The sequence below is a fragment of the Triturus cristatus genome, chromosome 3_2, assembly GCF_964204655.1.
Source record: "Triturus cristatus chromosome 3_2, aTriCri1.1, whole genome shotgun sequence".
NCBI classification, from domain to species: domain Eukaryota; kingdom Metazoa; phylum Chordata; class Amphibia; order Caudata; family Salamandridae; genus Triturus; species Triturus cristatus.
In genome coordinates, this window is record NC_140584.1 from 1,125,477,666 (window position 1) to 1,125,549,754 (window position 72,089).

The 72,089-nt window shown below is 44.9% G+C and overlaps 1 long non-coding RNA gene and 1 pseudogene across 1 annotated transcript; both read left to right on the forward strand.

Annotated features, from left to right (window-relative positions):
• Positions 1 to 10,841: 10,841 nt before the first annotated feature.
• LOC146859231 (uncharacterized) lies at positions 10,842 to 41,124 on the forward strand. Its single transcript, XR_014980075.1, has 3 exons — positions 10,842 to 10,988; positions 16,335 to 16,436; positions 40,659 to 41,124. It is a non-coding gene; the product is annotated as an uncharacterized LOC146859231 (long non-coding RNA).
• Positions 34,903 to 35,918, forward strand: LOC146859232 (28S ribosomal RNA; annotated as a pseudogene).
• Positions 41,125 to 72,089: the final 30,965 nt, after the last annotated feature.

A 72,089-nucleotide genomic window follows, 5' to 3' on the forward strand; every position in this document is an offset into this window, starting at 1 on the left:
CAGTAACTTTGCCACTGTTATTCCATCATTTCTCCTAGTCGGATAGGCCTCCACCCATCTTGAAAACAAACAGACTACCACTAGAACATACCTCAATCTGTTCACTTGTGGCATTTCAATGAAATCAATTTGCATTCTCGTAAAAGGACCACCTTCTCTGCCTATCGTTCCCAGACTCACCACTGTCTTTTTTCCAGTGTTAAATTGCTGGCAAATCAAACATCTTTGACAAATGCTTTCTGAAATCAGCCTGAACTTTGCATTATACCAAGTCTGCTTAAAAGACCTGATCATCGCATCCCTTCCCAAATGTCCCTGGCCATGATACATTCTTGCCATTGTCGACAGCATAGATCCAGACATGATCTGTTTCTCTTGGGGCACAACCTGCCTTGATCCAATCTTTCTTTTCTTCATTTCCTGCCTCATCCTGCAACTGTTTCACTTCATCCCACGTTTCTAGGACATTAGTAAACATCACAGAACAAAAAGACATTTCCTTTTCTCGTTCCCTATTAATCGAGTGATTATTTTTAGCACAATACTGTGCAATGTCATTGGCAAAACGATTACCAAGGGTAACAAAATCATCTCCTTGTCCATGAGCAGCACATTTTACAACTGCTAATTCTTTAGGCAGCTGTATCGCCTTAAGCAATTTCCCAATCACTTCAGCATTCTTTATTGGAGTCCCACTCGACGTCAAGAAACCTCTCTGTAGCCAAAGCTGGCCAAAATCATGCACGACTCCAAATCCGTACTGACTATCAGTCATCACAGTCACTCTCAGATTCTTCCCAATTTTGCAAGCTTTCGTCAATGCCACCAATTCAGCAACTTGAGCAGACTTCACTCCTTTCAATGGTGAAGCTTCCATAACTTCTGAAACTTTGCACACTGCATATGCTGCACTCAGCACACTATCATCATTCCTCAGACATGATCCATCCACAAACAGCACATGGTCACTTTCAGGCAATGGAAGATCTCTTATGTCTGGTCTAGGTTTTGTACAGTAATCAAGCACATCCAAACAATTATGATCAACTTCATCCTTTGCACCCACATTTTCAGTATCAGGCAATAATGTTGCTGGATTCACATTCACGCATCTCTCAAGAGTCACATTTGATGCTCCCAGAATGATTTTCTCATATTTAGTCAGCCGACTATGTGACATATATTGAGTTCTGCTTCTCGTCAAAAGAATTGCCACATTATGAGGTACGAATACCCTTACAGGATATCCCATTATTATACCCTCACTCTGTTCCAATCTTCTGCATGTAGCAGCTACCGATTTCAGGCAACCTGGTAAACCCACAGCTACAGGGTCAAGTGTCGATGAGAAGTACGCAATAGGCCTTCTCAGTTGTCCATGCTTCTGGATTAACACTGAAAGTGCACATCCATTTCTCTCACTGCAGTACAACTCAAACTCTTTTTCATAGTCTGGCATTCCCAAAGCAGGGGCTTCACACATTCTGCTCTTCAACTCCTCAAATGCTGCCATTTGTTCACTATCCAGTTCCAATGGGTCTTTCGCCTCACTCTTTGTCAGCTTAATCAGTTGCTTTGCTATCAGGGAGAAATTACTAATCCACTGACAACAATAACCCACCATCCCCAGAAACATCCTCACTTCTCTCTGTGTCCTTGGGGCCCTCATTCCCCTGATAATTTTGATCCTGTCATCAGTCACCTTTCTCAGACCCTTTTCAATATTGTGTCCAAGATAATGCACCTCTTTCTTGCAAAATTGCAGTTTGGCTGGAGATACTTTTAACCCTCCATCTGCCAGATGATTCAGTAAAGCTATGGTATCTACTTCACAAGCTTCACGTGTCTTTGATGCCACAAGTAGGTCATCAATATACTGCACTAGTACTGAGCTTTCAGGCATGATCAAACTCTCCAATGATTTTTTCAATAACTGATTGAATATCGAAGGACTCTCTGTGTACCCCTGTGGGATTCGACACCATGCTAAAATACGCTGGCCAAACCTAAATGCAAAAATCGGCTGGCTATCATTATGCAATGGTATCGAGAAGAAAGCATGACACAAATCAATCACAGTGTACCACTCAGCATCATGTGGAATCTGATACAAAATCACTGACGGATTTGGCACAATGGGACAACATGCCACCATAATTTTGTTAACCTTTCTCAAATCTTGTACAATCCTGAACTTCCCATTCGGCTTCTTTAGCCCCATTATCGGTGAATTACACGGGCTACTCAGTAATTCTCTCAAAACTCCTTGCTGAATCATTTTCTCAATTATAGGTGTTATTCCTTCAATTATTTCTGGTGTCATTTTGTACTGAGGAATATTAGGATAAGTAATTCCCTCTTTCACTGAGATTTTCACAGGATCTACATTATTCATCAATCCCACATCTTCTCCAGTAAAATCCCAAACTGTCGTTTTCACTGTGTCTCTCAACTCTTGAGGCAAGTCCTCTGGATTAAACACAGCATATGTACCAACCATCTCACTCTCTCTATTATCTAGAGTCATTCGGTACAAAACATCCTCATCTGGTGTTTCAAAAGCTATTCCATCCGGAGTACAGAAAATTGTACAATTCATCTTGCACAACAGGTCCCTACCTAACAAATTCACTGGACTAGTGTCACAGACCACAAATCTGTGCATGTCTGAAAATTTACCTATTCTTACCCTTACTGGTTCAGTAAGACGTGTCTTGATTTGTGTATTAGCTACACCAACTACTTGGATTGCTTCATCCGAGAGAGGAAGATTTCTAATATCTGCTGACCTGACAGTTGATCTCGTCGCTCCTGTGTCTACTAAAAAAGTAACACTTTCTTCATTTATTTTCCCATCTACAAATGGTCCTGCCTGGTCTATTTCTAGAGTTGCACCAAGTATGCACTCTTCCTCCTCTCTTCGGCACCGTCAATAATCACCTTCAGACTCACTCCCTTCATTCTTTAACCAATACTGTTGTACCGGGTTAGAACGCCTTGGTTTGTTTGCCTGCTCATCATTGTAGAATCCCGAGTCCTGATTGTACTTTTGGGACCCTCTATTCTGCGGCACGGCCGGTCTTGGCTCTTGACTCTGCTGTTTATCACCCTTATGCTGTTGCTTCTGGTGATTACACCCCTCAGTCTGCACCTGTTGATTTAATGGTTTACTTTCATTATTCACTAATGGTGGATTGGTACACTCGGATCTCCAATGTCCCAGTTGACCACAGTTGTGGCACGGGAACTTTTTCTTCGCCTCTTCTAAATTCCCCTTTCCTTTCCCTACATATCTGGGCCTATTCCCTGGATTATTTGCCTGTTCCACCAACTGTGCTTCTTGTCTCTCCGCAACTTTCACCTGTGCCCACATTGCCTTTTCTTTCAGCTTTCTTTGTTTTGCTTCAATTTCATCACTGAAGTACTTTGCATGTCTCAGGATCTCATCTATTTTCTTACTCTGCCAGTCCACTGTATGCTCACGAATTCTCTTACTAATCTCAGGTCTCAGGCCATATACAAATCTGTATACAAAATGACTCAAATCCTTGTCACCCAGGTGTTCATCCCCACTGAATTGTTTAAAAGCCAGTATCAGCCTCTCATAAAAAGCATGAACTGATTCTTTCGCTTCCTGATGTGTTCGGTCTATCTTAACCCAGTCTGTCTCTTTTGGAGGTACTTTATTTTTCAGGAATACAATTACCTGATCATATTTTTTTATTACCTCTGGATCTGGTGCTCCTGTTTTCTGATCTCTTGGATATTCCTCAGTAGGCCAACTTACAACTATTTTACACTCAGCCCACAAGTCTGCTGGAACAATTATATCAAACAGACTACTCAGATCAATCCACAGCACCTTCGACAATTTCACACATCTGTCTACCTGCCTATACCACTCAACGGGCTTTTCTCTCAGTCGAGGGAAATCATTCGTAAATGATAAAATATCCTGTCTGGTCCATGGAACATGTACATATCCTCCTCCAGGTATTTCTCTCATAGGATAATTATCCACTGTTTTTATTTTTTCTCTCACAGGAAATGCTGAATAAGTCCTGTCCACTGATTCTTCCCTTTTCTTGTACCACCTGTCCTTCCACTTTTCTACATCACCCCATTTTCGCAATAAGGCAATCATTTCCTTAATCTGCCCTGTTCTGCCAGCACCATTTAGATTTTCAATATCCTTATCAGAGAAATCCACCCTGTAAGGCTTCTGCAAAACTTTCACTTTATCCATGTCAACTCCCTGTTCACTCGCTATTGCTCTTAACCTTTCATGTGTATTCTCAACCCTCCAGGTGATGCTCTTACACATAAATAACAATTCTCCATCATGATGGTTTTTGAGTATGTCTGTAGAAATTGTCCCTGCAACAAGCTCCTCCAATTCCATGCGTAACCTGGCTACATCAATTGCCTGTGAATCTTTATCCTTCTTTTGAAGAACTTTCAACCAATCATTCAAATCTTCAGCTGTTATTTCTGTAGACTTTTTCACTGCAACCACTTTCTCTGGCATCCTTTGTGGTTCCAAAATCGGCATCCCTGAACAACTAGTATCACTAGTATCCAATCTTGAATTAGACTGCACCTCTAATCCTCCACTACATGTGTCACGTCTTGATTGTCTCAAATCATTACTTTCTGTCCTTATTCCTGACTCTCCTGAAGGACCAGCCAAACTTGTTAATTTATTCCCAACATATGGAACCATCAAACCATTCTCACTCGTCCTCTGCTTATCAAAAATAGGCATAACTGGACCTATGGTTACAGGCACCGTAACAGCTTCCAAATTCTTTGTCAGCTCTCTAATCTTTTCAGTCAGTTCAGATGTAGTTCTGGCTAATTCTCTCGTATTCTCATCAACACATCGATTCTCTCTCTCTCTTTCTCTGAAAGAGCTACCACTTTTTAAATCAGGTCTCACAACTTCTGTCTCAATGATACGCAAAGTATCTCTTATTGGAGCAGCAACTGGTGTGCTCTCTTCTGGTTCTGGTCTATATGGAGGTGGTCTCTTGTAAATCATGTCGTCCAAGACCTCATCCTCATAATCATTAACTCTATACCTTTTCACTTCCGCTTCAGGTACCCCTCTTGTTTCCTTTCTTTCTTCCTTCTCTTCAATTGCCCTCATAGGATATAATCCTTCTGTCATGCTAGCATCTCGCCATCTCCTCATTCGATCATGATGAGTTTCACAATCATATTTCCTCCCAAACATATACCTATAGTTGCCTCCAGACCTCTGTTTTTCTCGCTCATGTACTTCATCTTCCCATTCCACCAACGCCTCAAACTGTGTCGGCCTTGGTCTTGGGTCAAGACACAACATCTTTTCCCGTAAATTTCTCAACACGGCCATATTAAATGAACCATGCTCCGGGAAAGCCAAAACACCATCCTCTCTAGTGTACCTAACCCAATTGTCTAACCATATACAAGTATGATACCCATATTTCGCAACCATGAAGGATGCAGGCGTTTTCGTTGGAGGTAACAATTCACCTTCTCTTGTTTTAATGTCCTTATCCTTGTCGAACCATCTTTTTAATTTACCGAACAAGAATTTCTTCTTTTTCTCTTCTTGGTAATACATTTTAGCGTTTACCAAAACTTTCTAATCCCTTCCGTAACACAACTGTGCGGTACAATTTTTCGGCCATTAACAGCGCGACTCACACCAACGCACCAATCCTGGAGCGTCTACGTCACCCTGTACTCCTTCCAATCCCTGCGCGGCTCACACCAACGCACCAATCCCAGCGCGAGCACTGTTCTGATCCACTACCCAATCAGAGCGCGGTCTGAATGACGTCACCAGTCGCTGACTGCAGCTTCTGCTCTGTCTCCTGTCACTCGTCTACCCCTCCTTTACAAAATCCCCTCAGTAGACTTCTTTTTAAATTTTCACAAAATCTATTAGTTACAACATATAAACATCTCCATTGTCTGCTTCGCTAACCACAGAATAGTAAAGAAAATCTTTTTCACAAGAATCCCGTCTTTCCCTGAAACAGCACTCACTTCTGCTCCACTACGGAATTAATACTCTCGTTGACACAGTAGCACATCCCTCTACTCTGCCCTTCTAACATGCATTCATTAACTGTTTCCTCTAGGACTGCTCCAAAGAGTCTTACAATCAATTAAATGCTCATACATTCACGCACTTTCACACAAGAAAATGTAGTACATACACACAGAATTCTGCTTTTTCCGAGAACAGCAAACAATCTGCCCCACTACAGAATTATAACACACGTTAACCAAGCAGTGTATACCTCTTCCTAGTCCATCAAACAAGCTCAGAGAATACCTATTAATTCTCCAGCGGTAAGCTTTAACGGCAAACCTTACGGATCCCTGGGACTTAAGACCAGAGTTTCACAGATAACCTTCGCTACCATACGCACTCCTTTTACACCGAAAATATGTCCCTAATAGTAACACACGACGATGTCACTGATTCCGAACCCAGACAATGTGACGTGCAACTTCAATTGTCACACGTTTCTCCTGCATACGTACAGGACCAACAATCCCGTCTTTCCCGAGAGCAGCATACATTTCCCTCTGCCCTACTACGGAACTGCCACCAGCTCCCAAGTTCCAGAAGCACTACATAAAACTCAATACGACGACTTCAACATATAGTATTAGTACATATACCATCATCAATCAATAAATCAATGAATCAAAAAGCCAATATACAAGCAATCTAATCAGATCAAGACAATAATCAAAACCATTCCTCTGCTACCAGGAAATTGCTGCAGATCAGGGCATACAAATTCTCCCTACTTTCACGGATAGAGTAATTTCACAGATACACGCACATACACTCATCACACGCTTGGGCCCATTTCACTAACATACGCTCGATTACTCTATCAGCACTAAACATGGAGAGAGAAACTCCTTAAACACCCTGTATCTACAGTAAGGTCAATGCGATCAGTTTGTTACTGTCCTGAGTCATGATTTAAACAACAATAATCACATTAGAATACTCAATAAACGACAAGAAATAACCACCAACACTGTAATTCATAAATGATATTTTATCTAAAATTAGTTCAAATGAAAGTCAATCAATAGCAAAATCATTATTCTCATAGTTACCTAGTCTAGCTAAATGTCATAAATGGGTAAGGACAGGTCTCTCAGTAAAGTCTCCGAGTCGCCGTCCTCACAGCATCGATCCTCACCAACGCAGGTTTGGGAAGAAGTGGCCTTAGACCCTCCCTAGTCTAACAATATTTATATTAGAACATGCAAAATAAAGCAACATAAAAAATTCTAAATGTTCATTGAATCACCAAGCGAAACGAGCAGGAAAGGATGTTGCATCGCAACATTTGTAAGAACCTCCGCTCAGAAAAATCACAAAAATAAAAAGACGGAAGAAGGAAACTCGAGTTTTGCAAAAGATACTTTCATGAATACATTTCCTCGGAACCATAGCGAAGCCACCGCTGTAATCACAAAGTTCATTGTGGCTTTCTTTTCCTCCAAGGACAGTTGGAAGCTTGCCTGGAGTCGCTGTCATCACGGAAACTTTCAAAACTCCAGCAGAAGCCATGGTCAGGTGACTGTCAACCATGTTCAGCAAGGCCTTTTCATCATATTTTATTCACTCGAGTGCAGGCTGTAAACGGTAGCCATCTTGTTTTAGGCCAAAACAGACCATCTTAACTAAAAGAGACACAAAACAACGTTACCACAGCATAATGATAAAACAGTGTTATTTCCCACTAATACCCTTATGTGTATGTAATTATCTAGCCTTTTTGCGACACAATAAAGCATTAGTACACATTATTTCAAATGCGTTTCGTGCTTTAAAACAAATAGCACTTAGCAACATTCATTTAATTAAACCTGCACATTATTATTAAGCAACATATATGCATTCCCACGTGTAGTTTCTCTTGTTAGTCATATTGGTTAGTCAAAATTTCTCACAAAACCAATAATTATCGATTATAGATTAATAATTTTAGTTATGACGTATAGACAAAACCGGAGCTTAAAACTCGATAAATTTTCAACAGAAAACCCTGCTCCAGCACGACCACTCGCAATGAGAAACCTGACCTCTCCCGCATTGAGAATCTCGCTTGCGGTCGCTAACTTGACGTTGAGGACCATGAGCGAGCAAAAAATGCCAACTACGCTACGCGATTTTGCACTTTGCTTTGTGCAATTCGAGTAGCGTGAAGTAGCACAAACTACACAAACTTCACGAGCGTAGCGTAGTTGTCTGCCCAGGGTTAACTCTGGTAAGGTTAGGAGAACAGGTAAAACACTATGATGTGCTATGATGAATCAGTCCCAAATACTGACATTCTTTGGTCCCTGCCATTGCTCTGTTACACAGAATCCCTGCAGCAATCCATTTGAGCAATTGTTTTCTTTGCCTTCCCCTATTCTGGTTGGTGATGAGCCTGAGCTTGAGGTGCAGAAAATATGTGATTCCTGCATGTTTTGTAGAAAACTTAACTTTTTGATCCATTGGAAAGGATTTCCTTCCTAGTGAACGGCCCTGGGATGATGCTATTTCAGTTCACACTCCGGTTCTGATCTGCTGCGTTTTCAGTAAGCTTCCCGATTAAACCGGAGCTTCTGGAGAGGGACATACTGAGAAGTCCCACCCGAAGCCTGCACCTAGCATTATGTCAGGCAGGCAAGATGCGTGCGACTGGGAGAGACAGAGGATACACCGGCGGGCTGTTGCAAACCCTCAGCTTTCTTAAGGCGGCCAGCCTGCTGATGTAACCGGTGGTCATCTTCTTTGGGGCATTTTCGGAGACAGCCTTTGCATCACCATGCGGCAAATCTTTCTTCTTCCCAGAGTCCCTTGTGAGGATCTCTGGGATAGGCTTTCCTCCGTTATCCAAAATAGTGGTTCCTCCATAGTTCCCTATAGAACCTTCCCAACCCAACATGGTAGTCTGATTTCCTGTGAGGTTTTTCCTGTCTTGTACTTATTTAAAGAAAGGGTTTCTGTGCACTCCTGGTGTCCACCCACTTCCAGGTCTCCTGTGGTATGTTCCAGAGCTCTGGTCCTCTGGGAATTGATTGTCTCTTTCCTGTTAGTTAGCTGATTTTCTCCAGTCTCCTGTTGGTTTGGTATTCTCTACCTCCCCCGTGCAACCTAATTTGAAGTCTCTTCAGCGTCCAGAAGTCATTTTGGAGGATTTTTTGTCCATGGGCTTTTTCCTCTTTATTGAGGCAAATTCCTGAACGCTGTTTCTGTATAGGGGCTTCTTGTGACAGCAGCAACATGGCTACTGGAAGGGGTCGCCCATATCTATGGCAGTCAAAAAGAGTGAAAACCTTGACCTACAGCCTTTCCCAAAGCCAATGTCTCTCTACCAGGCATCGGCTTTGTAACCGGTGATAATTCCTCCTTTTAGGCCCATTATATCAGAGACCATAACCTCAAAGCATTTTGGACTGCAAGCAGTCTTCAGGCCTTTCAGACTGGATGCAGGCTATAGAACGTTCTCTGTTCCGATGAGGCAATATGTCATACTTTTTATGCTGAGAATGATCGGCACCACCCCACATAGAGGGCGTGGTGCCTTTAGTGGCAACAAAGAACGGAAACGGATAGAACTCTTCGGGGAGGAGGGGGCAAGCTGACCGGAAGTGTTTAAGGCTGCAAGGACCCGGAAGCGCGTCACGCCGACCAGTGAAACCGAAACTGGCGTGGGGTTTAAAAGTGCAGGGGGGAGGTAGAACCCCCTCTTTGTCCCCTCGCCGTGTTGACGGCGACATCGCGGAGCATTGAATTGCCCACCCACCCATCCCTAAGCTTATAGTTCCTAGTGGCGGGGTCCTGGACAAGAGAAATGACAGGGACTCCGGTTGACAGTGGCTGCTTGGCCCCAGAACAGGACGCGCAGTCCATTGTGGGCTCCGGACTGGCGGGAGAGGGGGCTGACCTGCTGGTGGCTCTGGACTCTCTGGCCCTACCCAGGAAACCGGCGCTGGTTATCAGCAGCGATGAAACTACCTGCGGCTCCGTTGGCCGGTGGGCAGTCAGCACGAAGGAGAGCAGGGTATCTTGGTTGTGGCCTGCTGGCACAACACGTGGCAAAGGCTCTGTGGAGAGTCAAATGTAAATACAAATAATGGGGAGATGTAAAGTATATAATCCTGATATTCCCTGGGCGTGCTGTGGTGTGTTAAATAAGCAATAATAAATTGGTCAAGAGATTAACAGTGAGTAAGCCAATAGGGAGATTGGCGATATCATGTTGAAATTAATAAAGACTACGCTGTGAAGACCAACTACCGTCTTACTAGTTGTTACTGGGTTGTGACCTGCATGGCAAGGAGGGTGGTGAGAAAGGCGGTGGTGTAGTGAATTGCACGTTGTATGCCAACTATGAAAACTCTAACTATGCCTGGTACCTGAAATGAGGAACTATTTCAAGTGCAATGATCAATAAATGGTAATTCAGTGTAGCGCTACATTTTACCAAATGTATGGATTCTATTTCTTCAGCACTGCAACACTTGCGTTCGTATTAAAATTCTTATATGCACGTGTATTTCAAATCCAGAACATTTCAAAAGATTAGAATGCCGCTGGGAGCACTTCTAAAGCAAATAGCGTGTTCTTTCCATATTTAATCTGCATGAATAGATTGTGCCAAATCTCATGGCGTCACAAAATTTTCTCAGGACATCATTAAAAAGTTCTCTAAATTTTGGAACCTTAACAAGTAAACAAACACAGGCGCTGTTGCCAGAAGTGGAACGTTTTCTCTCTGAACGTACCCTCCATATAACATGTCAAACATCTCTACTTAAGCACAGCTATCTGCCACTGACTTGACTCTTCACCCAAGCCGAAAGTCTTAGCTTTGGAGACTTGGTACATACAGTTGACACATCTGCTGAATTCACCATGAAGACTTCCCTGCTGCTGCTAGCCATAGGCCTTGTGATTCTTGAAGGAGGTAAGTGAATCAGTTAACAAAGTACAGTTCTATAAACACCTGAAAGCAATCACAATATTTTCTATGAGGTACATTCTAATAATGCACAGCATCTTTCATCATGTGTACTGTTGGTTACTCAAGATGAGACTCGATGGAAATAAACTTCCACTTTCACTGAGAAACCTTTCTGAAGCCATCCATTTATTTTAAAAGTGATTTATATTTGGAATTCAGAGAAATGATGAGACTGCTTGTTAAAATGTTATACCTTAGGCAAATCTTTTAAAGTTTTCGTTAACATAACCCACTTTCAAGGTCCCAATATATTTTAGAATTTATAAACAAACTAGAATGATTTGTTTAATAGAAAATCATTAATGACTTTTATATACACAATGTGCACCTTTTGAAAAGATAAAAGATACTTAGGAGGTTTAAGAAATTCTGCTATGATGCTAATATGGGTCAGAGATTTAACATGCAAAAATTGTTTATTTAAAAAGTTGTAAAGGAGTCAGTGCCGGGACTCAGTAAGTAAAAAATTTCCCATTTGAGAAAGAAGAATCGGCCCACCTGATAAAGATTGCTTATGTAAAATCACGTTTAGAATAAAAAAAATAATTCAATACTTTGTCTGTAGTACTATTTAGAAAAATGTATTTTTAATATTAGGTAGTGTGATCAGATCCACCAGGGTGGCACTACGCTTAACATAGAGCATTACAATATTAAGATCCAACGGTACACCACACTATATTAAACAAAACAAAGTGAAAAACTGAAAAAATACAATGTGGAGTGTCAAGGTTCTTGTAGGAGGATATGGTAGCCACTGGGGCAGCCTGCTAACCGGCACTTTCAGGGTAGACCGATAGAATATTTTAAGATTACTCCCACATCAGTTTCTTCTTGGTCAGTCAGATCTTGATAACAACGTCAACCAGTTGTGGCTTATCACAGCTGGAAGTGACAGTGGAAAACAGAAGATGGAAGCATCAGAGAAGATGCGCCACTAACCTCAGTTTAGCCACGTGAAATACACACGCGAGTGGTTTCACTTGAGTGAGTACTCCACACTGGTGAGACAGAATTAGAGTACATTTCTGACATTTTGAGAAGCAGGGTTGGACTGGCCGTAGTGGGCACCTGGCAATCCTCCGGAGCGCCGCATGGGTGGGGGGCGGCTTTGGGCCCCTGGGGGCCGTTTTTGTTACAGGGCTGTTTAAAACCGGCCCTGGCAAAGAGCTCGGTGGCACCCCCAAGCCCCGGGGGCCGGCCGCGCACTTTGCAAGGGCCGGTTTTGGTTCCCAGTCCGGCCCTGTTGAGAAGTCAAAATAAGTTCCCAAGACAGTCCTGGATACCTAGGTACATAGGGCCTGATTACGACTTTGGCAGTGCTCCCGCTGGACCGCCGCCATGGCAGTCCGAGGAAGACCGCCAAGCCATCGGTATTCCCGTTCGCCGGATTACAACTGTAATCCAGGGCTGGTGGTGCGTCGGTGTTACTGCGGCGGCATGTAAAAAGATGTGCGCATCTGGATGTCACTCCAGATGAAGGTGTTGTGGGAAGGGAAATCCTTTAAAAAGAGACATTTTCTTTTGGGATTTCCCTTCTCTTTCTAAACCGCAGCTAGAATGTCATTATGCCAGCCATTGTGGCAACAGTGTGTACGAACCGCCAGCATGACCCTGTTCAATGGAGTCAGAGGTCACTGCCTGCACCAAGATCCAGCGACCCACCAGTGTAAACTGTAGTCCTACTTCTATGTTTATGACCTGTCACAGTTCTGTGTTTTGGGAATCTGGTCACCCTAGCTCTCAGCCAAATTTTGAAATGGGCTATAGGGTCCGGGGGCCCTGTTTAAGCCCTCTTCCTTGCTTTCCTGCCTACTTTTTCATGGTGGGTCCCCAAAACATGAAAAGGTTGGTGGGAAAGTCATCCGTAATTTGGTATCTGCGCTGCTATAATAGGTTGCAGCTTCAGCCACTGCCGCAATGGTGGACTCAGAGATCCCGGCGGTTTTACGGCAGCCTCAACCCCCTGATTGCAATGGGGTGGTGGAACCTCAGGGATGGCGGTGGTCGGACCGTCATCTAAGGGTGCGGCCATCTTGCGACTGCCAGTATCGTAATCAGAACCATAATAACTATGCAGGAGTACTGCCGCTATTTATGCAGACAGAAATGTAACAAGTATACATTTCCCATAAAGAAATATGACAGAAAAGTAAATGTGTACTGATTTTTGAATTAGTTTCTATAAGGCAAAAATGCATACTCCTGTGAAGAAACCCCTAACCCATTCACCATTACATATGAAGGTCTTTTCTCCCCTGCCCTATGCTTGAACACACCCTCTACAAAGGTTTGCAGGATGGGAACCGACCTGAAAAATCATAATAAATACACACAAACATGCAAGTTGTGAGTATTAATTGTTTTTTCCAGATGAACCCATCCAAGAACTCCCACAAATCATCCTATACGAATAAAAACGTCCGCCCTAGTTGCAAAACTTCCATGTGGGATAATCTTATTAATTGAGGCAAATTCCCACCATGCCCATGTACGTAAAAAGCAAACAAACGATGGTGTTTCGCTCTTGTAAATGTGGAGACTCACATAGCACAGTTAACACATACCTTCCAACTGCCCTGCAGCACTAACAACAGGTGCAATACGGGGCCATACATGTGCATTTGCATGCATTTTTGTGTAGGCGCGGGAAATGCGTCATGGGTACGTTGCATATAAATATATCAAAGCAAATGTTGCTTTCGATCATGTATACGCCACAGGTCGTACAATGGGGTTAGGCCACTAAAACCATTTTATTTGGAGGAAGATTGGAGTAAATTTATTTTTCCAAAGGTGAAAAGATGAACATATCCATTGACTAAACAGGACAGGAAGCCGATTTTGTACTTTATTCACATCATTCGGTGTTGGGGTCTTGCCGTGGTTCACCTCTAACCAAAATAGAATAGAGTTACCTCAGTTGTGAAGGAGCAGCTGTGGGTGCACTCAGTTCAGGGGTACCCCATTCACAGCAACAGTCTGCATTCTGACCCTAAAGTGGGAGAGGCTTTGGGAAACCTACACTAAGTCTCCCCTCTCCCCTCCCGCAACCCCCTTCCCCAGTCCCCCCTCAGCCCCCTCCTGCCCCCTCACATCCCCCATCTCCTCTCCCCTCCCCCTCCCCCTCTCCTCCTCTGTGTCATGCACCTCGTAGTCAAGGCCATAGTGTATCAGAATGTCATAAAGAACAAAAGTGTAAATTACAAACAAGGGTTGTCATAAAGAACAAAAGTGTAAATTACAAACAAGGGTTGTCATAAAGAACATAAGTGGAAATTACAAATAAGGGTTGTCATAAAGAACATAAGTGGAAATTACAAATAAGGGTTGTCATAAAGAACAAAAGTGGAAATTACAAACAAGGGTTGTCATAATGAACAAAAGTGGAAATTGCAAACAAGGGTTGTCATAATGAACAAAAGTGGAAATTACAAACAAGGGTCATCTTCAGCGCCTAAATTGGGGCGAAGATAGAGAAGGAAAGCGGTGGAGGATCAGCACAGACAAAGACATTAAATTAACAATGAGATGTATAGTAGCAGAGGAAGGGGAAAGAAGAGTGATACAAAAAAGCACGAGGAAGGGATTATTTTATGCACAACAGTAAATTGGATGGCAAGTATGAGGAATAGAAGGAGAAAAGCAAAAATAAGGTAGGGATGTGGGATGAGAGGCTTGAATGAAAAGGGGAGGAAAAGAAATGGGGAACTGACAAAGCAAAGGGAGAAGGCAAGAAAGTACATTGAAATGGAGAACGAGATGGAGGAAGATGAAAAAGGGCTAAAGGAAAGAGAGATGCAGGATTTAGCAAAGGAGGAAAAGCCCTTGTTAGTGCGAGGTTTGGAGGGCTGAGTGTGAGCAGTCATCCCTAGGTCATTCTCTTGTGGCTTTCAGGGGGCAGTTGTTGTCTCCTAGCCAGATGTACAGCATTGGGCTTAGATGGGGCTCATCCAATTACTTGAACACACTTCTAACTGCTGAGCATGGATCCTTGAATGTGTAAACTATTTTGAAGAATTGTGAATTGCCCCATTTCTTAGCAGGCATTCTGTCATGTCAATAGCGAGAATGCGACGGAGAGCAGGGACTCATCTGATGTGAGCTGGATAGGGATTTATACTACCTATAATTCCATCGTTAACACACGTATTAAATTTCACCTATTAACAATCTGACGCACGAAATAAGGGGCATATCAGCAACAACTGGCGATAATTATCGCTCAGCGCAATTAGCGCTAGGATAATTATCGGCGGCTAGCGTGGATTTTTATCGCTGAGATAGCGTGCTATTAGCAACGCTTATCTCAAAAGCGATAAAAATCCTAGCACTAACTGCCTAACATGAGATTATCGCTGGAAACCCAGCGATAATCTCACGTAGTGTGGCGTTAGCTTGCTGATAGGAACTCACAAACTTAGCCATGATATCCACCTTCCATAGGATATCATGGCTAAGTCAGTCCTGAAGCAGGCGTAAGGAAAGTAGCGATAACAGGGGTTATCGCTACTTTTCCTGCCGCTATGCTTCATAGCGTGGGGCTTGATGATAGGAGAAATGTCGCTTAGCGACATTTCTCCTGTCATGTTAGGTCAGGAACGCCCACTTTACATCTCATTAGAGATGCAAAGCTGGGCGTTAGGAATCCTGACGCTAAAGCAAGGTTTCACGCATTAGCGTGACCTTGCTAATTAGGCGATAAAATTATCGCCGCTTTTCGGCCGAAAACGGCCGAAAAAGCGGCGATAATTTTTTATCGCCAGCTTGTAAATATGCCCCAATGTGATTTGCCGAGGAGCACACAATTGTTCCACGTTGTGTTGCTATTGGTATTAAAGCCAAGGCTTTTGTGTAGCCCCTTAACACTAATCATCAGTTTTGTGTTGTGGTAGTCACCTAACACATTTTGCAATTTTATGACCTGTCTTTGAGAAAAGGTCCCACACTGCATAGTGCCCTCAAAATGTGATGACAATGTGTGTGCATATTACAGGTGTTTATTCCTAAAATCTGTGGCAGGTAAAACCTGCAAATAGAAAACGTGGACTTCTGAATGTGGGAAACAACTACTAAAGGTTATTCCCCATGCCAAAGCGGGTACATTTGCTCCCAGCAAATTAAAGCACCATTTAGTAAGACAAGTCTTGTTTGCGCACACATTTGGCGCGCCCAAGCAATATAGGGCCCTTTGACTCTCTGTTCTGTATTTACTGTTTTGATTTTAGCTGTTTCTTTAATATGCTTATGTAGTGTTTTGAAAATACGTCTTTTGTTTCTACATTGCAGCTTCTGCTTTAACATGTCCTAAGGGAACCGATTGTGACACGGATCCGAACTCATGCACAGATGTCATCTGCAAAGATCGAATGGATGAATGCGCTTACAAAAGTATTTGACCATCTGTTTATAATATAATGTACTTACAGTGCACAGAAAATCAAAGAGTTATTGTTTTTTTGTAATGGAGAGCTGATGAAGGAACACAGCATCATGAGAGCCTAGGGAAAATAAGAGAAAAACATTGCTAAATATGTAACCTGAAGCAAACGCAAAAAAAAGAAAAAATGAAAACCAAGAGGATAAGGTTATTTCTCAGTGTGACTCATAAGAAAATATTAACTTAACCCCTTGACTGCTGGGCTTTCCCCCTTCCCCCCCCCATTAGTGCTGAGAGCCCTTTTTTGGCTGAGGATAGGGTACCCAGGGCTTCATTTATGTTTTTCTCGCCCACGGCAAAAGAGAAGGGCAGGAATGCATCTATTAGATACAGACCATTCCTGGGCATTTCCCCTGTGTCGGCGCACAATGGGAAGCCGTGCGCCAACACAGGCACCTTTGTATCATGGGAAGAATATTTTTGTCCAGGACGGTTTCCCTTCCTGCACAAAAATAATCACAAGAGGCTTTTTCCTCTTTCTATGTGTGCCGCAGAATGCAACACACACAGAAAGAGGATATCCAAGGCAAAAGAAATACATTTCTCCTCGTTGTGCCTCCCTTATGCCTCCTCTGGGGAGGCGTACGTTTTTGGCGCAGCCTCAGACTTACAATTTCTCGTAAATCTGGGGCAGTGTCAAAAAGCCATGGATGTTGCTGGTAATGCCGCCAGCAACACCCATGGAACGCCCCTTTCATATATATGGAGCTTAGAGGCAGTGCTTAAATCTACATCTTTGAATTTGTGGGTACCTATACTAGCCTATGATTCAGAGGGTCTTATTCAAAATGTCCTCTTTCTTATGCATTGGCTTACATTTGAAAGGCACTAATGTAGTGAAATCCAATTGCTAATAACAATTGTACTACTATGTTGTGCTTCCACATTTCTTTAGATAAAAAAGGTACCTCACTTGTGTGGGTAGGCCTAGCACCTGCGACAGGAAATGGCCCAAAACACAACATGGACACTTCATATTTTTCCACTGAAAACTGACCATTTTTTTCCAATGTGGTTGATGTACATTTTGGACCTGGGCTAAGCGGCACCTAGGGCAACCTAGCAAAATTGACACCTACTGGCGTCCAGGGTGGTATGACTTGTGTCTCTTGCTAGGTTTTTTTCCCCCAGAATTCTTTGCAAATTTAAATTTTGACTGAAAAGAACACACTTTGCTCAAATTTCTGTGATAGAAATTTCTGGAGTCTACGCCGAGCCCCAAACTTCCATCCAGCCAGCATTCCCCCAAGTCTCCCAATATAAATGGTACCTCAGTTGTATGGGAAAGCCTAGTGCCCATGACAGGAAATAGCCCAAAACACAACATGGACGGATCATACTTTTGCAATGAAAACTGACTCTTTTTTCCAATGTGGTTAGCTGTAGATATAGGACCTTAGCTCATCCGGCACCAAGGGAAATCTAGCAAACCTGTATATTTTTTAAAGCTAGACACCAGAGGGAATCCGGGGTGGGGGGTCTTGTGAGGCTCTCACCATGTTTTTTTACGCAGAATTTTACCAGCCTCAAACTCTGACTAAAATACAAATGTTCCTCAGATTTCTATGATGGAAAGTTCTAGAATCTTTGGGGAACACCAAGCTTTAACCCATCCAGCATTTCGCCAAGTCTCCCGATAAACATGGTAACTCATTGTGTGGGCAGGCCTAATGCACACGACTGGAAACAGCCCAAAACGGAACATGGACACATCCAATTTTTCCACTGCAACCTGACCCTTTTTCTCCATTGTGGGTGACTGTAGATTTTTTACCCTAGCTCAGCCAGCACATAGAGAAGCCTATCAAACCTGTACATTTTTGAAAACTAGACACTTAGGAGGGGGGATGCGTTTTTATTGGCACTATTGTGATAATGCAGAATTGTAGTAATGTGGATTCCTGCGGATTCCAGAAGTTTCCATCGCAGAAGTGGAAAGCAAATATGAGATTTCATGCAGAGTTTGAGGTTTGCAGAGCATTGAGGGTAATACAACTTTGTGGGATCCATGCAAGACATACCACCCTGGACTCCCTTGGTTGTCTAGTTTTCAATAATCTCTGTGTTACGTAGGTTTGCAGGGGTGACACAACAGTACAGCTTCAAATACAACACCAAACTCTTGCTTATCTCTCAACATAGTGATTTAGGGCCTTATGTGTCATTTTCTGTTGGCCCACCTACACAAGTGGGGTACCGTTCTTATCAGGAGAAATGTGGGAACCTATGAATCCCCACAGATTCCAGGTCTTTTTATCACAGAAATGTGAGGAAAATGTGTGTTCCTTACCAAAGATTGACATTTGCAACGACTTCCTAGTGAGAGCCATGAAAGTCATAAACCCCTTGACTCCCCTGGTTGTATAGGGGCGAGCTCAGCTGTGATAGGACCCAAAATCCACAGCTACCCACATTGCAAAAAAAAGAAAATGAGAAGCTATATTTACATTTTGGCAGACAAATATGACTCTGGCAAAGGACTTAGCATCTGCCATGCTGAGACTATTCCACCCATCAAATTTCGACATGACCGCCAAGCTTGTGGTCAATTCAAAAACATTGACAGGAGCTGCCAAAACAGCAGTTCCTGTCAATGCCTTTTTATGTTTGACGCACTACTCCAGCAACATGACTGAGCTGTCCATCAAATTGTTTTTATTTCAAAAACTCAATCTCGAAGCCGGATTTTCTTTTTGGGAAAAAAATCCCCCTCTAACCATGGGAGTTATCCTCTACGGCAAGGGGGGGCATTAGACAATTATTACTGCCCCTTAACAACTTTGTTTGCCAGGTGGTGACCTGCATGTTTGCACATCTAAATTAGGTAAGTGGACATATAGGTCAGTTGCAGATGGCCCTTCCTCATTCAGGACATGGGAGGCTACAACCATAGCAGAGCTGAAGAAGGCTTCCCCAAGGTTACACCATAGGTCAGTCCACATATGCATTCAATGGCCAGACCATTATCATTACGAAAAGAATACTCTGTTGCCATTGCGGCTGAGTATCCTTACCAACTCAGATATGAATCTGGTTCTAATTTTTTTAAGTTATTCTACCACTTTCACTGGTTGGTTTGAGCACCTCTAGAAATACTAACGTAAAAGCACAAATACTTATCCATGCATTTGAATATTGAAACCAAGACCACTGAAGGTGAGCCCTAAATCCACGTCAAGGCTCCAAGGCTCGTTATTGTCCATTCACATGCAATTCAAACACCACACACATGATTTTCATACCTCCGGCCACATTTCCAATCCAGCAGATCAGTGAACTCACATAAAGATACCGCCACCATGCAAGGACCTATCACATTCATACGCCAGAGGACAGACTCCTCATTCAAGACAACCTCTCAACAACCATCAATCAAATTGCACACAAACTTACCACAAACAACCTATACAAATAAAAAAATAGTTTGACTATATTTATTACCACCTGTCAAGTAGCTGCCTCCTTACTGAACACTACCAAATGCATGCCTAGTAAACCTTTACTAATGGATCCCATGAAAGCAACATGAGGCTCAGGAAGACATGTCTTTAGTGCGTCTTTAGCGAACTCAGTGTGGTAAATCTGACTCCTTCCAGATTGTGAATGGAAAATGGGGATGTCAGACAATACCTTCCGAGCGGTAGCGGCTGGTGGAGGGAGTGCTGCGGGGCAGTGGGGCGGGGCGTGGGAGGAGCAGGGTGGGGGGTAGTAGACTGCGGAATTCGGACGAACAGGGGTAAGTAAACAAATAAATTAATAATACCAATTTCATTGCGCGCGCTGCGTTGCCAAATGCAATGCAGCACGTGCAATGAAATTCATTTTATTTATTTATTTGTTTACTTACCTCCGCTCGGCCCTATTCCGTAGCTTACTACCCTCAACCCCACTCCTCCCCCGCCTCACCGCCCCGTAGTACTCCCTCCACCAGCCGCTACTGCTTCCGAGGGATACATTGCTCAACCTGAATGAGCATAGCTACCTCTTAAACTAAGGCACACATGCTGAGAAATAAGGCCTTTAGTTACCCTGAACAGAACATCATAAAGTATGAAGAACATTAGTTTTGACACACAAGGTAGTCAGTGAGAATATAGCATATGTCACACCCATTTTTACGTGCAGTGCTGTGTCTGTAATGCACTTGTCATACAGGAAACTGAACATATACTAAGTTCTGATGGAGGATGAATATGGCAAGCAGGACTAACATTTTACCCACATATGTAGCATTGGGTGCATAGTTTTCTGTAATGTTAATTTTTTTTGTAAACTCACTAACACCTGAGAGAGTATCCTGTCACTGAAGCAAGAGCAGTCAGAGCTGATCCATGGAGTAACCAAGGCGAAGAGCCAAGTGTTCCGCTACGTGTGGAAGGCACTCATTTTAGTAATGGTGCAAATGTGTCGAGGCAGGTCATTCCCCCACTTTTGTAGTCAGTTAGAAGTCCATTCACCTTGTTCTCGTGCTGCTTATGCTTAGCAAATGTGTCTGGAAGGTTTCTTAAATCTGAGGAAGTATTGAGGTATGTTATACCAGGTCTGTGTAAGGCTTTGAATGTGTGTTTCAGGAGTTTGAAAAGAGCAGTCGCTGGGGAGTCAGTAAAGCTGTTTGAGGTGCAGCGTATGCCTATGTTGTGATGTTAAGGGAGAAGGATTTCAGCTGTGTTCTGCATGCTTTGGAGGCATCTGCTTAATTGAATAAGGGAGTAATTCAGTATCGGGTTGAGTGCAGCACCAATGCGTTTGAATCTGTAGGTGAAGATGAAGTGATGGCATGTGTATCTGTACTACCTTGATTATCTGCCTTCTACCTATGCAATATTCATGTGAAAGCACACCTAGCCTAAGCTTTTCCTACCCGTTCCTGTCTCTGTCCTCACCAAAGTCCTGACTTTTCCTGAATACTTGTCAAGTAAACCTATACTAACGCCTTCCGCTGCTAGCTACTTGAAGCTCAAGAAAGCATATCTTTCATGCTTTTTCAGTGCACTCACTCTATTAAACCCTACTCCCTCCAGTTTGTGGAGGCAAGTTGGGAGTGTCTGAGAATGCCTCCAGGGCGTACATTCCTCAAACTGAGTGAGCATATCTGCCATTGAAAATAAGGCAAACATGCTGGGGGATGCTGTCTAAGTTCCCTAAAGTAGTAATACAAGCAAATGTCCTTTGGGACTTGTTCACCGTCACTTCTACTTTTGCTTTAAAAGTGTGAAAACTTAGTAACTTGTATCTTAACTAATGTTATTGAAAAAGGGTAAAGGACACAATATCTTGTATGATGATTGTTTTCACATTTAGAGTATAAGGACAATATACTTTTCATTATGTTTCCAAATTAGTGCAGAGACAGTGGACAAGCATATATACAACAACATACAATAAGACACTGAGCAGATCCCAAGGTTTCATAGGATTTTATATCAAACAAACAAAAGTGTAGATCCTTCCTGTTCATATATGGTATCTCCTGGCAAATCATGACATGTTTTGAAAGCAACTTAGGGAGGGGATGTTGAGGTCTTGACCTCTAGTTAGTCTTCGGGTCTCATCAGAACAAAAGTCGTCTGACTAAAGTTACCTAGAAACCATGGAATCTTGGGACCTTCAGCTAGGCCACCTGTAAGCAATATGTGCAAGAATACTTGAAGACGGAATCTGCAATTTATACCGGGCCGATCAGTAAGTCGAACAGTTCCGGTGGGGTAAACAAATTATTCAGGAGAAGAACACTTTTGCATTGTGTGGAGAAAGTTGTCACACCTAAACATTTAAGAGTATTCCTAGACAAAGCCACCAATGCTCAAAACGGGCTCCTCAGTTCCTTAGATGGTCTCGAAAAGATAAATAGATAACTGAGGAAAAGCACACCACTGTATTGTGTCATGCCGCCGCATGATCTGCAATCATGTTGGTGGCATGACACAATGCAAAGGTGTGTTTGCGGTGTGCTGATGTCTCAGATGGACAGGAGGAGGTGCGGGGGCAGACGCAGAAGTAATTCTGTGTCTTCCCAGCCCTTTAAAAAAAGGAATCCTCTGGATTCCATGTAGCCCTCCCCAGTGTCCGCTATTGCCTACACCTGCACCAAATGAGTTAAATTAGAAGTGACACAGACAATTTTTTACTTTTTTCAGTCTATTTGCTGTGTAAATAATAGGTGAGTGGATTAATGGATCATGGATGAATGTAATGCATGGTCTGGGTTAGGTTTTTGCTTGCTAGTGCTCGTTTTAGCATTTGATTATGTAATCTGACTATGTGTGTTTGTAAAATTGGACCTACATTTGGATGGAGTGTTGGACAAAAAGGTGAATTGGGGTTGCAGTGCTATAGGGAGTGACAATTCATTAGTGGTTTTCCAACTTTTTTCTGTTTATTTTGCTGGTATGAAGACTCTGTGCACTATGACAGTGCTATTCAGTGCCAGAGCACATGTGCATTTTATCAACGTGCTTTAAATAGTTTACACTAGCTTATTAGTTTAATTCTTGTAGTAAGGCCATGACAAGTGAGAGTAGGAAGTGGTGTGGGAGTCAAAATGCATATGTTGGCTCCAATGTACATTTACACCAAACACAAATATAACTAACATGTATTGCCCCGAAAAACGTTATACCCTGGATGGCTTCAGTTTTAAAACACATAGGAGGGGAAAGGGCTCTGCCATGTAGGGATTCAATTTTAATACATTAGAAAAGTCACACCGGGGTGTGAGATGTTTGCTCACAGTATTGGGTGCTTAATCTATACATGTTGGTAATTGTTTCTCCCGAAGTTGACAAAAGCTGTTTGTCACAGAGAAGGAAAAGTTGATTGTTACTCAAATTGTAAATACAAATATTTATCAAAAATCTATTTCAATAATGAAAATTGATATTTAGCGTCTCCAGTGAAAGTACAATTTAAAAATGGTACTTTGTTTTGCTTAAAAGGCAAACAAAATTGAACCAGCTCTGTTCACTGCCTTTCCTTCAGTCGCTATAATTAGCTCCCCATTTAGGGGTGGATTGGTGGTCCGATAGAGAACAGTACATTTCTCAAATGTGAAAAATCCGCAAAAACAGCGCAAAATGTGTGCATTTTCATAATTATGTTCAATTTCAAGAACATTATGTAAACATGCACAATTATGTGAAATGCAAACCCGAATTTGGTGCAATGCATAACGTAAAAGTCATCCTTACATCAATTTTGGAAGGAAGAATGCATTTGACGCTAAAAAATAATGCAAAAACAACAAAAGCCACAAATAGTAGCCACTCATGTCCTGGTTGCAGGGATTCTTCTGGTGCCCTGGCTTTAACTTTTTGCCAGGACTGTCACATTATTACGTGATGTGGTGTAATAGTGCAAATGAGGAATTTCATGTAACAAACATGATGCAAAATTATGCAAGATTATTCTGGCGTTCTGGAAAGTTTGCCCAGGCATACGTTTCTCCAGGTCTCTCTGACATTCATATCTGCCAACAGCAGAAGAGGAAGCTGTTCCTTGAAGCGGGAAAAGGGGTTTCTCCTCAATTCCAAGTGTGGACATGGGAGGTGACACAAATCTTCTGAGGGTAAAGCTTGGTTATTACCACCTTGAGTGTTTTCACAGTGGGTTTGCAGTGATTTTTGCACTCATTTCACCAATTTTACAAATTTTGGATCAACATAGATTGGATTTGGTTTTCTACCGTTTGTGTGAAACTGTTTGAGGGACTTGGGAAGTTTGCAGTAAGACAAAGGAGTAACTGCTGCAAAAGGAGGGGGTGGAATTGTTCTAAAAATCACATCAGAATGAAGCCCTAGAGAATTCTGCAATCGCTGGGGCCGTTGAGTAAGATAAAATGACAATTTTTAACACCAACTTCTCAGATCATTCTAGGACCTTGAAAGACACCTGAAAGAAGAAAGAACTTTGTTTCACAGCCAGGGAAAGAAGGCTGATGGATTTCTGATCTCCATTACAGGGACTGTGATGACTCCTCAGGAATAATCTGCTTATTCTACGCCCACTGCGATAGTGACACAAAAAGCAGAGAAGGACCCCATCCTGTGTGGATGGACTATCTAGCAAGTTGTGGGAGGACTTTCAGAACCTTAAAAAATAAAACCTGACTGGAGAGTGACGTGGTGCTGTTAAGCATGACCTAATGACCTGAAACCAGTAAGAGACCAGGTGTTACTTTCTCATATAAAGAAATAGTGACAATCATGGTTGTAGGAAGACGTAGTTGCAGAGAGGCTTGAATTACCCTTTGGACTATGACTATGTCAACACAGAAAAGCACCAAGAAGATTGAAAGCACTGGAGTGTACCAATGTGTAAGATAATTGCCTCCGCCCATGACCTCCCATCCTTGTATGGCAGAACCGTTTGCCGATAACCTTTGAATGTTTTTGTTTCTGCTAGAAGAGCTAACAATGGTGGCCATTTCTTGATAATACACATAGACTGACAGTGACTTTTACGCCTTCATGGTTGCTACAAGCAATACTTTTTACATTCTTGTTTTAAAATCTGCATGGGGCGTGGCAGAGGAGAAATATGCCAGTCGTAGGCTAGAGCGCTCCCAGCACCTGCCACCTTAATCCTCCATATTCTACCATTGCTTGCCTGCTCCCAGTTGTCCACTGATACTCATGAGACTCCCTCGCATAGATAGGAGGATTCAGGATCAGACTGGTCCGAATGGAGTAGCAGCCTGCTGTATGCAAGGAGAGGTAGATTTGTGTCCCTTTCCACCTCATCACTACAGCGGGGCTCTCTTGAGCTCGGATGTGCTGCATAAAGATGCTGAGAACCGTTCTGGCTCTGCATCCCCCTGGGGAGCCTGAATTGGTGGCTACTTGATTTTAGTGTGTGTCCCTGACTTGAGGAGGTGAAACCGAGGAGAGTTGAGATAGGAGCACCCCATTGTCTCGTGGCTTCCACTTCCTCAGTGGGAAGCAAGTATTTTTTGGACAACAATAAATGTGGGCATTGTGCCAGACTTATTCTAAGCACACCCTCAGGATATATTGGCCTATAGTCCTGCTAGCTCACAGGGCAACCATTGTGCAATCTCAGAACATGACAACCCTGACTCCCCAAGGAATTGTGGTAACAGATCTAAAACCTTTTCCCTCAGTCACTCATGCATACCCATAGAGATACACGAAAGGCACAATGAAGCATTTCAATATTTATTGAGCCAATATGATTCTCATATGGAAGACATGTGCTGCAATGATTAATAGAATCAAATGAAAGTAATTAGCCTAACTCAAACGATGAAAAGGATAAACAATTCCACCATTGTGCTAAAGCAATGTATATATGCAGGCATATATGTACTGTGTCAACTATGCACTCCCTGACCTAATTGCCTAGGGTGGGTGATCTGCCATATCCCTTACTGGATTATCTAACTTCCCTTAACCTGAGGGTAAGTGTAAGCAGGTCCCCGCCTTGGTCACAATTTGAACATCCCTCCTCACAGAGGGACAACACGAATCAGCTGGGCTGAGATTCCGGTGTGCAGCAACTTGCAATGACACATAGTGCTCCTCACTAGAAGCCTGGAAGTGATTGTGCATTTATAATATACAGCACTCATGCTTACGTGCCGAAGCCTAAGTCAGGCTGACATTGTTTATTCTCTTGTGATAGCTGTGTCGCGTTATGGACGAATAACGAACAACAATACGTGCAAGCCTTGTACTCATTGTTCAAGATATTGTGATAGAGTGCCTACGAAGTTGAAATGCAAACTAATCCTGCACTGCCACACAAGCAAATGTGTGTCAAAAGTATTTATGTAAGCAAAGAAGGCAATGTAAGAAACATCTGTATGTGAATGGTAGAGTTTCTCCCTGGGCCTAACCCAGCCATATGACACCATGCTTCGGTTGGAGGGAAATGCTGCGGATGCCCTGGAGCGGACTACCGGAAGCACTCGGCTGGGCTCACTCCCGTCGCCCGTTTTCCCTCCTTCTGGAGAGTTAGCGCTGATGTATATCCCCAGAGGTGGACTCTCCCATGGGTCTGAACTGGAGGGCATAAGTCCAGAACCCAGCCCAATAGACTTTCAAAATTGTCGGTGGGCTTGCATCATCCTGACAAGAGAATGAGCAAAAGGCTGAGATAAAGAGGCAACTTTATTATGTCCTGAGGCCCTCCAAGACCAGGCCTAACATGATGATGGAGAGGCTGGAGGATACAGAGGGGTGATCCCGTTATAACAACCTTAGATTTGCCTAAATCCCTGAAGACAGTGAGGAATGCAGTTCGGAACAGTTCCTAGAGACTCATCTGCAAACATTCCTCCCTAGAGACAGAATATGTCTGTGCTTTCTCATTGAAAGGGCCTATCATGAACTTGCCCAGGAACCCCTAGTAGGTGCGCCTACCTGGGCCACGATTGTTCGACATCTTAACCACAGACACAGAGACTTGAATACTGCAAACTGTTCTTACCCTGAGCTTAGGGTGATACAAACTTTAAACTGTCAGAGCAAGATGGCACTTCCTGGTAGTCACACACTGGAGAAAGATAGCAAAGAGGTAGAGCAAAGCAATCTATTTTTAAAGATACACAATATCACATTGCTGATGGATGCCAGACCATAGCTAGAGATCCTGATGTTTTTTTAAAGTTTGAAGATACTTTATGATTTGCTTTGTTTGTTTTACTTCCACCACATTATAAAGACATTCAACACCGTAATCAAGATAAAGGTAATAACCGGTCAGGAGAGATATTAGAAGACTAATATTTTTTAGACCAGGTAATAACATATCTCACTCTGCTCACCAGTGTGAAACTACAGGAGAGTGCCACTTGTTCTGAGCAGTAAAAGTTAGGACCGCCGTACGCTCAGGGTAAGAGTATGTTGTGTGTCCGTGAGTTTTTACACATTAGCATGCTATCGAGTGGAGTGTGTTTTCTGAGTGGAATTGCTGTGCTTTTCGCACTCACTACACCATTTTACAAAGTTTGGCTCAACATAGATTGGATCGGGTTACTCTACTGTTTGTTGAAATCAAGCAAGAAAAAGATACTCAGTGTCTATGCAGTTTGGGGGAATGTTCTACCTCTTAAAATAACATTAAATCATTTATGCATTCTATTTATCCTTGTGTTGCAACAGTTTATCTCATTGGTGTATATCCTACAGAAGAGGTCCAGAAAGGTGTGAGCATTAGGCCTCATTTATCTCCATGTGTAGTTAGATAAGGATTTCAGTGACCCTGACAAGGGCAGGAGATCCAAATAGGCTTTTTGGACAGCTGAAACATGTTGGTGTAGTTACACGGATGGATAAGGCATCATATCTCATCTGATATCCGAAACAGTGGTGTTTTAATCATATCTGAGACACCTATACTAAAGGTGAAACCACCAGTAATATCTCAAGACATTTTTATCTTAAATTGGATCCCTGCAATTAGCCAATATCCATTTAGTTGAGAACTCCCAGCAATGGTTGAGTCCAGAATGGTGGTATTCAGCTACCCTGGTGTGGAATATAGCCTATAATAAAGCATGCTACTATGAGCTGTGGGTGAGGCGATTTCTCCCTAGATATTACCCCAGATTAAGTTTTTACTGACTTAGCTAATTGCTGTGTAATTACTTAAATATTACGTTTATTAAAGCTAAAGTCCGATCAGACTTGGATAGTTGGTGTTCTCTCCACCTTGACATAATAGGCATAAAGTCACTCTTTAAACAATATTTGTCCTTCCACACTTCATATCTGTGGTCCAAAACATCCCATTCCAGATCCCCTTGCTTTTTTCTCAGACCTTCAGTTACAAGAGACTTGTTTTTATAGGGCGGAGAAGGTACCTTGTACAAAATGCACCATTTCTATTTATATGAGCTGCCTAGGCACCCCAGACATTAGGCTGTATTATCGGTGAGCCCAGAAGGACTAAATAGCAGATTTTTTATTTTTTTTATTTTACAGAGTTTTTTATAGTGCAAACTTGACCCGATTCAGGTATCAGAGCTCTTTACATAGCACCAGTTGCATTAAATGAGGACACATAAAATTTTGTTAGGCACAGGGAGATTAAGTGATTTTCCCATAATCACAGGATGTTCAGCGTAATTGCCGAGACTCGAACCCAGTTCCCCATATTCGAGGTTGAGCGCCCTAGCCCAGATTCGAGGTCGAGCGCCCTAGCCGTTAGACCAACTCCTCTCCCATTGACTATTAGGTGATTACAAAGATTCATTCTGGGGTCTCGAACTATCCATCCTTGAAAAATAGGGTTACTGGCTCTATTACATGGTGGGAGGCTCCCAGTGGCAATTCCAGCCAATTCTAATGTCCCCATTGTCTGCTAGCATAGGGCATAGACCAGTGGTGCCACTTTGTGGGGCAGAGCTAAGGGGGGGAATAATAGAAAACCACCTCATTGTTCCTCTACTCCTGCTGACAACGGTGCTCCTCTGCTCCCCCACCTAATCCAGACGTTGCTCTTGTGTTATTACATAGCATAGAGAAGCCTGTGCCTCTTCTCCCACCCAGCTGTGCAAGTCAGCTGGGTTGGAAAAATGTAAATACACATGTCGGTTTGACTGTCCTAAGATGGCTGGCCAAACCGACATGCACACTAACAGTACCCCTATCAATCCTCCTCCATAGCTGTTGCTGAAGGAGAGGTTAGCCCTGCCCCTACCTAGACTCAACAGACTTGGTTGACTTAGCTTTCCTGGTCTTCATTGTGATCCTGCATTGCCCATTCATTGGTCTGACCATTTTTTATCTCGATTCCTCTCTCCTCCACATCTCTATCTCACTCCCTAAAGACTTCTAATAAAGATTGGAAAAAATTCGACCGGAATGCCTTTAACGATGTCCTATGCTTGAGCGGTCCTCTATATGACTCTGATGTTGAGTCTTTTTCCAATAATTTACACAGCTGACTTTCGACTGCTATTGATTCCTGCCTTCCCCCCACTCAGAAAAAATTCACCAATCACCGTCCCCCGGCTCCTTCGTTCAATGATGCTCTAAAAATCGAAAAAGCTAAATGCAAATCTCTGGAACGTAAATGGAGGAGAGACTATGTGCCAGAACTGAAAATGGCATATATAAAGAGAAAACAACTCTATCATAACTTGTGTAAATCTACTAAAGCTCTTTTCGTCTCGAACTCTATTACCTACGCTGGTAATATTTCCAAGACACTCTTCAGCGTAGTCAAAAAGCTTGCCGGATCTGAGACCCTGGCTACTCCTCCTCCCTTGGAAAATGGCCAGTGTGAGGATCTTGCTCACTTCTTTAAACAAAAAATTGAGAAGGTTAATCTTGACATTGCTAACTCTCATTTCGATATCAGCCTCTTGACGACAACATTTTCGACTACCACTCAGAATGCTCCTCTCTTAAGTATAAACGAACAGTCCGTTGCTAAGTTTCCTGTTGTGCATACCACCATGACCCCTCTCCTTGACACCTGGCCACTCCTCAATATGGATTCTCTTACTCTTATTCTAAATAAAGTAAAGTCTGGCTCCCCTAGTGACCCCCTACCTCCCTCTATTCTCAAACAACTGGATCTTACCCACATGTATATCATCTTGAACGTCTTAAATTCTTCTCTTCGTGAGTCGGCAGTTCCAATTCACTGGAAACATGCTATGGTGAATCCTCTGTTGAAAAAACCAACTGCCGACCCCCTCATTCTTTCTAATTATCGCCCCATTTCCCTTCTGCCAATCTTCTCCAAGATTCTTGAGAGTCACATTCATTCTCATTTTGCCCAGTTTGTCGAACGGAATAAAATTCTTCATCCTTCCCAATCCGGGTTCAAGTCCAATTTCTCTTCAGAAACCACTCTATTAGGTGTCACAGAGAAGCTTCACCACCATCTTGACTGTGGCGAAACCGTGGCGCTTGTTCTGCTCGATCTCAGAGCAGCGTTCAACACTATTTCGCATCTCACACTTATTACAACTTTAAAATCCTTGGGCTTATGTAGCTCTGCCCTGGACTGGATCATCTCCTTTCTGAACGGGCGTACTTTCCAGATTTTTTAAGCCACTTACAATTCCAACATTCATTCCTCCCCCCATGGGGTACCCCAGGGCTTTATACTCAGTCTTCTGCTTTTTAGTCTCTACGTAAGGCCTTTAGCGGACATTGCTGACCAAGCCGGCCTAACCCTTTTTTCTTACGGAGATGATTCTCAAATCATCTTTTCTCTCTCTTCTGCTGATCCTAACTCTACATCAGATTTACAACTTGGCTTGAAGAGCATCGCCTCGTGGATGACCCAACACCATCTTAAACTCAATGGTGATAAAACCGAGGTCCTAATCCTGGGTAAGGATAAGGACCTCTGGGGTCCATTCCACTGGCCTACCGAGATGGGTGCCCTCCCGCTACCCTCTAACCATGTCCGGAATTTGGGCTTCTACATTGACGACTCTCTGTTTTGGCACCAACAAGCCGTCAGGGTCGCGGATACATGTTTTACCATCTTGAAATGGCTGCGGAAAATGATTTGGATGTTACCCACTGCCACTCAAAAAACTGTGGTCCATGCCCTCATAACCTCAAGGTTGGACTACGGCAATGTCCTGCTGCTAGGTGCCAACAAGACTGTAATCCGTAAACTGCAGTTGGTTCAAAACTCTGAAATCAGACTTCTTTGCAAAATTCCTAGAAGCTCGCACATTTCTGGCTATCTCCACGACCTTCATTGGCTTAGAATGGAGAGTCGCATAAAATTCAAAGCTTTGAGCTTTATGTTTAAGATAAGGCAGGGTTCAGCACCACCCTACCTGCATACTCTTGTTAGTCCTTACATTCCTACACGTCTTCTCTGTTCCTCAATGCTTGAGAAATTCATGATCCTTCGTTTCAAACTTGCCAGGATGGGTGGCAGGTCCTTCTCCTATCTTGGCCCCACCCTCTGGAACACTTTGCCTGTTGCCATTCGAAAAGAAACCAACTATATCTGCTTTCGTAGATCCATAAAGACCTGGCTGTTTAGCCAGTAATCTCTCTCTGCTCTTCACCATTCTGTCTCACAACAGTCTTGGCGCCGGGAAACCCTTTTTGGGTAGCTGTTGCGCCTTATAAATTCAACTATAAATAAAATAAATAGTGAAAAGTAAAACTATAATAAAAAACGTTTTATTATCATTTTATTTTTAATTTGCTGCCTTTTAGCAGTGGGGCAATGCTGCTCTGCGATAATGGAGAATAACCCTGGCATTGAAGCATTTTAGATGTCTGGGTAGAGCAATGGAACAAACCCCTCTGTGGCTAGGGATCTGGTTGCCCCTGGGTTCCTGGCTTGCTGTCCTCAGAGATGGGACTTGGTAGCCATATCTTGGCTGGGAGATGTTTGGGATACAGATAGCATGGTTGCCTTCTCACACCTCCAAACAAAATTTGTAATGCAGATGTCACAATTCTATAAATATCTACAACTATGCCTCACATTGTCCACTCACAAGCAGCTTTTCCAAAACCTTCCTGAACATAAACTCATTGAATATACACTGGTGATAAATCCCCTGGGTTGTAAAGGCATCTCCGCTCTATTCAGAGCTCTCCTCCTCAGTGCGCCAGACCCTCTAGCTCTGTTGAAAACATAAAGGTTGGAGGATGTGGGTGAGCTTGACAATTAGGATATGACGGAAGCATGCATGGCATCCTACATCCTAACCAGTCTATCTGACCTACATTTGATCCAGTTCACATATATCCACCGATCAAACTACAGCCGAACTGCATGATATGGCTCTTTTTTCCATTTGATATGGCCATGTCCTGTAATATTGAAATACTAGCAAACTGCACATAATGAAATGTCTGAAATACTACTTATCTCCATAGACTTAGATCCAAAGAGTATTGGACATTGTGGAGGGTTGGGCTTACTCCATGGCACAAAGGTCCTTCTTGGCAATAGGGGTATGCCGTGGCTAAAGGAGACATAACCAGAGACTGGAAAGCCGCTGGTTCCTCCAAACTCTCGGACTGGATGAGGGGCTTGGACTTTTGCTGTGAGGCTGAAAAGGAGATCTTTATATGGCGTGGATCTGTTAAGAAAACATGGAAAGATCTGAAACTCTTGGTTGTTTCCTATTTAGCATATGTATTTATAATGAGAATGTGTGCCTTTTTGCATAATGCAGATAACTGATTTTTCTAGCCTTTGTGCCTCCTTTATTGCAATGCCTAATTTGGTGTTCTGTTCTTTATAAAACAATATGAAGATATATATTGTTGTGTAAATAAAGTTTAGAAAAAAAACATGTGGCTGGTTTGTACCACTAAAATTAAACAAAGGGTGAGATATTTAATTCGACCTGTAATTTCTGATTGCGGTAAATACACCCAACTCTGAATTCGTACCTCTGCTAAAGTGGGATTTCTGCAATGGCCAGAAAATCTTAACCAACTCGTAAGCAGTGGTATTGGAAATGTGGAGCTGCCATGCTCAGTTAAACAACCTTTGCCGTGGAATACTGGTGCACTCTTCCTGAGCTCAGTAACAATTCACCTTGCTTCAACCCCTCGATACTTGCAATAGCCATATGTACACTTCAGTTAGTTAAGATCCCCTACCTATTCCCCTATTCGGTAGACAAGGATGGATGTTGGAGAGATCAATTATCCCCTGTTAACCTCTGTTACCTACTCTCATTAAAAACAAACACTGATTGGCCTATTTGTAAAAAGTAAGGCAGCGCAGTAAGTCACTTTGCCACGCTGCACTGCGTCACAGGGAAAAGGCAGGAATGCGCAGCATTTATCCCAATATGGCGCATTTCTGTCCTTTCCACAGCACTGGAGCACAATAGACTGCCCTAGCCCCAACACAGGCACGCTTGAACTATGTTACTCCATTGCATGCAGCATTGTTTTTGTGCAGGAAGGGGCACCTTCATGTACAAAAACAGTCCTGAGAGGCATATTCCTCATTCTATGTGTGCTGCAGAATGCAGCACATATAGAAAGAGGAAGCAATGAAGAGAAATAAAGATGTTTCTCCTTGCTACTCCTCACTTGAGAAGGCATATCTTTTCGCTGTATTTCCTAGTCTATCAGCAATGGTAAATCTGGTAATGCATCATAATCTGTGGTAGTTGTGTGGGAACAAACATGCAACACCCATGGAATGCCTTCCCAGGGCAGAGTAATGCAACGCAGTGATTTGTGCTGCATTGCATTACTCCTGATTTATCAAGCCACTCAGGGCCACACACAGTGGCCTTGGATGGCTGGATAAGTCGTATTTTGGTTTACATCATGCATGTACCAGGTTGCGTAGTGCAAACGTGATGCAAATCTTCATTAAAATGCCCCTGATTCTGAGAAGTGTTTGCACTGTACCACTGAATGTTTCATAGGGAGCTATGCCTTGCTCAGCCCAGCAGCTTAGCCCTTCATAGAAGTTATAGAATTGTACCATTAAAAAGAGCAACCTTGATATCAAGTGCTGCCACCTTTTATTACAAGAATACAACTTAGAATCTATAGGAAGAAAGATCACACTTTGGAGAGGAGGTGTGACTAAGAACCCACACTACTAAAACAGAAGGCTCCACAAAAGCTGAAAGCTCTCTTTACCTAAGGGGAGCTTTGCCCCACCTTTGGTCATTTTGTCTGAGCATCAACACATTTCCAGGAGAACAATGTCCTACTCATTACAGCCTGGTGCACTTGGGCTTGTAATGTTGGCTGAGCGCCAGTGCCTAATTTGTAGAAAAATAAGTGCTAGGCCTGTTGTCAAGAGGCCTCTGCAGCTTGCACCATCTATTCCCCCGGCCAGCGCTTCCGGTGACAGTAGAAACACACCTAAGAACATCAAACTCCTTCCAGTGTGGCACTTCAGACCCCAGGCACCCCCAGTTCAAATTAAGCACTGAAGAAAGCCAGAAGATGAGGCTCCACTGGTTCTGGCATGCAGGGGCTCTGGAGCCGGAGTGTTTCTTTCTTCACTGCTGTTTTTGTCACATGGTTTAACTCCTGTACCCAGCGGTGTTCACTGCCATCTCCTTACTTCTGAGTTTTCCATGGAAACTGTGCCGGAATTGGAAAAGTGCAGGTGGGAAATAGGCCAGTAAATACAAAATGTACACAATATTTCACATTCTGGCCCGAAAGACTCAGAATTGCTCAGTGCATGGGTGAGAGTACCAGACAGAAAGTATTATATCTGACCCAGAAATCTTGTGCCCTCTGTACCGTGGAATTCGAAATCTAGCTCTCTAAAGGACTTTTTTCATGTATTTGTTTTTTTAAGTCTTTCCAAACTTGTGTAGATTTTTATAAATTAATTATTGGCCCTGATTTTTTTTAAGGTAGCCAAATGCCTCGTCATCTAATTAGTGACGCGCATTAATGGATGAACGAGATTCCCACTGTCCCTACCTACTATCTAGCGAAACCACAGCTGAGGGAACGGGCTTGGCAGAATCAGCGGGGAAAGAAGTCCTGTTGAGCTTGACTCTAGTCTGGCACTGTGAAGAGACATGAGAGGTGTAGGATAAGTGGAAGGCCTTTGGGCCGTCGGTGAAATACCACTACTCTTATTGTTTTTTCACTTAACCGGTGAGGCAGGGGTGTGAGCCCATGGGGCTTTCGCTTCTGGCTCCAAGCACCCAGCGCCCGCTGGGCGTGACCCGCTCCGGGGACAGTGGCAGGTGGGGAGTTTGACTGGGGCGGTACACCTGTCAATCGATAACGCAGGTGACAGAAACCTCCCGTGGAGCAGAAGGGCAAAAGCTTGCTTGATCTTGATTTTCAGTATGAATACAGACCGTGAAAGCAGGGCCTCACGATCCTTCTGACTTTTTGGGTTTCAAGCAGGAGGTGTCAGAAAAGTTACCACAGGGATAACTGGCTCGTGGTGGCCAAGCGTTAATAGCAACGTCGCTTTTTGATCCTTCGATGTCGGCTCTTCCTATCACCGTGAAGCAGAATTCACCAAGCGTTGGATTGTTTACCCACTAATAGGGAGCGTGAGCTGGGTTTGGACCATCGCGAGACAGGTTAGTTTTACCCTACTGATGATGTGTTGTTGCAATAGTAATCCTGCTCAGTATGAGAGGAACCGCAGGTTCAGACATTTGGTGTATGTGCTTGGCTGAGGAGCCAATGGGGTGAAGCTACCATCTGTGGGATTATGACTGAACGCCTTGAAGTCAGAATCCCCCCTAAACCGTAAAGATACTGCAGTGCTGTGGAGCCTCGGTTGGCCTGGGTTAGCCGGCCTCTCTCGGGGGGCTAGTGCATAGAGCCGCTTGCTTGGGGACCAGAGCGTGGATGGGAGGGGGCACCTCCATAGCCCTTAGTGCACCACACATTCATGGGGCACCCAGTGCTAAATCATTTGCAGACGACCTGATTCTGGGTCAGGGTTTCGTAAGTAGCAGAGTTGCTACCTTGCTGTGATCTATTGAAAGTCATCCTATGAGCCAAGCTTTTGTCTCCCCGTGTGTGGATGCCCACGGACGCCCTCCTCCACCATACCCAGGGGTGGGTCTCTCTGCCGCCAGGCCGGTGGGAGGGATGTGGACGGGGTAATGCAGGCCCGTGGGTGGCCGCCTCCACCATGTGCCCTCTGGCACGGGGACCTCCCCATCCCGTCCCTGCCCCACCGGGGTGCGGGTTTGGGGGCCACCATCCCTTGCGGGTCGGCAGGGTGACCAGATGGCCTGGGCAGGCCATGCCTCCCCCTTCCCACTGCTCCCGTGCAAATCAGGCAGGGAGGCGAGGAGCAGCCCCGGGGAAGGAGCTTCCCGAGCTGCTGCCTCAGAGCACCTGGCCACCCTTGCTATGGCCGGACTGCAAGGGCGACTGGGTATGGCACCCTCCAAGGCCACCTGGGGGCTGGGTTGTCCTGGGCCATCTGGTCGCTTGGCTGCGTGTCCAGATGGCCCTGTGGGCCGGGCGACCAGATGGTCCTCTGGACAGGGCGACCAGATGGCCCTGTTGCCAGTGCGAAAAGATGGCTGGCCTGCCGACTGGCCGATCTCACACCAACTTTTGTCCATCCTCAGGGTTCTGTAATAGTCAAGAAAAATGGGCCTCCCGGGCAGGTCGTCGGGGAGAGGCCGTGGCCTGGGCTTAACCCTCCTTGGTTCCAGTTGAAGATCTGGGTGCTGGGGACGGGGGATCCAACGGGGACCGGGGAGGCACTCCCCGGCCTGGCTAGGGTTAGGAAGCAGGGACCAGGCCTGGGGCTTGAGCTCCATCTGGCAGGCAATGGGATGGGGGAGCCCCCCATCCTGCAAGCCAGCCGAGGGTCTGGGTGGTGGGGACCTGGGACCATCGGGGCCCGGAGACGCTCTCCCTGGGACTGGGACCGGGCCCAGGGCTTGAGCTCTGTCCGGTGGGCCCCGGGGTGCGTGAGCCCCCCGTCCTGCAAGCCAGCCGAGGGTGCAGGCACTGGGGACAGATGGGTTCCATCGGGGCCTGGGGAGGCTCTCCCGGCCTGGCTTAGGATATTCGAAGCTGGGTCTGGGACCGGGCCCGGGCCTGGGGCTGGAGCCCCGTCTGGCAGGCCCCGGGGTGCGGGAGCCCCCCCCGTCCTGCAAGCCAGCCGAGGGTCCGGGTGCTGTGCACAGTGCACGGGGGTCCATCAGGGCTCGGGGGAGGCTCTCCCAGGCCTGGCCGAGGGTTCGGAAGCTTGGAGTGGGACCGAGCCTGGGCCTAGAGCTCTGTACGGCAGGCCCGGTGGTGCGGAGCCCCCTGTCGTGCAAGCCAGCTGAGGGCCCGGGGACAGGTGACAGGGTGTTTCCACTCAAGGCCCAGGGAGGCTCTCCCAGGCCTGGCCTAGGGTTCAGAAGCTGGGACTGGGACCGGGCCCGGGGGCCTAAGCTCTGTCCGGCGGGCACTGGGGTGCAGGAGCCCCCGTCTGGCAAGTTGTCCGAGGGTCTGTGCGCTGGGGACCTGGGCCTATCGGGGCCCTGGGAGACTCTCAGGGAGAAGGCTTGGGCGGGCAGATGGGCATTCATTCGGTCGTGGACAACTGGTCTCAGTTTTCCCCTCGGCCATCTGGTCACACGCAATGCTTTCCAAGGGGGCGACCAAATGGCTGGGCCATCCTGGAAATCCCGATGAGGGCTTGTCCGCCTCCTTGATCCCAGCCAGGGCTCCAGGAGGTCGGGCGCCTCCGCGACTAGGGTCCCCTCCGGCACTCGGTGCGCAAGTGTTACCAGAAAGAGGGGTAGCTTTCCTCTGGATTACAAGGGGCAGGGTATGCCGGAACACCCCTCCCGGGCTGGCAGTTCTCAGCCGGGGACCAGATGGGCTGGGCCTGGACAACACCTCCAGGTATCCAGAGCTCCCTCCTCCGGCCTGCGGAGGGGCAATGTGCCCGGGACGGGCTCTGTCGGTCCCGGGCAGTCTTCCCCTGGGCGTCCATGCCCTGAGAGCTCCTGTGGGCCTCCCCGTGCCTGAGTCCCAGCCAGGGTCTCCGAGCCCCCGGGATGCGCAGCCCCTGAGCCCCGCAGACCCCGAGCCCTGCAAGGGAAGGCAAAGGGCACTCACAAGGAGTCCTGGGGCAGGCAGATGGGCATCCTTTTGGTCCCGGTTATCTGGTCACACCTATCCCCTCGGCCATCTGGTCGCACGCAATGCTTTCCAATGGGGCGACCAGATGGCTGGGCCAGCCTGGAGGTCCCGGTGGTGGCTCATTTGCCTCCCTGATCCCAGCCAGGGCTCCAGGAGGTCAGGCGCATCTGCACCTAGGGTCCCCTGAGCCTGGCGGTGTGCACAGGTTCCCAGAAAGAGGGGTTGTCTTCCTCCGGATTACTAGGGGTAGGGTATGCCGGCACACCCCTCCCGGGCTGGCAGTTCCCTGCTGGGGTCCAGATGGGTTGGGCCGTGGCAACACCTCCCCAGCATCCGGAGCTCACTCCACCGGCCCGACGGGTGGCAAATTGCCTGGGACGGACTCTGTCGGTCTGTGGGCAGTCCTCCCCTGGGCATCCTGGCCCCCGAGAGCTCCTGCAGGCCTCCCTGTGCCGGAGCCCTGCCGCGAAGGCTCGGCTCAGGGCGGGCGGATGGGTGTCCTTTCGGTCCCGGCCATCTGGTCGCACCTATCTCCTCGGCCATCTGGTCGCACGCAATGCTTTCCAATGGGGCGACCAGATGGCCGGGCAGGCCTGGAGGTCCCGATGGGGGCTCATTTGCCTTCCCAATCCGAGCCAGGGCTCCAGGAGGTCAGGCACATCCGTGCCTACGGTCCCCTGAGTCTCGCAGTGCACACAGGTTTCCAAAAAGCGGCGTAGCCTTCCTCTGGATTACTAGGGGCAGGGTACGCCGGGACACCCCTCCCGGGCTGGCAGTTCCCAGCCGGGGACCAGATGGGCTGAGCCCGGGCAACACCTCCCAGGCGTTCAGGGCTCCCTCCTCTGGCCCGCAGCGGGGCAAAGTGCCCGGGACAGGCTCCATCGGTCCCTGGGCAGTCCTCCCCCGGGCATCCAGGCCAAAGAGCTCCAGCAGGCCTCCCTCCCCATGCCTGAGGCCCAGCCGGGGTCTCCGAGCTCCCTGGGACGTGGAGTTCCTGAGCCCTGCTAGGGCAGACAGGAGCCCTGCCGCGAAAGCTCGGCTTGAGGTGGGCAGATGGGCGTCCTTTCGGTCCCGGCCATCTGGTCGCACCTATCCCCTCGGCCATCTGGTCGCACGCAATACTTTCCAATGGGGCAACCAGATGGCTAAGGAGTGTGTAACAACTCACCTGCTGAATCAACTAGCCCTGAAAATAGATGGCGCTGGAGCATCGGGCCCATACCCGGCCGTCGCAGGCGCTGAGAGCCACGGGAGCTAAGCCGCGATGAGTAGGAAGGCTGCTGCGGTGCACACGGAAGCCCGGGGCGAGGGCCCGGGTGAAGCCCCCGCAGGTGCAGATCTTGGTGGTATTAGCAAATATTCAAACAAGAACTTTGAAGGCCGAACTGGAGAAGGGTTCCATGTGACCAGCAGTTGAACATGGGTCAGTTGGTCCTAACAGATGGGCAAGCGCCGTTCGGAAGGGACGGGCGATGGCTTCCGTTGCCCTTGGCCGATCTAAAGGGAGTCAGGTTCAGATCCCCGAACCCAGAGTGGCAGAGATGGGCTCCGTAGCGGCGTCCAGTGCGGTAGTAAACAATCCCGGAGAAGCCAGCGGGAGCCCTTGGGAGAGTTCTCTTTTCTTTGTGAAGGGCAAGGCACCCTGGAATGGCTCGAGCCTTGGAAACCGTCGCGGGTTGGTGGAGATGGTGTAAATCTCGCACCGGGCCATACTCATATCCGCAGCAGGTCTCCAAGGTGAACAGCCTCTGGCATGTTGGAACAATGTAGGTAAGGGAAGTCGTCAAATCAGATCCGTAATTTCAGGATAAGGATTGGCTCTAAGGACTGGGTTGGTTGGGCTGGAGCGCAAAGCGGGGCTGGGCGCGCGCCGCTTGCTGGACGGGGCGCCTCCCTCTGGAGCAGCGGCGACTCTGGACACGAGCCGGGCCCTTTCTTTGGATTGCCCTACCTGCGGTGGTCACCTCTCCCCGTGCCCCCTCCCCGGGGGCGTGGGGCCGGCGTCCTTCCTCGGCTAGCGCCTAGCAGCTGACTTAGAACTGGTGCAGACCAGGGGAATCCGACTGTTTAATTAAAACAAAGCATCGCGAAGGTCTGAGGCGGGTGTTGACGCAATGTGATTTCTGCCCTGTGCTCTGAATGTCAAAGTGAAGAAATTCAATGTAGCCCGGGTAAACGTCAGGAGTAACTATGACTCTCTGAAACAAGCTTCAATAAATATGCTCGTTTGGCACAGTTGGCAAATTTTTGAGAAAACGGTGACAATTTGATACCATCACACATATCAAATTCTGAACAATTTTAGGACTAAAAGTCTAACTGAATAAGGGTCTGGAGTTGTTTAACGTGAGAATATGGCTACGTGAGAAGATGACCTCCATGGCTGTAGTAGCCCCCAGGACAGTGACCTCCAGGACAGTGGTCATTTCCTTTCTATGATTGTGTATCATGAGAAATCATATCAATGCACCAGCAGGAACGCAGATGGTGTTTACTTTCAGGAGTCAAAATGCTAAAATTGTGCAATACCGAACACATGCAGCACAGCTGTTTCCACTGTGAAATGTGTAGCTACCCTGAATGCTGTTCTCTGCTTGTATTTGTGTGTCTCCCCCCCTGTTCTAATTCATTCATCTCTTTTATGCGCAGATACAATTTACTATGGATGTTTGAGGGGCAGAGACTGCAACAAGGCAGATAATGGAACAATTGCCTGTTGTAACACAGATGGGTGTGCCGTCGACTTCGCAGCAGGGAGTGTTATAAAAAGGATCTCGCCTCTGATACTTGGATTAAACCAGCCTTGATGCTTCCAACACCACTGAACAGGAACTGCTGAAGTCTTCAGAGTTAAACATGCTATGTCCTTCCCAAGCATTTCTTAGTCCTAAACACTGAAATGTATGTTTTTCTGGTCAGATATTGTAAGGGTTTGGAATAATTATTTTGAGGGTGCCTATTTTGTCTCGATATGTTTCTTAACATGCTGATTTTGATATTTCGAACAGATTCCTGGCTCACGAATACACTAATAACCATCTTTTGCCTTATAAACTCAATCATTATCAGTATATGGTCAACTGTATCTCAATAAATGAATCTTTCAGCAGCTCAATCATTTTTGTCTTAATTTTGGTTTAAAAGGCACAAACACTCAGCAGGCTAAGCACTTCTTCAGAACCTCAGCAATTGATTCCTAGGACCAAATGTTCACTCCAAGGCAACATTGCTCATAGTTAAGCGCTTTCTGCACACATGTTCTGTGACAGGAGGTCACTATGTCAAATTCTGCCAAGGTAAACAAAGCCCTTTATGTTTTTGTGGTCAGAGATTATGGGGCAGATTTTAAAAAAAAGCATGCAACGCTGCGCAGCCCCAAATAAGCTGCGTTGCGTGACAGGGAGGGAGCAGGAGAGCGCCATATTTCTCCTCCCCTCTCCCTGGAACCGGTGCTGAACTGCTGTGCGCCACGTACACACCTTGGGCCATAGCACTAGGGAACCTGCCTGAGACTAGCATAGGTTTTATACAAGAATGGCCCCCTTCCTGTACAAAGTACTATGCCTAGACAAGTTTCAACACTTTCCCAACTTTGTATGTGTGCTGCACAGTGCAGCACGCATGCAAAGTCGGAAAAGAAAGGAGGAATCAAAACATTTTTTCTGTTAGCGCCTCCTTTGAAGTGGTTTTAACTTTTGGCGCTAAACCCGGTCTCCAATTGTTTGTAGATAGGGTTTTGCACCAAAAGGCATGGATTGTAGCATGGGCACACCAATGTACCACCCATAAAACATACTCTTGGCTCTAAGTAACTGTTATGCCTGCTGCTCAGCCTGTGTGTCTGTGTCTACAGTTTTTCCTACACGTCACACCCCGTTTTAAGTTGGGGGGAGTGCTAAAATTTCAGTGAAGTGGTGTGATTGCTCAGATTCCATGTAGAAGGTTTTCTACACATCACACTCAGTCTTTTGGTGGGGGAAGCATTGAATTTATGGAATTTCTTGCAAATATGGTTTCCTGTTGCGCCGCTGGAAGGGCTGAGCAGCAGGGAGGCTGCTACATACTACATGGACCTGTCTATTTTATTTACAACAGTAACACAAAGCCATGCCAGTACTTTCCAGTGCAAAACAAGTTTTTCGCTGTAAAGTAAATTCCTCAAAAATACATTCCGATCTGGTTAGTGTCACTTTTGTGATGCTAACCCATCACAAAATGTTTTAAAATCTACCCCTAAGTATCCTTAGTGAGGTTATTAATGACATTTGCCATTTATTATATTTTGGCTCTCACTGCGACCCAACAACAATCTTTCCAGAATTTATTGTGTACAATGGTTATCGTCTATTACAAGTTTCGCCAATGAAACGGAACATTATATACTGATTCTTGTGTTTACCTCACTGAAAGCCACATGACACGGTTTTTACCTGGTATTTCCCTCATCTCCATAAATAAATTGGTAGCTTTGACCTGCCGAAGTTTATCAGGGGATAGTTCTTATCACATCCGATACAAATCAGGTCCAATAAAAACTCACAGTCCCGTTATGTGCCGTAAATGGTTACCGCACATAATTTGTATTTATCAAGTCTCTCGCAATGAGGACATTAGGACAGCAAATCTCTCGTAGGAAGCATCATAGTAAAAAAACTGTTATTTTCACATTTGGAAACAGACTGTATTTGCTATAAAGTATAGTCAATAGTATTATGATACCCCTCTCTCCAGTGAAGCTCCAGACAGGAGGAGGCTTATTTACTAGCCCGCCTGAAGGACACATTTTTTTGACATTCCAGAGGCGCGCAGTGCAGGCTAATTTCTACGCGGCCACGGAAATCCACCCTGTGTGGCTTTTCATGACCTCGTAGATATGGTGTCAGGAAACGCAGCACAAGTCGCTGCGTTGCTTCACACTGCCTCGGGGAGGCTCGTCATCGGCATTGAGATGGGTGTTCTCACTCAAGACCCATGTTTTTTGACACATTTCTAGATTTACAACATAGCATAAATCTGGGTATGCATCAAAACCCTGCCTCACCCCAAGGGTGGCGTAACTGTTGATTTTGTGAAGGAAGGAATCACTTCCTGCATAAAAACAACACGATTTCAAAGCAGGCACCCTGGTGCAAGGGTGCCAGGTTTGCCACAAGTCATTCATTTGTGCTCCAACGCAGTGTAAGAGGACAGGAATGTGTGTATCTCAGAGATATGGCACATTCCTGCCCTGCAGGGCAGTGCAGCAAAGTGACGTGCAGCGCTGCCCTGTGTCAAAGTGTTGTAAATGAGGCCCAGGATTCACAACAAAAATTGGCATATTGAACATATGTGGCTGAAATAGTTGTAGACAAAGGTTCTCAAGGTTCTTGCTCACAACAAGGGCCTCTTTTATGGCATTTTGGTGCAGGGCAAATGCAAGGTGCTGCGCTACCCTACACCAAAGTAAAAGGGCAGGAATGCACTGTATTTCAGTAATACGGTGCATTCTTGTCCTTTCTGCCTAGGCTGGTGCTGCTTTGGCAGCCTAGTGCCAACGTAGGTGGCCTTGCAACATTATGCAAGGGTGCCTGTGTTGTTGGCAAGGGCACCTTCCTGTAAAAAAAAAATATTTTTTCTATGTATGCTGCAAAATGCAAGAGAAATAAATGAGTTAAAACAAAAATATTTCTCCTTGTTACGCGTGCTCTGCGAGGCATAAGGTTTTGGCGCTTCCCCAGGTTTACGTGACCAAGTAAATCTGGGGCAGCATCAAAACCCATGGGTGTTGCGTGGAAAACCCACTACATAGCCCATGGAACGCCTCCCTGGTGCAGAGTAAGACAACTCAGGGACTTGTGCTGCTTTGTCTTACTCCATATCTATGATGCCATTCAAAGAGGCAATGCCTGGCCTCCTCGAAATTTTTGTGAGGTTGGTGTCGCCTGAGGATCAGAAAAAGTGAAGCTGCGGTGGTGCAAGCCTCTCATAAATATACCACCAACAATCTAATTTATTGTCATTCTATAAAAAACTAATATGTAAAATATAATGACTGGAAGGAAAAAGGTAAAAAACCGAACAGTGTATGGAAATAAACATCAGGTTAAATACAAACATTGGTAAATGCATTGGGTCTCGCCTATCTGATTCTTAATTTTTGTTGTTGTAATTTGTAGCAAATATTAGCAATGATTTGACCCCTTCTTTCCCTCGTGCATGATGATCAAAGCAAGTGCGATTCTTCATGCTGTGATATTAGTATTAGAGCATGACCCTCTGTAGCATCAAGCTTGCTAAATAAAGAAGTAATGACGGGGCGAGGGTGGTGAGTAAAAGTAATGAAGGAAAACCAAATGGGATGATGGACGGAGTGTTGAACATTGCAAGCAGTCACCCCGAGTCAACTGATCTGGGTTTAATCCATCATCATTCTTTAGCTCACTCTTCCACCCCAGTTCAGACATGGCCATACGCAAATCAGTATGACCCTATGCCACATGGGAACAGTCTAGCCCGAACTGCCAGGCCATGTCTTCCCTGGACTGGGAACAAGCATCCTGGGACCGGTTTCTGACTAATCAGCCGTCATCAGCCAAGCTAGCTTGAATCCAGTGGCAAAGTGAGCAAGAGACCCACGTCTGGGCATACCCTGCCAATTTAGGGTGAACAAAGCAAAACAAAAGGGGATTATGGACGGAGTGTTGAACATTACAAGCACTCACCCCCTGTCAACTGATCTGGGTTTAATCCATCACCATTCTTTAGCTCACTCCACCACCCCAGTTCAGACACAGCCATATGCAAAATAGTCTGACCCTGTACCTCATGGGAACAGTCCAGAACGAACTGCCAAGCCATGTCTTCCCTGGACTAGAAACAAGCTCTTGGGACCGGTTTCTGGCTAATCAGCCATCATCAGCCAAGCTAGCTTGAATCCAGTGGCAAAGTGAGCAAGGGACCCACGTCTGGGCATACTCTGCCAACTGAGGGCGAACAAAACAAAACCAACGGGGATGATGGACGGAGTGTTGAACATTGCAAGCACTCACCCCCAGTCAACTGATCTGGGTTTAATCCATCATCATTCTTTAGCTCACTCCACCACCCCAGTTCAGACATCGCCATATGCAAATCAGTCTGACCCTGTGTCAGAAACACTCTTTTGGAAAAAACTCAAGACTTGGCTCTTTCCTCAGGCCTTCCCTTCTAACTGTCTCACTGATTTTTGCTTCTATCGAGGTCTGTGCCGCAGCACGGGGATACACTAGTTAGTGTAGCCATGCGCTTTATAAATTTGTTTATTATTATTTCAGACAATCCCCCACCATTACACAAAAGTTGATACAAAGTGAGAATGCCTTCTGATTTCCAATGGGACCAGGACACAGGTTTCCCTTTCTTCATATACCTGTGTCATTCCAAAGTGGAGCTTTATCATGGATTCATGAATTGAAACCCAGTATATGATGTGCTCTCTGCCATGTTTTGCGCATTGCAGCTAGTAAAGGATTATGAGGATCAAGGCGACTTGTACCTGTCCCATAAAAGGCAGAAAGACCCAATTCTGTAGACAATAGATGCCTTTCTATGTGTACCCATTGTGGCGTACACATAGAAAGGCATCTAGGCTTAACATGTAAGCGATTTGAGATAATTGTAATGCCAAGGTGTAATGTTCAATGGATGGAAGACTCAACCCTCCACAGGTTTGAAGCGCTTTCAACTTGTTTACAGCTATACGTGGTTTCATTGAACCCCAAATAAAGGACTTGTTCTTAGAATCTATGAGACGTAAAGTAGATAAGGGTATCTAAAGAGGAAGCATTCCAATTGAATAAGTGAAACGTGGGAGCGTAACCATTTTCACAGCTTGAACTCTGCCCCACAAGGATAAACCCAATATCTTTAATTTTCGAAAGTCATGTTGCATCTGAGTGATTAGAGGGCCTATATTGTCTGTAATCATTCCATCTGTACCTTTATTTACTAAGATACCCAGATATTTTAAACGGGAATGTTGCCAGTGAAAGGGAAAACCCTGTATAGATGCCTTTATTGTACCATCTGATATGGGAAGCACTTCACTTTTATCCCAATTAATTTTGTATCCTGTGATGGAGGAGAAATCTTCTATATTTTTAAGTAATGATGGAAGAGACCGAGATAAGTCAGTGATAGTAAGTAAAATATCAATATTGATATTAGACATATTTCTGAATTTCTCCCTTTTAGGAAAAGAATTAAAACCTGGCTTTTCCCCAAGGCCTCTGTCCTTTAATCTTGTGTCTCCGGCTGCTTCTGGCATCTCATCCCTACCCCATTAGTTTCAGTCAGCGCCAGGATGCCTGCCATGGTGATAGCGCGCTCTATAAATGTTTTAAATAAATAAATAAATAAATAAATAAATAAAGATATATTTTTGAGTTATCTACTGGAAGGGGGACACCTACTATATTATCTGATTGATGAATTGCTGCTGCTAGATGTTCCAAAGCTAAAAGAAATAATAGGGGAGAAAGGGGACATCTCTGGCGAGTTCCTCTACAGATCGGAAATGAGTCTGAAATGAGACCTCCACTATTAACTTGAGCAGTAGGATGTTGATATAATAACCTAATTTTATAAATAAATTGAGTGCCCAAGCCAAATTTCTCCAATACTGTAAAAGATATTGCCATTCCAATCGGTCAAATGCCTTTTCGGCATCAAGTGACAATGCCAAAGCGTCTTCCTGGAGGAATTTGGCCGAATGGAGAGTATGTGCCAAAGTGCGCAAATAATTCCTTGATGATCGTCCAGGTACAAATCCCACCTGAGTGTGGTGAAACAAGGAGGGTAAGACTTCCCGAAGACGGGAGGCTAGAATACTGGCTAAAATCTTAATGTCAGAGTTAGGAAGTGATATAGGTCGATAGCTACTGCAAAGCAACGGGTCTTTTCCTGGTCTTGGAAGAACCACAATTACTGCTTTGTTAGAAATACATCCTAAAGAAGCTTTACTATCGGCTTCCTGAAAAGCAGAATGTAATGTATCGATATTTTTTTCACCTGACCACCAGTAGAATTCTTCTGGGAAGCCATCTTCCTCTGGAGCTTTATGATAGGGGAGTTTGGCTATAGCTTGAGATATCTCTTCCTTACTAATTTGCCCTTCAAGAAGTGCCCTACCCCCTTTAGAAAGGCAAGGCAGGTCCACTTCTGAAAGAAAAGAAAGCATCTTATTGTGATGTAACCGGGTTGCAGGGGTGTATAAAGATTTGTAGTAAGAAGCAAATTCATTCAAAATATCTTGAGGACGAGTTAGTAAATTCCCCTGAGATGATCTTATGGCTGGTATGGTCACGGTAGCCTCTCTTTGTCGCAATTGAGCTGCTAGAAGCCAAACTGTCTTTTCCCCTTGTTCACAATGCCTTCCTTTCATTTTTTGTAAAGCTTACTCAGCTTTGGATGTAAAAAGACTGTTTAGTGCCATACGAGCTTACTCCAGTGATTTGTGATTTTGTAAAGTAGGTTTTGTGGTATATAGTTGTGTCAATGTCTCAATATCCCTTTCTAACTCTTTCTGCCAAATAGCATTTTGTTTATTGGCTAATGCAGAATCTCTCATGAGTTTATGTGAATGTATATAAAGAATCAGTTGGATGAGCGAGGCGCCAGTGATTTATCAGACCATTATCTGAGATGATGTCAATCATAAGGGCTCTATCTGGTGCATTATTTTAATCAAACGGGCCCGTTCTGTCTAAAACTGGGTCTCTCGTTAAGTTCCAGTCACCACCCAAAATATACTGTGATGCATTTATCTCAGGCAGTAATCGGTTCAAATGAAGAAGGAATACATTTTTCACTCCTGTTGGGGCATAGATAGATCCTGTACAAAAATAGGTGTCTCCTATACAAAGCTTGACAAACACATACCATCCATCTGGGTCTTCCCATGTTTTTGAAATCATGCAAGGCAGGGATTTACGAATGAGAATGGCCATACCACATTTACGAATAGGACCTGTGTCCGAATGCCTTCCACTTTGTACAATGAAAGACGTTTCCTACCCATTCTCCTCATATTTTGCCAGATTCCAGTACATCAAGATGTGTTTCTCGGAGCAATGCCACATTTACCCGTTTGGATTGTAGATTGGATTGTAGATAGGAAAGTACTTTTTTACGTTTGATATAATGTGTTAGGCCATTAACGTTCCATGTTATAATTAATCCTGGGCGTTGAACTACGCTCCGTTCGCGGAGCTTGCGAAGTTTAGGCAACTTTGCGATTCGCATAGAGCGCGAAGTTGCAGATTGCTACGCAATCTAGCGCGTAGCATAGTAGTTTTGCTTCCTCGCGCGCTCAATATTCATTCTCGTGCGCGCGGTAACGTCTTACCATGATTCTGCGATCGCCAACTTGCTTTTCTGTCCATTCGCGAGCGCCACGAGATTTGTACTATGGCTGCCCAAGCCCACGAGAGTGTGTGAACGCGAACACGTCATTCGGGAGTGCGAGCTGACTTCCAACGGCTGTCTTGGTAAGATCGCGATCCCGAACATGCAAAAACTACAATCTGGCGAAGAATATCTCGCGATCTTCATAAAACCTTCTCTAAAATGATCATTTAGCTCAGAAAAACTCCTCAGATTGTGATTTTGCTGTAGTCTTTTGTGTAAGGAGGAGTCCTTTAATTTTTTTAACTCTTTTTTTCAAGAGGAAGGAAGTGCCCCTGAGTCTACAACTTCCTGTTCCTGTCCAGCAGGCTCCTCCCAGTGCTTTGTGCATGTGCTGTTCACTTTCATTTGGATTTGGAGCTGGAAGGATCACTTTTTGTGTCTGTCTGCTCATACCATTGGATTGGATTTATTTGAGGACTTTTTGATTTGAGATTTAATTTACTACAAGTAAGTTGGAGAATTGGTGTGTTTGTTTCATTGGGGCTTGTATTACCTACATTTTTCTGGGTTTTTCATTGTTTTTTTAAATTATTGTTGTGGCGGGTGGCCTGTGCTTTCAATAGGGGCCTCGTTGTTTTTCTCTGCAATTTCAGCCAGTAGGGTACCCTTGGGTTCATGTTTCGTGGTGTCTATAGAATTTTCAACATCATGTAGGGCATGGATGGCATAGGATTATTTGAAATGCTAAATGTGGCTGTGGTGTATTTCTCTGTTGGGATGTGTGTGATTGATGTGTAACTTCTTTCCAATCCTTTCGTAGCCCTGTTGATTTTCATTTGTGTATTAAAGCTGTGTTGTTTAGCAGGCCTCCTTTGTCCGGTCATATATTATAGGCCTGCTTCAGTTCATTGTTTTCCATGGCCTGTTGTGACTGTGAGTGCCCATGTGGCTTGTGGCAATTTTGTGGTGGTAGTTTAGTAGTGCGTGCTTCTTTTTCCATAAAGGCCTGTATTTCTTTTCTTTGCTCCCCTTGGATTATGCTTGCTATTGTTGTGTCCTCCTGGCCATGTGTGTGGCGGCCATTTTGTTAAGGCAGGCATTGTGCTTTTGCCATAGGCTTACATTGAGTGTTCCAAGCTTGTGGCCTAGTCTGCCAGTAGGCCCAGAGGTAGTCAGCTTCAAATCTTTGGTGCGTTATTTAAATTTACAGTTTGTGTTGTCTGTTGATTTTCTTTTACACCATGGATGGCTTTGGATTTTATTGCAAAAGGTGTTTTTTGGGGTGGAATAGCATTTTTTGGGTGTGTGTTAAATAAATTGGGCTTTTTAGCCAGTATGTAAGCCTAGGGATTCAGCTCGCGTACTTTTGGTAACTCTGCACAGCGCGACAACGCGGACTTACAGTTTTCGTCATTTTCGCGCTCGCAATATGCGTATTCGCGCACGCGATAAAGCCTTTTTGTACAGTTCGCAATCCCGAACACGCAGCTTTTGTAATCTGGCAAACAATATCTCGCGAGCAACATAGATCCTTCTCGAAAACGCTTTTTTGTGCATTTCTGCTAAAAAAACTCCTCATGTTGTCATTGAGCTGTAGGTTTGGAGCACAGAGAAGCTTTTATTTTTTTGAAAATATTTTTATGAGAGGAAGTAAGTTCCGCAGACACTACAACTTCCTGTTCCTGTCCTTTGTAATCACTTTTTGATTATTTGTAGTGGATGGCCTTTGCATGTGTGTGGCGGCCATTTTAGTAAGGCAGGCATTGTGCTTTTTGCATATGCCTCCATGCTTGTGACCTAGTCGTACAGTAGGCCCAGGGGTACTACTCATCAATCATCACAGGTGCATGGAATTTAAACAACTGTTTTTGTGTTGTGCGTTAAATTTCAACATCATGTATGGCTTTGGATTGAATTGTAAAATGTGGCCTATACTTTATTACGGGGTTAGATTTCACTTTTTGGGTGATGTAAATAAATGCCTTTAGTTTTTATGTGTATATGTTCGTTGTGTTGTTGCTCCCTGATGCTGCATCCATCCCATAAGATTCACACATGTTTATTTAGGGCAAACAGGCTAGACTACATTTATGTTTTTGTTCCTTGCTATTCTTCTTCCTGAGTGTATACAGTACAAATACAACAGGATCCCTGGCCTTGTCAGTCTCTTAATGGCTGGCGATACTGTTGTTGTTCACTGACTTCATAAAATTTAATAATTGTGATGACCACCCACCAGACACTAATAAGTTATATATTATATTATGGATCTTTTGACTGATGTTCTTCTGGCTTTCTTGCTTTTAGGTGCACAAAAGACAGAGGAGGTGTGTCATCATCATCCACTGTTGTGGTGCCAGACCGACGTCCTACTGCTGTACACAACGTGACGTGTGAGTGACCTGACCAGGCATCTCTGCAACTTGTGCAACTGAGTGCTGTTTTGACATCTGTTGAAGATGCCCCCAAAGAAAGCAGGTAGCAGGTCCTCCGTTACCAAGAAAGTTGCCATGGAGAAGAAGGAACAGAAGAAGAAGGAAGTGTTACTTAAGTCTGGTGTGCCTCCCAAAACCTTTTTTGGTACACCAAAAATGATGCCTGCAGCAGCGGTGTCGGGGGGCCAAGCTGGGGGCAGCACCTCCACATCAGTGGGCCCAACCCACCAACCCAGGCCCAAGCAGATGAGTGTGGAAGAGGTAGCCAGCCTTATGGTGGAAAGCAGTGATGCTGAGCCTGAACTAAACTTATCGCTATCTCAAAGTAGTACACAATCAACGCAGGAGGGAACATCATCAACACAGCAGATAAGTAGTCAACAGCCGCAGCCACCGCCCGCAATAGTAGCTGTTGTTCCTCCTGAAGTAGGGGCAGTTCAGGAAATTGAGCCTCATGCAGAGGAAGAAGAGGAAGCCACTCCTTTTGAAGTTCCATTGGCTTCCAAATCCCCAGCAAGGAAAAGGAGGGTTAGTACATCAAGTTCTTCACCAAGCCCCCCTTCTGATGATCTAGATGCCACTTGGAAGCCACAAACTGAGTCTGAGAGGGAAACACATCACAAGAGAAAGCATGGGAAAAGGAAGGTTCTAGAAAGCCTTACACTTATGGATGTTGATGTAGAAGAGCAGGATGATGATGATGATGATGATGAGCCAGTCATCACAAACATCACTCCCGGGCCTGAGGAGATGGAAACCAACATGTTTACACTATCCAAAATGGCTGAGAGGGATGTAGCACGCATACCTCCAACACAGGTAACACCAACATGACCTCCAGCTTCCATATTTACATTAGCAAAGGGCCGGCAGCGTCCTACATCCAGCAGAAGCACCACCTCAGCAGAAGTAGGTAGTGGTCCTGCACAGAGTCAAATTCAACACACACCCTCCAGTTCATCCGGCATTGGAAGTGGGAGTGGCACCTCCAGCAGGAGACAAAAGTTAAGCTTCCCAGTGTGGGACTTCTTTACGGTTAGCGGAAAGGAGGAGAACATTGCTATATGCTCCGTTTGTCATACCTCTGTTAGTCGTGGTAAGCTTGGTACAAACTATGGTACCGGAGGCCAAATGACCCATCTGAAAAAACACCACGCAATCCAGTGGGAGGAGCACCTTAGTCGCTTCAAAACTGGAACCATTGCTGTTGGGCATAAACGAGTAGAAAGTCCGCTCCCGGTGGAACAGGAAGAAGAAGGAGACATTCTCTTTGGTAGTGGTGCACAAAGTAGCCCTGTCCCCAGCACTGCAGTGGTAACGCCCACATCCTCAGCCACATCTCATTGGCACAAGAGTAAGAGTCAGCCTGAGACACCAAGGAGTACTGCTGGCCCAAAAAGTGCGACGTTGACCACAGGAAGGAATACCATGCAGCCTACCATTCTTAGCATGTTTAGTAGGCCGGAGGGGCAGTACGAACGCAACCACCCAATAGCACGTTTGTACAATGCAAAGCTGGCAAAAATGTTAGCACTGGACCTTCTCCCTTTTTCTTTTGTTGAAGGGGTGGGTTTTCTTGAGTTTGTGACCACCATCTTCCCAAAATTGAAAGTTCCCAGACGCTACTATTTCGCAAGAGTTGCTGTTCCAGCACTACATCACGACGTGCTGGAATTGCTTGGAAAAGCCTTAAAACAGAGTGCTGTTCAGAGTATACACCTGACAACAGACAATGTGGACCAGTTGCCAAGCCACTGATTACATGTGCATCACTGCACACCGGGTCTCTTTTTCGGGTGTTAAAGATAAGATATCTGACGGTGTTGTTGACACCACTAAGAATTTTTAAAGACACTCGCAAACATGCAACTGTAGCCATGTTTGCTATGGAGAAATCTCATACTGCTGCAAACATTTTGGATGAGTTTAATAGCAAGGTGTTTGAGTGGCTGCGACCAAGAGGGCTTACCATTGATTTTGTTGCCACGGACAAAGGCAGTAATGTAGTTAGGGCCATGAAAGATGGTGGCTATTTCAGGGTGCCATGTTTGGCACACTGCATTAACATTGTTGTTCAAGACTTTCTGAAAAATGAAAGCAAAGTCAGCAGCTTACTGACCACCTGCAGAAGAATATGCACACATTTCAACCATTCTTAAGCCCGGAAGGAGCTGAGGGTCATTCAGCGTGAGCATAAAATGCCAGTCAAAGCACTCATCCAGGAGGTGCCAACACGTTGGAACTCAACGTATTACATGTTTGAGCAGTACATACCACTTAATGCTTATGTCATGAAAAGGTCAGGGGATTCTACTGTGAAAGGCATGAGAGTTGAGATGGCCCAATGGGACCTCGTCAAAAGCCTGACAGAGATGCTACTTCCTTTTGAGGTCTTCACGCGTGAAGTGAGCAGGGAGGACTGTACTATTGGCCAAGCTATCCCATTGTTGTACATGCTAGAGCAAGAGCTGAAGGAGGTGTCAGAAATGTACGCAGGTGTGGATGACAAAGTAGACACATATTATTTGGCAGACACCTTATCCGCTCGCTTATCTCACAATACAAGGATTCAAAATAACACATCCACATTACATTACTGCCTCAATTTTGGATCCACGTTACAAATTATTGCTGCGCAGTAATGAAGTAATTCCTTTTTCAGAAGTGAATGTTGCCCAGTACAAAACTTTGATAGCTGAGGAAGCCACTGAGTTTGAAAACGAAAAGGATCTTCATTAGAGGCCCGCCCCCCCAGGGCAGAAAAAGTACTGCAGGGCACCCAGATCCAAGTACTACTTCAGAGGCCAAGAGCAGTGCGTTTGCCTCCTAGCAGTCAACAACACTGCCAGCAATAACATCAACAGCACCAACAGGATCATCAGGCACATTTAAAAAAACGGCAGGTGATTGGTTTCTACGGAAAGGGTATTTTACGTCCATGACTGATGCAAAGGCAAAAGAGGCCCAGGAAATCGGAGCACCCCTGAACATTGAGCGGATGGTTCAGGCCTATCTAGATGACACAACAGAGGTCTTCATGGAGCAAAGCCCATTGGTGTATTGGTATGGGAAAAGAAGCCAATGGCCAGTGCTCAGCAGGCTGGCGATAAAGTATGTGGCTTGCCCTGTTGCAAGTGTCTCTTCAGAGCGTGTTTTCAGTGCTGCTGGTGCCATTGTTACTGTCAAAAGGACCAGTCTCTCGCCCAAAAGCATTGAGAGGTTGGCCATGATCAAAATGAATCAACACTTTATACCACCGGAGTACAAAATACGTGAATCACAGCAGGAAGAGGAGAGCGACTTCGATGACATAAGTAGTGGGTTGTTAGACGTAGTTCTGTCTGAACCACCAGAGTTTGAGGACGAGCTCCTCTTCCCTGACAACTAGGCTTTCAAATTGTTCTCCCTTCCTTTATTTGTTTGTGACTGTGTATCTGTTTTTCTGGTTCAAAATCTAATCACAACAAATCCTTCAACAGTCTCCTCTTTTTACTTCCCTATTGGAGTTTCACGTCTGTGCATAACTGTCCACTCCACTCCCAGGGTCCTGCTCCATCTTCCTTACTCTCCCTAAGTACATTTCAAGCAAGCCAGACATTGGATGGAGATGGAGAATAGTACAATACATTTTGTCTCTAACAGTCCCTCCATAAGAAGTGAAACGTGACTCCAGCTATATTCAATTTTGTTTCCAAGCCGAAAGAAACTCATCACTGACTGGCAGAAGGCTAGGCAGGCATCAGATCAGACAGCCAAAGAGAACACCAACACAGGTAATGAGTGATTATTGTGAATGATGGTGGCATGCATTGCATTGGATGCTGGCTGACTACGAATAATTGTGCATGAAGTAGAACTATACTAGTTTATCGACAAAGTAAAAGTGACTCAGGTGTGGTGACAGTTAATGTTTCCTTGTTGTTTCATATTAACCACATTGTACTCCTACCATTGCAGGTGCTGGCCAATATCCGTTGCAATTTAGTAATATGGAATGTATTCTAACCTTAATCAGTCATTACAGACTGAGTTGGTGTTGGAGAAGACGTACCACACGGTCATCATCATGATGCTGCTGAGCATACTATCTTTGCACACAGTCAGTTGGATCGGAGAAAATTGATGGAATAACTGCGTTTCATGGGCTGACTTAAAAGGTAAACAGTTTGAACAAGAACCACTGCACAGATCTAGGCTAGATGTCCGTGTAGTGGTGTGGACTGGAGTAGAGTGTAGTGGTATGAGGGACAGTGGCGCATTGATTTAGTCACTTCGTTTGGAAAATGCTCGGTTGCTGCAGTGCATATGACATTTCCCTGGCTCGCTCAAAATGTAAGTAAGGGGTAGGGTGCCTGGCCTGTGCCGCGGTTCTCCTGTTCTGTGGCTGTGCTGGCTCCTGAGTCCTGTCCCGTTGTTGTTGTACCTTAATGCTGTAGAGTAGACACTTATGTATCCTATCCAAGCTGCCTCAGTCTGAAAGTGTTCTCTCCAGAGTGTTGTCTTCTCGTCTTGCACTCCACTGTAATTGAGTTTATTGTTTTAAATGCAGTAATTTTTCAACACCCTGTTTGTTTTTCCATCTACACCTACAGGCCGGCCTTTAACCTGTGCTATAGTGGGAGAAACGACTGACACTTACCTTACCAATCCGCATCAGGCAGGCAGTGGTACCCAAGATTGATGTGCGGAGTCGGAGTGTCCATGGAAGGGAGGACCAAGAGGAATGACGATAATGATGCAACTCCACATTTGGAAAAGGATAATACAGTAACTTTAGTATCATTCATCATTCGTCTTTAAATTTATTTGATTGCTTTTTTCTCTTCAATCATTACGACTGTGTCTTGTGGTTTGTTTGGTAATTGATCCCTACAACTATTTTTCAATTTCCTGTGCTTGCTTGAAAAATAAAAGTAAGCGGGTACAGCATGTAATTGGGTTCGGTCTGAGCTCTGAGGGCGGCAGACAGGCAAGGTAAATTTCAATTGCTTCCCTGACTGTACTGGCTCATTGGGTAATAGTAGTTATAGTAAGTACAACTTATTATCATTACCATCAAGTTCTCTTCCTCAGCATGCATGCATTTGCTTTTTCTCACTTTATACTTTGATTTCTTTGATAATGGATCATGGTCGTCTTACAAGATTGTGTTTTACTTTTGTTGTGTCCATGCATACTGTCTGTTTTTCTTTCTCAAACCTTTCCCAAAACCCCACTTCACATTCATTCTTCAATCCCTAACCCTCTTTCCCCGGGCTGTGTGATTTATATTGAGGTGTGATGTGATGACTACATTAAATGTACACCAATTGATCAAACGCTTGCTGGGGCAGATGTGGTGAAAGCAACACGAATTGAATTTCAACTGAGGCTGTGCAAGGATCTTCTTCTGCTAGCCCACCCATGCTGTAGTTTACTTTGTGTTCTGTTCTACTATTCCTCCCACAGTCTCTCAGTCAAGTGACTTTCTCTTTCTTTTTTCAAATGCTATTGCCAGTGTCTACTACTACCACCACAATAATGGCATCTTGTCCGTTAATTTGGGAAACCAACCATGCAGCCATCAGTGTGCCGAACTTCATCATCAATTGCAGGTAAGATAAGTTTGGTGGGAGGTATGGACCAGGAGGAGAGACTGAAAGTACTATTATGACAATTAAAATAACTCAGTGAGGGGTACTGCATCTATCGGTTTGTGTGTTACAAAATCGGCAGATCTTTTAAATCAAACACTGGCTGTGGGCATGCAGCAGCATGGAAACAAAGTAAACAACCATGTAACTTAGATTGAATTCGGAAAACTGTAACCCACCACAAAACATTAACATCGTATAAGTAAGTAGTATATATATTAATTTCCCTAAGAAAAATAAACTATCCCGCTCTGACCTATCCCACCCCCCTCCCTAACCCCAACCAATGTCCACAACGAACGAAACGAAAGTCCAAGAGTCCCAATGTTCGAACGAATCCCCACCGCCCACAAACCCACCCACCAACAAAAGGAATTAAAAAAGGGGCAAATGACGAGGTCCTCTATCGTCGGCGGGCCTTAAGGTGTTTATCCACCAGGATCTTTACCCGCTCCTCCAGATCCTCCTCTAAGCGGGCCATCCGGCGGAGCAGCTGGCGGCAAAATGCCCTGCAGTTACATGCAGGGTGGGGGGCAGCAGTGCTTGAAATAGATGCGCGCCGGCGGCCGGCTACCGGACCACGGCGCCGTGAAAGTTGAAGCAGGGCCTGACTGGGGCCTGGGGCATTGGAGGAGGCTGCAGCTGCAGCCGCCTCCTCCTCCTCCTCCGCCTGAGCCACCAGCCGGCGATAATGTTCACAGATGGCCTCCAGTTTCCTGCGCTGGGCCCTAGCGGCCAACTCCTTCCTTGATGGTTTAGTGGGTGTGGAAGGAGTATCTATATCGAGAAAGAAAAAGAACATGTTGTAGGCAATACTCTTAGCAAAACAGAAACACTAAAATCATTCAACCCATAGTGTCACAGTATCACTATCAAGCACAGTTCATAACATTTGAGATTTGGTGGTAAGTATCTCTACTCCTACTTCCTTGGACTCTAACATTTGTGGGAGTTTCCGACATTATAAATATAATCGTACTATGTACTCCGGTACACCAGTCGTGTTGTTCTTATCTGTAGTTTAGCCTAATTACATAACCTTGTTGTAGCCGGCATGCCAGCTCTGTCAGCTAAGCTTGCACCCAAGAGAAACAGATATGAGCCACATGATGCAGACTCACGTTAGTTTTATTTACCACTACTGTCTGCAGGTGGGGAAGGTCATATTTTTGTATGACGCCTTGCGGCCGTTGGCACTGGCCATACTCTGTTACATGGGGGCAAATGGCATGCACAATTTCACTTACACCCTGCCATGGGTACTATAAAAAGGCTGATTATTTATCTGATCCAATGATCATTGCTTAAATTCATATTATAGATGCTAATACGATACGACATCAGGCCAGTTGCGGTCAGTGGTGGGAGTGCTGCCGGGCGGTGAGTCGGTGACGTGGGAAGGTGCAGGGTGGGGATAGTAAACTATGGATTAAGGACAATCACAGGTAATTAAACAATACATTAAAAAAAATTGTTCCACGCACTGCATCGCATTCGGTGGTGCAGCGCGCACATTGAAAATAAAGTTATTTATTTTTATGTTGATTACCTGTATTTGCCCGTAATACACAGTTTACTCACCAGTGCCACCCACCCGTCCCCTCCCCATGTCACCGCCCGTAAACACTCCCACCAACAACCGCTACTGCAGAGGGTACTTTGCTTTCATTGATTGTGTAACCAATAACCATAAACAACAGATAGGCCACCCTTTGCAGGCTGGCTGCCCCAATCGAAAATACATTAATAATAATAGGTAGTGAGTGGTCCCCAGAGTGGGAGGAAGGGGCTTCCGCTTGATAATATATATATATATAAATATATATGACGTGCTTGCAAACTACAGCAAGTGTACTGTATTCTGCCTATATTCCCCTAAGATTTGCTACTGTCGCGCAGTTTCTTTTACATTTTCTTCAAAGTAAGAATCTCCAGTGACACTTTCCAATCCTATACTGTCTATAGTACATCCAGGAATACATCCATTCAAGTAAACGTTTATCCTTCTTTTTTATATCTCTCATACTTAGTTGTTTTCACCAACAACCACCCATGCTTCCGATCCTTCCTTGCTTGCCTTGGCTTTGAGTTTGAATTTGAACCAAACAACGCTGATTTTTGCTATCAAGCACTATCCACCCATACTTTGTCGCCCACCCAGGCAGGCATTCTTTCACCTTCCACCCATCCTTCAACAACCCATGCATCTGATCTGATTACTATCAGCCACCTATGCATGCTTCCAACAACATATCCTTCTCTGCCAGTCAGTCATATTATTTATCTCGCCCGTCCTTCCACCCTTAGTTCTTTCCCTCTTTGTTCAACACATCCATCAAGGTCATCTGATCTGAGTTTGTCTTCTCCATAAAACCTTCACAGCTGATTTTGGAGTCAAATCGAAGAGGCCATTGGTTACTCGACTCACGCTGCTAATGCTAAGTAAAGGGTGTCTTCTTCAACCTTTGTATAATAATAAGTCGCACAGTACAGTGAAATAGTGAACACACTTCCATCTAGTAGTAATGTCAAGAATTAATGAATATAACTTACCACCGCCGGCCACTGCTGCTGCATCCCCCCCTGTCTCGCCTGCAGGTGCCGCCAGTTCGCCTGCCCCCTCCGGAATGGCTGCATCGCTGGCCCCGACGGCACTGGTGGATGGTAGTGTGCCTAGAAAAAAACATCACAAATTTTTAGATGCCTGGAAACCTCCCCCTATTTTAAGTGTTGTTTACTTGGAACATTGAAAAAAAAGTTAATACAACATACATCAGCACTAGACAGTATGTACAGTCAGTAGACAGACACTAGTGGTGATATGGTTCCACTTCCTAGGGTCATCTAGTCCTACTCTACTCTTTTGAAAGTTAGCCTGAGCCATGTGTAACCCTTTTAGATTCATCATGTCGACTACTACTCTTTTGGAGCATATTTAATTATACCTGCAAGCTTAGTGAGATGTGCAGTAGAGTAGATGCCTTTGAGGCCACTTGACTGTTGCGTACAAGTGACGAGGTCGGAAAAAAACACACTAATTGAGTTTGTTTAGTTCATATTGCTTAGCCATCACATACATGTTACAATTTTTGCCATGACTGCAAAATGCTTCCATTCACCAGTATACTATCTAACGGCTAACTCGCAGCATTTTTCTCATATAATAGGCGGATGATTCCCTTCTACAAACCAGAGATTTACAGAACATATTATGATGCAAGATTATGTAACCAGTATTTCTACGTTCTACGGTGAGGGGTCTTCCAGAATTCTAAAGATCTTGGCTCTTGTTCTTGTTGTCATGCACTTGTAAATGTTTCCTGTTTTAATGTTAGGCTTTTTGCTGGCTTATTGACTATGGCTGTAGTAAAATAAATTTCATATTAACAAAGTACAGAGTTTGATACTTGTTTCAAATAAACCTTTTGAACTTACACATAGACTCTGTGGTTTTTGGTGTGGTGGACTTGCACAAGTGAGTGTGCAAAATGGTATTATTATGTTCTGGGTTGTCTGTTTCAGTCATCATCAACATTTTGTATCTTCTTCGTGGGGGGGTTCGGGAGTGGGACCCTAATGTGAGACACTATAGCTAGTCGGTCAGGGGATCCTGGGTTCTTCGGACTGAGGTGTGATCAGTAAGGTCCAACCTTCCATCAGCAACATCCTATTTTGTTGTGCATAGTTCTGTATGTGGCTCTGCAGAATCACTAGACAATAGTAGTATCATGTACTATCCAATCAAAAATACTAGTCAAATATCTGGTTGGCCATTTTGTTTGTGGTAATTGTCAAAGCCTCAACATTGAGAAGACTTGAAGAGGACAACCCAAAGGACAGGACACAGTGGCTAGAGCTATTGGTCAATCAGAGTTTTATTATTCTAAAGAAAACCTTCTATAAAGAGTGGGCAACTGTGCAAGCTTCGCTACAGACAGAGTAATATAATAGTAATAGTAGTAGTAGTACAGAGAGTCATAGCAGAGGCAGTTAGAAGCAACTTAGTTAGAGGCAGGGATAAACAGAATTTGGAAACAGATAGTCAAGGTCAAAGAAGTAAGCTTTTGTAAAAATAGAATTAGAAAGTGGAACCATAATTTATAGTTCGGAAAAAAAAGATGCAGTAAAAGTTAGGGAAATATAAATGTCAATATAACCACTGGAGGACTTACTGGGGCCAGCAGCAGGAGCCTCGGTAGAGGAGCGGTCCTCCTGTGGTTCCCCCGCCGACTCCGACCCCGTCTTCTTGGCCCTGGGTGGTGCTGATGATCATGTAAAATATAATGAAGAAAGAGACAAACATTAAGGAGTGCTGTGAAAGAAATAATAATAAATAATTTGGAAAAATAAGTCAAACAACATTTTAGGAAACAACTATTGCAATAAAATTGAACTATCTAATCAGATGGATCAACTACTGGCTTCTTCCTGCATTCACGGATCGTCTACTTATTTATGAACACTCCAGTGTTCCATAATCATTCTGATTACAAATACTAACAAAGCCTAGTAAGTACCACCTGACCTACACCACCTATTCCAGACGGGCCAATTGTTCACTAAGTCTGCATTTCCATTTTTTTCCAGCCATCAAATGCATAGATGAGATGGAGGACACATGCATACATTAGTGCATACATAGAAGATACAACAAATTGTGGGTTGGTTGCATGATTCTGATCTAGTTCTGCTACTGACTGACCATGCTAAGCCTACCACTCACTAATCAAAGTACAAAAGGTTCGACGGAGGACTGGGGTGAGCAGCACTCAGTGACAGAGGAGGCGTCACGCAGACCGCATAAAACAATTATTAACTAATACTAACAAACTAAACCTAGTATCCAATATCCATCCACTACTATGTCACAGTAGGACAATGGAAGGACTAGAGTCTCTCTAACAAATCGCATTACCTAACTTCAGTTCTGTAAAATAAACTCTTATATAATCAGCATCAGCACAAGCTAGCGCAAACTAAGTTGCAAACAAGTAAGAGTACCACCGAGCACTTGGGTCCTTAAGTCAAAGAACATTTAGCTTTTTGGAACTTAATTTACCAGCAACGCTTGGCACGCAGCAGTAATCTTGTTGTTCATCAAATTTAATATACACAATAAGTTACTCACCAAGCCCGACGACCTCGACACCTAGCAGGTCCAAAAGGTCCTGCTCCCGGTCCAGGATGTCGGACCACCGGTGGGCTAGTTGATTGTGGGTGCGCCGGACCCCAGAGCACCGGAACACGGCCCGCTGCCAAGGTCAAGGGGAGGTGGCGCTGGATGAAAAAAACAAGGGCGGCCACCTCCTCCTCCCCAAATAGTTGCCGGGCCTGCACCCCTGCAGGACGCATTCTGCCGCAAGGCAGGCGGCCCTTCTCTGCTCCTGCAGGTCCCTTGCCCTTGTCACTCGGTGTGCCCTTGGCCATGGTTCTGGGGTGGGTGGGAGGCGGAAAAGAAAAGTTAGAAGGGGAAAAAAAAAGTTAGGGGGAAGAAGATAGAAAGAACTTTATAAAAGTAACAAAAACACAGTAAAAGTAGAAATAAAATGGATAATATAAACTTAGGCAAAGAGAGAGATAGATAATAATTAAAAAAAATTCAGAAAAAATGTTTTAAAGACAAAGGATGGCAAAGATAAAGGGAGGATACAAAAGTAGGCCCAGAACCATAGCATAGAGTGAAAAACAAGATGGCCGCGCCCATTCGCGACCGCGTGGGTAATGTCGCGCGATATTTCTCGCGAACATGTACTATTCATCGCGAACAAGTAAAATGTGCTCCCGAACACGTCAATGCACATCGCGAACACGCTATCCGCGACCCGGAACAGGAAATAAGGCATCGCGAGCGGGCGGGACAATAGAAAAACAAGATGGCCGCGCCCATTGGCGACCGCATGGGTAAGATCGCATGATATATTCCCCGAGCATGCAAACAGCTTCCCGAACATACTTACCGCGCTCGCGAACAAGAAAAAGCCATCGCGAACAGGTTGCCACAAGCAACTATGCAAGCTCGCGAAGCTACGCGAAGGTCGCGTAGTGCAATGACATCTTCGCGAAGCTTCGCGAAGCGCGGCTACGTGAACTGCGCCCAGGGTTAGTGTACACACCACCATGTCTCTGTCCACTGCTGGCAGGACTCTGCACCCACCCCTCCTATGTCTGGGCACTGCTGGGAGTGATAGGCACCCACCCCTCCTATGTCTGTCCACTGCTGGGAGGACTCTGCACCCACCCCTCCTATGTCTGGGCACTGCTGGGAGTGATAGGCACCCACCCCTCCTATGTCTGTCCACTGCTGGGACGACTCTGCACCCACCCCTGCTATGTCTGGGCACTGCTGGGAGTGATAGGCACCCACCCCTCCTATGTCTGGGCACTGCTGGGAGTGATAGGCATCCACCCCATGTCTCTGTCCACTGCTGGGAGTGATAGACACCCACCCCTCCTATGTCTGTGCACTGCTGGGAGGACTCTGCACCCACCCCTCCCATGTCTGGGCACTGCTGGGAGGACTCTGCAGCCACCCCTCCTATGTCTGGGCACTGCTGGGAGTGATAGGCACCCACCCCTCCTATGTCTGGGCACTGCTGGCAGGACTCTGCACCCACCCCTCCTATGTCTGTCCACTGCTGGGAGGACTCTGCATCCACCCCTCCTATGTCTGGGCACTGCTGGGAGTGATAGGCACCCACCCCTCCTATGTCTGGGCAGTGCTGGGAGGGATAGGCACCCACCCCTCCTATGTCTGTGCACTGCTGGGAGGCCTCTGCACCCATCCCTCCTACGTCTGGGCACTGCTGGGGGTGATGGCCACACACCCCTATGTGTCTGTCCACTGGCGTGGTATGACCCGTACCCATGTTCTGAAGGCCTGGGTATGGGCCGTACCCCTACGGCACCCCAACAATGGTGGTACGGCCCGTACCCACATCCTAAAGGCATTGGTACGGGCCGTACCACCATTGTTGGGGTGCCGTAGGGGTACAGGCCGTACCCATGCCTGTAGGACGTGGGTACGGGCTGTACCACCATTGTTGGGGTGCCTTAGCGGTACGGGCCGTACCCATGCCTTTAGGACATGGGTACGGGCTGTACCTCCATTGTTGGGGTGCCGTAGGGGTACGGCCCATACCCAGGCCCTCAGAGCGTGGGTACGGGTCGTACCACGCCTACCCCTACGTCACCCCAACAATGGCGGTACAGCCCGTACCCACGTCCTACAGGCATGAGTATGGCCCGTACCCTTACGGCACCCCAACAATGGTTGTACGGCCCGTACCCACGTCCTAAAGGCATGGGTACGGCCCATACCCATACGGCACCCAACAGTGGGGGTACGGCCCTTACCCAGGCCCTCAGAGCGTGTGTACGGGTCGTACCACCACTGCCCATACGTCACCCCAACAATGGCGGTACGGCCCGTACCCATGTCCTAAAGGCATTGGTATGGGCCGTACCGCCATTGTTGGGGTGACGTAGGGGTGGGCGTGGTACGACCTGTACCCACGCTCTTAAGGCGTGGGTACGGTGCGTACCACAATTGTTGTGTTGACGGGTCGCGTCCTTGTCCACTTCCGTTGTGGCGGACGCAGGCCTTGGTGGACACGCCCCCACCCCCCGAAGTGACCAGGCCCTGGGGGTCAGGTATGTACAGGGCATGTATGATTTTTTACTTGGGTGGGGGTTATGTTTCCTGCCCCTGCCCCCCCCTTTGCCCCTGGGTGTTGTTCTGACCTTGTGCGACATCTGCGTCGGTTCCTGTACACCAGGTCGACTGCTATGAGGATCGGGATGACACGTAGGTTGGGGACCATGGCTGTCCGTCGTTACAGGTGCTCCTTCTGCGCGTCGTCCTGATTTCCGGGCAGTTTTTGGCTGCCATAAAATATTATCCGTGCGGAGTGACGTGGGCACGGATCGTACTTGCTGGTTCGTGAAACGCTGCCTGACTCTGTCCGGACGTCACGTCCGCGGTGTCCCGGATCTGAATTGTGGGTATTTTTTTGTCGGTCGGTGTTTTTTACGATTCGTACGGAAATGGTGTTACTGTACGAATCGTACTTGCATTTTTGTAAGGTATTTTTCCCTGGTACGAGTCGGACGGAGAAAACGCTCCGTCCGACGATTCGTACCCGGTTTTTCCAGGATCGGAATCGGCACCTAAATAGAGTTATAAATAAAGTAAGTATTGATTTGTAATGTGACTTTTCTGTCTTTGTTCGCTTTAATTATCAGTCATGTATCATTCAGGCAGCCCTAGAACACAATTAAAAGTGCTTTCTATTTATATTTGTTGTTCAAAGTATGCACAGATAAGTATTGAAAGCTTTAGGTGACTGGTTATTTTTTCCCCGTCTGGGACATCAAAATAATGAACTGGCAACCCTAATCATAAGACTGGCAGTTTGTTGCAGGATCAGAACATGATTTATTTCCTCCACCCTCGATCCCTGATTAACGTCATAATAGCAATAGTTTAATAGCCGCCATCAATAACATGCTGAGTTACTTAAGTGTCTGGGAATGCACCCTGCATCAGACAACTCACTCCTAATTCTCGCCCTTCACTTTTACGCTCACCCTGCACTTACAGCAATCACAATGCACTCACACTGATCACCATGCACTCACACCATTCACCCGCTCACCCTGCACTCACAGTGATAAGTCTGCACTCACAATACACTTGCGCTGTTCACCCTGCAGTCACACAAGCACACTACTCACCCTGCACTCATGCCACACTTCACTCACCTGTCCCCCTCACTGCTCAGTCTGCAATCTCATTTAAAAAAGCCCGTCACTAACCATGCATTCTTTTATCCCACTCTGCACTTCCATCCGCACCCAAATTCATATGGTCAACTCACTCACCCTGTCATCACTCCTCTTACCCTACTCTCACAATTTCGCGTCGCTCACTGTGAACTCACATGGGCACTCCTGTCAACCACACAACTCAAAGGGTTAATGCGCCTGCTACAAATAACATGTACAATGCAGATCACAGAACTGAGTGTGAGTAAACTATGAGTAGTGCTATAAAAAAATTAAATGTTTTTCAGAAAGGTGCCATAGAGAGATGAGGTGCATTGTTGGTGAGTGGTAGTGAGGGAATTCATGGAAAAGGAGGAGGAAGGGCGTGCCAAAAAAGACTGTCAGATGCCATCCAGAGACTTTTTGAGGCATGGGCAAAGTGGGCTTCGGCCCGGGCCCCCAGACTTTCAGGGACCCCTGATAAAACCAGCTCTGTTCTGTAGAGCCTTTCCCTGATGGCTCTAAATGATTCTTGAACAGATTGTTTTAAATACAACTTTCCTTCACTTTTTTTCAAAATTGGTGATGTGTGTCTATTGCAGACATTCTGTAAAGGAATGTTTTGTTTCATGCAAAATACCTAACATTTTCTTTTGGATCAAATCAGGACCTCACACATATGAGAAATGGGAGAGCATCACAGACATTACTTGCAATAATATGCTGCTGTGTTACAATATTGAAAACACGCATCACTATCCCTGATTATTACATGTAAACATATTAAGAATTTGGACTAGTGTGTTTGTGCACTGTCTGTGATTAACCCAAAGGGGGCATGAAAGAGCTGAAATAGGATCATAAATTCAAAACTGTTCTTACAGGGGTCCCCAAAATATGTTTGGTGGTTGGCCCCTAATATCCTTAAGATGTTCCTGGTGTCATCTGCGAATATGATGGCCCTAATTACCACATGGGCTGGCACGTCTAGGTCCATGGAAAAAATATTTTGTGCAAAAAATGGTGAGAAAAAAAAAAAAAAAAAGCAAAGGTGTAGAATGTTTAAACTCTGCATTAGTGTTTCTGTGGTGGTGCACAAACAAAAGGGGAATTAGTTTGACTAGATAGGTTTGATTTTTGTATTCTGTTGCTTGCTGTACTTGTTATTATTTTACTAGTCACTTTGAAATATTTGCACCTTCATACACAAGCACAGACCAGGTCATTGGTTGACTAAAGTGGTTTGATTTTTGTATGTTGCTGCCTGCTGTACTTGTTACTGTTTTGCTAGTTACTTTGAAATATTTGACACTTCAAAAAGGAAATTGTTAGTTAAAACTGGTTTGATTATTGTATGGTGCTTTATGTGTTATTGTTTACCAGTTGCTTTAAATATATGTGCCTTTATGCACACACTAAACGGGGAATTGTTTGACTAACTTGGCCTCATTTTTGCATGCTGCTGGACTTGTTGTTATCATGCACTTTGAATGTATTTTCATTTTGATGAAAGAAACAAAGTTAATTGTTTTACTAAACACGCTTGATTTTTGTTTATTGCTGGACTGGTGATTGCTTTATTGTGCACTTTGAAAGTATTTGCACTTTTTTTGCTTTACCAACTACAGTTTGTATAGATTGTCATTGGGTGCTTGCTGATATGGTTTGTTTTATTCTACATGCAGTGTTATTTATGGTGTTGCTCGCACATATCTGTAATCTGTGTGCCTTAAATCTTGTGTCAATTCTAATTCAGACCCTTCATAGCTTTTCTACAGCCTTAGGCAGTTCCTGAGACAATAGGACCGCTCTTTGGCATTGTTCGGATTGCTGCCGTTCCTGAGACAATAGGATCGCTCCTTTGCATTGTTCTGATTGCTGCCGTTCCTGCGACAATAGTACCACTCCTTGGCATTGTTCTGATTGCTGTAGTTTCTGAGACAATAGGACCGCTCCTTGGCATTGTTCAAATTGCTGACGTTCCTGAGACAATAGGATCGCTTCTTGGCATTGTTCTGATTGCTGCCGTTCCTGAGACAATAGGATCGCTCTTTGGCATTGTTCAAATTGATGTCGTTCCTGAGACAATAGAATCACTCCTTGGCATTGTTCTGATTGCTGCCTCAATTAAATAATCTCCTTCTGACATTATTGTTACAAATGGGGTATCTTATATGTTAAGAGGGTTTCCCACTTCCTAATTAGAACTTTGAGAAAGACTATATGGAGGCATTTCATTTAAATGTTGGAGGTTTCAAATCAAAATATGCCAGATTTTTGGGCGGTGGGGCAAAGTGGTAGGAGGTGAGCCGGGCCGCCGGGTGGGGGCCCCCTCCCTGTGTTTTGCAGGGCGGCCCCCTCAAGTTTCGTTACGCCACTGAGTGAAAGGTTGGATATCTTCGCCGCTGTTTTGCATTGGGGTAAGACCCTAAATGAAATGATATTCTCCATTATGACATGTGGAAATAGGAATGGGGAGGTAATATCACTCAAGTGAAAAATTGCATGTTTGATAAAGTTTTTGACTTGAGGCGATTTCTGGTTACTTCAGCTGGAGGCAGATTGTGCGCCCAAATGTGGGAGTTTGAGGAAGAAACCCCCTTCCTTTTGAGGGGGAATTATTCTAAAATACGATTTTGCAGAGAAACTACCCACTAAAACGTTCTCATTGAAAACCTTTGTTTTCGAAATTGTACATAGATCTCAAACTTTGCAACCTTACAAAGCTGAAGAGTTATCAGGTTTGTATAACTAAATGGGTAGATTTAAATTTGTCTGGCTACCAGCTTAGATCTTCACAGTGAATATTTTAATCTGCTGAGGCATACCAGGGAGGTCATCTTTGAGCCCCACGCTGCCTAAAGCTAGTGCTTAATTTGTCAAAAGTGGAGGCCGCGTAGCTTGCACCACACATTGCCACTGTACTTGCACAACTACTAACCATTACACTGCAACAAGTCTGACAATTCAGACTGGTCGAGGTCGCTAAAGCTAAAGCTTTAAGAATGGCTTGGGTGGCAGGTATTAGTTGTATTTAATGTATATTGAATTAACATTCTGATCATCTTACAATTGCACAAACAGCGCCATTATGTAGCAGCTGCCATAAGTGCCGGTTTCAGTAATTAAAAACCGGCAATTAATTGCAGGTGCTGAGCACCGGAAACCACCAGCTCAAATTAAGCACTGCCTTAAGCCGGAGTAGCATCTCTAACTGCATTCATGGGCTCATTGGGCATTCCTTTTCGTGGATACTGAGATGATGCTCCAGTGCTCGTCTGATGGACTGGATAGGGGTGTCTTTGCTCATTTTAGAAATGCATCTCTATTTCTGCCCAACTGTATAAACCTCACTGTCTTGCCGACCTGAAGCATACTGATTGATTAGGTATGTATCACAACACATTTTCTTCTTGTGGTCCAATTTACTTTGACAGCAAACTCAGATAGCACATTCATCGCTGCCAAGGTTTCAGATTGCGTCTTTGTGACATTGCAGTGGTTTGACTGTACGTCTGAGTGCCACTCTATAGTCAAATGTGTGTCTGTCCCTAGGAGTAAAACCAAGCGATGTGGTTCTTGCAAAGAGATAAATCATGGAAATTACCCTGTTTTGATGACTGAGAAGCTCTAAGAGGAAACTGCTTATAAAACTCTTGAAATAGAAAGTCACTACTTGTTGGTTAAAGGTCCTGCTGAAGAAATGTGTGCAGCCTTGTCACAGATTTTACTAATTGTTGGAAATGGCCCTTTCTGCAGGGTTATCCCCTAACTTTTTGCCTTTCTCCTTCTATTTTTCAGACCTTTTTTTTTTTGGCTTTAGAACTCTGGACACTTTACCACTGCTAATCATTTCTAAAGTGCAAGGGGCATATTATCAAGCAGGGCGTTAAAATTATTGCCACTTTAGCGGCAGAAAACTTCCGCTAAAGCGGCGATAATTGGCTTGATAATATGCCGCAGAGAATTCCCATAGACGCCCATGTTGACACCAGAACATGGGCTTCTATGGGAATTCTCTGCGGCATATTATCAAGCCCATTATCGCCGCTTTAGCAGCAGTTTTCTGCCACTAAAGCGGCGATAATTTTAACGCCGTTTCTTGATAATATGCCCCCAAGTCTCTTGTAAAGTGGTATCCTAAATACCCAGGGCCTGTAAATGAAATACTACTATTGGGCCTGCAGGGCTGCTTGCTCCAACCACGAAGTAGGCCTTTCATACCTGTCTCCGGCCTACCACTGCAGGACCAGTGTATGCAGTTTACCTCAACTTTGACTTGGCCTTAAACTTCATTTTTTACTACATATATGTTAACCCTAAGGTAGCCCGATGGGCATGGGCTGTGTAGGTAAAAGGTAAGACATGTGCCTTTATTGTGTGGGATATCCTGGTAGTGACAAACAGCCTTTTTTGTTTCTCACTACTGTGAGGCCTACTCCACTCATAGATTAACATTGGTAATTTCCTTATATGTGTTTACTTGTTAATTTCTGATCTGAAAAGAGTGTCTGTAATAGAATTCATGATATAGAATGTTCAGTTACCGGTTACACGCTGTGGAATACAGACGTGTAAAACCAGGCTCCGAATGTGAAGTGACCATTTGCATGTACCCAGGTTATAACTAATGATACAAGAAATAGGACACCATCAGAAAATGTGACTTCAATAAAACTGCTAATTAATGATTTAGTCGTTTTTTAGTGTTGTTACACCACCCTAATTTGCATTATTCTGAAGTTCACGTGCTTGGCCATGCTACCAAAGGGGAAATCTGAAGACTCCATAATGAAAGTTTATTTACCTTGTAGGTACCACTCATGTGGAGTCTTGGTTACATATGGTATCAAGTCAAGGTTCCCTTAGCATGCCAGAGAAGTATGGGTCACAGAGTCAGTCATGTTTTAGGATTAAGTGAACATGTAGGGGCATATTTTCAAGGGCAATATCGCCGCGTTAGCGGCACTTTCGTGCCGCTAATGCGGTATTTTGTTATCGCCTTATTTACAAACTCGCGCTAACCTGTTTTAGCGCTAGTTTCCATGAGTTAGCTGCCGGTTTATTATCGCCCTGCATTGCCATCGCTAAAGTCATGCAAAGTAGGCGTTCCGGAGCAAAACAACATGGAAATAGTCACTAACACGGCTTCGCGTTATTAACAAGCCTGCAGCAGACCCGCGTAGCGAGATGAAAAATCACGCTATGCACCCTTTATCGCAGGTATTTAACGTCTGCAAAATTTCTGACTTAGCCATACCTATAATGGGAGGTGGATTGTACGGCTGAGTCCACATCTTCCTATCACCAAGGATTAGCTTATCGCTGCCGTTTTTACGCTGGATTTCCAGCGATGTGCGCGGAATTCACCGCTATCGCTGGATTTATTATCGCCGTGGTGATATGCGTTGATAATAACGCGATATCTCAGCAATAAAATCCTGCGATACGCGGCGTTAAACAAAATTGCGCTAAGCGTGCCCTGCGATATTTATCGCAGTACGTTGATAATATGCCCCATTGAGTGAAACTCCTCCAACTTCTGGTACAAAGTAAACATTAGTAGAATCCACTGGCTGAATTTCCTCCATGGTGGTAGTAGTATTGTGGAGGACAATCAAACAATTTGGGGGCATATCAACAACAACCGGCGATAATTATCGCTAAGCGCACTTAGCGCTAGGATAATTATCGCCGGCTAGCGTTGATTTTTATCGCTGAGATAGCGTGCTATTAGCAACGCTTATCTCAATAGCGATAAAAATCCTCATGCTAAGTGGCTAACGTGAGATTATCGCTGGAAACCCAGCGATAATCTCACGTTAGCTTGTTGATAGGGACAGACAAACTTAGCCATGATATCCTCTTCCATAGGACATCATGGCTAAGTCAGAAAAATACCAGACATAAAAAAGCAGCGTTAACCGCGGTTAGCGCTGCTTTTTTGTCTCTAACAGGGTTAGCGACATTCTTGATAATAGGAGAAATGTCGCTTAGCGACATTTCTCCTATTATTTTACTCTGGAACGCCCCCTTTGCATCTCATTAGAGATGCAAGGGGAAGCGTAGAGTAAAAGGGTGCTAACATGCAAATTTGCATGTTAGCACCCTGTTGTTGATAGGGTGCTAGTTTTATCTCTGCTTTTTTGGCTATTAAAGCCAAAAAAGCAGAGCTAAAGCCCTTGTTGATATGCCCCGTAGTCTCTCTGAATACAGAGTTTTCTCCAGAAATGTAAGGATGTTAATTTACTGCCAAACACTAAATGAAGCTGGAGAACTCAGAATTGGGTCACATCTTTCCTGTTGAATTGTTGGCACTATTGTTTCAATGTAAGCAGTCAGTTCAATAAACATATTTTGGGTGAATGTTGTAAAATATACCTAGATTGTAGCCTCTTTTGTTATCCAGGCATTCAAAGCCCATCATTTCGTTTTCGTTCCGAGTTTATCAACCTCTGACTTACAATTGACACTGGATTCACTTCTGCCATCTTCTCCTTAGAGCAGATGTGTCCCAAGATAGCTGGAAACACGCCAGATTTTCGGGATATCTCCATATGGCGAATTAACATATATTGAAACACTTTACAATTAAATAAATGAATGATCATTACAAATGTATAGTTATCACAAAATGAGTGGTGTTTCCTGAAAAAAGAGGTAAATATCTCACCAGAAGCCTACACAATCCAACATTTTGTAAATGTGTGCAACTTCATATTGTGCAAAAATCATGCCGAACTAACGAAGAATGAAAAAGTTGCCAGCCCCTACGGCCGCCCCTTGCCACGCAGATAGTATTTTAAGTGATCCGTCTACTACCTGTCGGTCCTTATAGACATTTCCACTGGAACTATGCAATTCTGCAGGTAGGGTGGTTTCAC